The sequence below is a fragment of the Pseudophryne corroboree genome, chromosome 7 (assembly GCF_028390025.1).
Source record: "Pseudophryne corroboree isolate aPseCor3 chromosome 7, aPseCor3.hap2, whole genome shotgun sequence".
In the NCBI taxonomy this organism is placed as follows: Eukaryota; Metazoa; Chordata; class Amphibia; order Anura; family Myobatrachidae; genus Pseudophryne; species Pseudophryne corroboree.
The window spans coordinates 443921743-443993831 of NC_086450.1; the positions used below are offsets into that span (position 1 = coordinate 443921743).

At 48.0% G+C, this 72089-nt stretch overlaps 2 protein-coding genes across 2 annotated transcripts; one reads left to right on the top strand and one right to left on the bottom strand.

Annotated features, from left to right (window-relative positions):
- Positions 1-10938: 10938 nt before the first annotated feature.
- Positions 10939-17627, bottom strand: MIEF2 (mitochondrial elongation factor 2). The gene is made up of 4 exons (XM_063934949.1): positions 17458-17627; positions 15709-15859; positions 14553-14739; positions 10939-14340 (listed from the first exon to the last, which is right to left on the bottom strand). The coding sequence occupies exons 1-4, from the start codon at positions 17550-17552 to the stop codon at positions 13289-13291; spliced, it is 1485 nt and encodes a 494-aa protein (XP_063791019.1). The 5' UTR covers positions 17553-17627; the 3' UTR covers positions 10939-13288.
- Positions 17628-17927: 300 nt separating this feature from the next.
- On the top strand, positions 17928-56601 carry FLII (FLII actin remodeling protein). The gene is made up of 30 exons (XM_063934948.1): positions 17928-18207; positions 23974-24084; positions 24606-24677; positions 29988-30068; positions 30889-30974; positions 31107-31268; positions 31346-31449; positions 31659-31834; positions 32551-32708; positions 32964-33048; positions 33253-33406; positions 33964-34097; positions 34495-34707; positions 49308-49487; positions 49576-49658; positions 49803-49877; positions 49964-50047; positions 50407-50578; positions 50908-51012; positions 51302-51493; positions 51583-51771; positions 51914-52053; positions 52223-52454; positions 52561-52715; positions 53564-53624; positions 53730-53858; positions 53994-54100; positions 54769-54874; positions 54952-55017; positions 55326-56601. The coding sequence occupies exons 1-30, from the start codon at positions 18145-18147 to the stop codon at positions 55458-55460; spliced, it is 3810 nt and encodes a 1269-aa protein (XP_063791018.1). The 5' UTR covers positions 17928-18144; the 3' UTR covers positions 55461-56601.
- Positions 56602-72089: the final 15488 nt, after the last annotated feature.

Sequence of the window (72089 nt, forward strand, 5' to 3'; positions counted from 1 at the left end):
GAAGATCCTTGCCTGGAACCTGCCGAATGGAATTTCTTCGCAAGAAGTTACCATCTTTCCCAGGACTCGTGTGCATTGATACTGTATTAGTATTAGGAGGTCTCTGACTAGAGATGACAACTCCTTGGCCTTCTCCTCCGGGAGAAACCTTTTCTTGTTCTGTGTCCAGAACCATACCCAGGAACAGTAGACGCGTCGTAGGAACCAGCTGCGACTTTGGCCTATTCAGAATCCAGCCGTGCTGTTGTAGCACTTCCCGAGATAGTGCTACTCCGACGAACAACTGCTCCCTGGACCTCGCCTTTATAAGGAGATCGTCCAAGTACGGGATAATTAAAACTCCCTTTTTTCGAAGGAGTTTCATCATTTCGGCCATTACCTTGGTAAAAACCCTCGGTGCCGTGGACAGACCAACGGCAACGTCTGGAATTGGTAATGACAGTCCTGTATCACAATTTTGAGGTACTCCTGGTGAGGAGGGTAAATGGGGACATGCAGGTAAGCATCCTTGATGTCCAGTGATACCATGTAATCCCCTTCGTCCAGGCTTGTAATAACCGCCCTGAGCGATTCCATTTTGAACTTGAACCTTCGTATATAAGTGTTCAAGGATTTCAATTTTAGAATGGGTCTCACCGAACCGCCTGGTTTCGGTACCACAAACATTGTGGAATAGTAACCCCGGCCTTGTTGAAGGAGGGGTACCTTGATTATCACCTGCTGGAAGTACAGCTTGTGAATTGCCGCCAGTACTACCTCTCCTCGAGGGCAGCAGGCAAGGCTGATTTGAGGTAACTGCGAGGGGGAGTCGCCTCGAACTCCAGCTTGTATCCCTGTGATACTATGTGCAGAACCCAGGGATCCACTTGTGAGCGAGCCCACTGGTCGCTGAAGTTCCCGAGACGCGCCCCCCACCGCACCTGGCTCCACCTGTTTAGCCCCAGCGTCATGCGGTGGACTCAGATGAAGCGGGGGAAGATTTTTGATCCTGGGAACTGGCTGTCTCGTGCAGCTTTTTCCCTCTTCCCTTGTCTCTGTGCAGAAAGGAGGCGCCTTTGACCCGCTCGCTTTTCTGAAGCCGAAAGGACTGTACCTGATAATACGGTGCTTTCTTAGGCTGTGAGGAACCTGAGGTAAAAAAAATTCTTCCCAGCTGTTGCTGTGGATACGAGGTCCCAGAGACCATCCCCAAACAATTCCTCACCCTCATAAGGCAAAATCTCCATGTGCCTTTTAAAGTCAGCATCACCTGTCCACTGCCGGGTCTCTAATACCCTCCTGGCAGAATGGACATTGCATTAACTTTTGGATGCCAGCCGGCAAATATCCCTCTGTGCATCCCTCATATATAAGACGACGTCTTTAATATGCTCTATGGTTAGCAAAATAGTATCCCTGTATAGGGTATCAATATTATCTGACAGGGTATCAGACCACGCTGCAGCAGCACTATCCATGCTAAGGCAATTGCAGGTCTCAGTATAGTACCCGAGTGTGTGTATATACAGACTTCAGGATATCCTTCTGCTTTTTAACAGCAGGCTCCTTCAAAGTGGCCATATCCTAAGACGGCAGTGCTACCTTTTTTGACAAACGTGTGAGCGCCTTATCCACCCTAGGGGATATCTCCCAACGTGACCTATCCTCTGGCGGGAAAGGGTACGCCATCAGTAACTTTTTAGAAATTACTAGTTTCTTATCGGGGGAACCCACGCTTCATTCACTCATCTGATGGGGTAACAAAACACTGGCTGCTTTTTCTCCCCAAACATAAAACCCCTTTTTTGTGGTATTTGGGTTAATGTCAGAAATGTGTAACACATTTTTCATTGCCGAGTGCAAACGATGTTCCTAGTGGATTGTCTATATGTCTCAACCTCGTCGACACTGGAGTCAGACTCCGTGTCGACATCTGTATCTGCCATCTGAGGTAGCGGGCGTTTTTGAGCCCCTGATGGCCTTTGAGACGCCTGGGCAGGCGCGGGCTGAGAAGCCGGCTGTCCCATAGCTGTTACGTCATCCAGTCCTTTACATAAGGAGTTGACACTGTCGGTTAATACCTTCCACTTATCCATCCACTCTGGTGTCGGCCCCACAGGGGGCGACATCACATTTATCGGCATCTGCTCCGCCTCCACGTATCCTCAAACATGTCGACACAGCCGTACCGACACACCGCACACACAGGGAATGCTCTGACTGAGGACAGGATCCCACAAAGTCCTTTGGGGAGACAGAGAGAGAGTATGCCAGCACACACCAGAGCGCTATATAATGCAGGGATTAACACTATAACTGAGTGATTTTTCCCCCAATAGCTGCTTGTATACACAATATTGCGCCTAAATTTGGTACCCCCCCTCTCTTTTTAACCCTTTGAGCCTGAAAACTACAGGGGAGAGCCTGGGGAGCTGTCTTCCAGCTGCACTGTGAAGAGAAAATGGCGCCAGTGTGCTGAGGGAGATAGCCCCGCCCCTTTTTCGGCAGACTTTTCTCCCGCTTTTTTTTATGGATTCTGGCAGGGGTATTTATCACATATATAGCCTCTGGGACTATATATTGTGATTTTTTGCCAGCCCTAGTATTCATATTGCTGCTCAGGTCGCCCCCTCCCAGCGCCCTGCACCCATCAGTGACCGGAGTGTGAGCTGTGCATGAGGAGCAATGGCGCACAGCTGCAGTGCTGTGCGCTACCTTGTTGAAGACCGAAGTCTTCTGCCGCCGATTTCCAGGACCATCTTCATGCTTCTGGCTCTGTAAGGGGGACGGCGGCGCGGCTCCGGGACCGAACGATCGAGGTCGGGTCCTGTGTTCGATCCCTCTGGAGCTAATGGTGTCCAGTAGCCTAAGAAGCCCAAACTATCTCCAGTCAGGTAGGTTCGCTTCTTCTCCCCTTAGTCCCTCGTAGCAGTGAGTCTGTTGCCAGCAGATCTCACTGAAAATAAAAAACCTAACATTACTTTCTTTTCTAGGAGCTCAGGAGAGCCCCTAGTGTGCATCCAGCTCAGCCGGGCACAAGATTCTAACTGAGGTCTGGAGGAGGGTCATAGTGGGAGGAGCCAGTGCACACCAGGTAGTCCTAAAGCTTTCTTTAGCTGTGCCCAGTCTCCTGCGGAGCCGCTATTCCCCATGGTCCTTACGGAGTTCCCAGCATTCACTAGGACGTCAGAGAAACTGGGGAATACTTAAAAAGGACCCTGTGATAGGCAGCATATTACCCAATAAACCGAAATGTATCTTCAGACGAGCTCCGAATTTAAAATCGAACCTAGTAAAAAGTGCTCTTCCGCCAAAAAATGCCATGGGAACAATTAAATCGAAAGGTTTCTTTAGGTGCGGATTATGTTTAGGGTGTAGGGGGGTCAAATCCGATAAAAACAAAATCACGAGTGTTGAAATAAACAGGAACGATTTTAATATTACAGATTTTATTATGTGCAACAGTTCTAATGTCATTTATGGAATAGAATGCATGTGCGGTTTATGGTATGTGGGCAGGACTTCGAGACCTCTGAAGGTATGGTTAGGGGAGCACCTGAGGAATATTAAAAAAGGTCTCACAACCCATGCTCTTTCAGAACAGTTTAGAATACAACATGGCTGTAATCCCACCGCTATCAGACAGTTTTGTGGTCTGAAACACATTAAAGGCCACTGGAGAAGGAAAGATATACCAAACCAATTAGCTCAAGCTGAAATGCAAATTAATTTTAATTTAGGTACGCTTTACCGGGAGGTCTTAACGCCGACTTTGAAATTAAATGGTTTTTATGAAGTTTTATAAATAGTCTCCCCCATCTTTTACACTCTTCTAAATTTAAACTCTTGGTGGAAGTATTCTCCTTTTTTTATATACCCAGCATCTCCAGCACTATCAATACTTGATGTATGATAACATTGTATTTATTATTGGTTGCATCCCATTGTTATCCATTAAGTTGATAATGAATGTTTAATATATTTATTAACATCTTTTTTTATCTATTTTTTTAAGCGATCTTTGCACTACTCTGAAAATATGGGACTGTAGTATAATCCAACAGCGTTTTTGCACATCTACAAAAACCATTACGATTTATTTTTGTGGATCAGCACCTAATACTCCATGCCGGGTTGCCATAGAAACCAGCACACGCGTCAAAGGAAATGACGCGACTGAGTATATACCGGGTGACCATGGAAACCGTCGCGCGCGTCACAGGAAGTGACACGTCGGGGGGGAAGAGATGTTGACGCGACAGAGTTTATACAGGGTAACCATGGAAACCGTTGCGCGTATCACAGAACGTGACACGCGGGGGAAATAGGTGTTGCTGTAGAGACTGAAGTTATAATGGCTTCACGAAATAAGTCACCAGAACCTCAGATACTTCCAGCATTTGGTCACTATGGAAACACGACAATACGTCACCGGAAGTGACGTAACGGGGTGGAATAGAAATCTGTTACCATGGAAATTAGTTCTCTTAGTTTATGGACGCAGCCAATAGGGAGGGGCACAGTAGAGACCACAGGACGTATAAGGAATTTGATGTATAGGCTCCACCTGTGCACCCTGGCTTGTGATTGGACAATGATCATTTAAATACTAGCATGTGATAGGAAGTCAATATACACCAGGATACCTTGAAAAAAACTCCAGCATAGGAGTGGAAACGCGTTGGAAGCCTTCTGGGACTTCAGGGAGCGCGAGGTACATTAACGGTGACCGGCGTGGATATCGATTGGATTCATTCCAACTTCCAACATTTGTCCTTGCCAATATTGGAACTGTTTGGCCACGGTTCCATTGTCATCCGGTAATTAGCCTGCACTTTGAGTTACCAGAAGCTAATGGTGGAAATATTGACAGAATTTTAACTTTTGATTTTAACCTTTGTTTGTAAATTGTATCTCACTGTATTAAACAAGCTTCACTATTGCCACTTTGTTTTATTTTCCCTATGGTGAAACTTAATGACATGCAAATGGAAGTTTGATGGTTATATCCAGATGAGATCTACATTCTGACAGCGCAGGCTAAGTCATTTACTCTAATTTCTTTGTTTGCACTTTATCACGTTGGTGAGAGGTTAAGGATTCCTCATAAGAGTTCATGTAAGCTGGCAGCAGTACATTGCGCATAGAGCTTTTGATTACCCTCTATTTTTGGATAAGCCATTTAATGTCCACTGACTCAAGTGTTTCAAATGGAGACTCTTGCAGGGCATTCAGGACAAATCCCATGGAGCCACAGGAGGTACATAGGGAGGCTGAATCCGCAGTACGCCCTTAGTGAAAGTATGAACGTCAGGTAGAGACGCAATCTTTCTCTGAAACCACACCAAAAAGGCAGATGTGAACCTTGAGGGAGGCCAAACGAAGTCCTAAATCCAGGCTGTGTTGCAAAAAAGCCAGAAGTCTGGAAGAACTAAACTTGTAAGCATCGTAATTCTTACACAAGAAAGGAGGGTTTTTGATCCTGCACCGACCTAGATTCAAAGTACCTGGGTAATAGTATAGAGGCCAGAGATGGACAATAATATATTAGCAATTCCTATCTGTCCGTATGGCGGTGCGCCCAGAGTCAAAAAAGGGGGAGAACATGTATGTACGAAAAGAGAAAAGTATGACTCTTGTTTGGGCGCACTCTTGTGTTAATCTACATTTAGTTAATAGGTAATGTATCTAAAAGTTAATGATGAGGTCTTTATTTCTACTCTTTAAAATGCATGGAGATTCAGCAAAACAGATTAAATATAAGACAAACGTAGATATGCCAGCTGGAGAGAAATGTCTCCCAAAATTAGAAAATGTTCAGATCTTAATTATGCCTGGATAAACGCATATCGGAAGATAGCTACATACTATGCTACTTCCGTCTGCCCAAGATCTGTACAAACTCATAATTCTTATCAGCAACACCAGGTGAAGTAAGAATTCCAGACCCTGTAATAAATCCGAGCTGAAGCCGGGTTACAGGCTTTTAACAGTTTGGACGACCGCCTCAGAGAATCCTTTGGATCTCAGTAGTGAAGCTTCAAGGGCCACACCGTCAAAGCCAGTCTGGCCAGGTCCAGGTAGACACAAGAGCCCTGAACGAGGAGGTCTGGCCTTTGAGGAAGTAGAAGTGGACGCTCTATCGATAGACCCTGCAGGTCTGAGAACCAATGCCGTCTGGGCCACGCTGGAGCGACTAGAATTAGTATTCCTCCTTCTTGCTTGAACTTCCGCAGTACCCTGGGCAGAAGTGACACTGGAGGGAACATGTAGGGCAGCCGAAAGTTCCAAGGAATTGCCAGTGCGTCCACGAACGCTGCTTGAGGATCCCTTGTCCTTGATCCGAAGACCGTAACTTTGTGATTGTGTCGAGACGCCATCAGGTCTACATCTGGTAGGCCCCACTTGTCCACTAGGAGTTGAAAGACTTCCTGATGAAGACTCCACTCTCCGGCGTGCACGTCCTGACGACTGAGGAAATCCGCTTCCCAGTTGAGGACTCCCAGAATGAACACTGCCGATATTGCCGGCAGATGGCGTTCCGCCCAACGAAGGATTTTGGACACTTCCATCATTGCCATGCGGCTTCGAGTGCCACCTTGATGGCGTTGTATGATTGTAATTGAATGGGCCTGTTCTGTATCAGAGGCAGGGCAAGAGTCAAAGCATTGAACACTGCCCGCAATTCCAGAATATTTATTGGGAGGAGATTCCTCCTTGGTCCACCGACCCTGGAGAGAGTGTTGCTCCAGCACCGCACCCTAACCCCTTAGACTGGCATCCGTAGTCAGTAGAACTCAGTTGGGGATCCAGAAGGGACGGCCCCTGCTCACCTGTTGGTTCTGTAGCCACCAGCTCAGTGACAGACGAACCTCCGGAGTCAAGGAGATCATTTGAGACCTGATCCGATGAGGCAGGCCATCCCCCTTGGAAAGGATTAACTTCTGTAGAGGGTGGGAATGAAACTAAGCGTACTCTACCATGTCGAAAGCAGACACCATGAGGCCTAGTACTTGCATCGCCAAGTGTATCGACACTCTTAGGCGAGAGAGGAAGTATCTGATCCTGTCCTGAAGTTTCAGGACCTTCTCTGGAGATAGAAACAGCCTTTGGCTGTGTGTGTGTCCAGCAGTGCTCCCAGGTGCACCATGCTCCGAGCAGGGAGCAGCGAGGACTTCTTCCAGTTTACGAGCCACCCGTGGGCTTGTAGGAAGCGTACCGTCAGTTGTAGATGACTGAGGAGGACATCTTGGGAGTTCGCCAAGATCAGCAAGTTGTCCAGATACAGCAGGATCCCGATTTCCCGACGACGTAGATGAGCAGTCATCACGACCATAACCTTGGTGAAGATCCGAGGGGCCGTGGGCAGTCCAAACGGAAGAGCCTGGACCTGATAGTGAAGGTTGCCAATAGCAAACCGCAGATATTGTTGATGCTTATCTGCACATACCTATTGCTATATCGCATCTTGTTTATCCAGGGATACCATATAATCTCCGGGTTCCATGGCCAGGAAAATTGAGCGTAGCGTTTCCATATGGAACTTGGACACACTCACAAATTTGTTCAGTGATTGGAGGTTGAGTATAGGTCCAGAAAGACCCATTGGGTTTCGGGACTAGAAACAGGGTCAAATAGTATCCTCTGCCTCTCTGGGACAGAGGTACCGGCACTACCACGCCTGTATCCAGGAGGGAACGCACAACCAGGTGGAAAGCTTGCGCCTTCAATGGGTCAGTCATGCAGAACTGGCGAGGGGGACGTCTCCTGAAAGAGACTGCGTACTCGCGAGAGACGACTTCTTGCACCCATGCGTCTGAAGTTGTCTTTAACCAGAACTGGGTGAACTGCAGAAGTCGGCCTCCCAGCCTGGGATCCCCCAGGGGGAGGCCTGCCCCGTCATGCAGCAGGTTTGTCTTGCTTGAAAGCAGGCGGATGGGCAGCCCAGGATTGTTTTGCTTTGGGCTTAGTGGTTTTGGGAGCACGAGTTTGTCTCGGGTATGCCTGACCTTTTGCTTTCCCTTGAGGTCGAAAGGAACGAAAAGTGCTCCTCTTTGTCTTCTGTGCAGAAGGATTATTATTTGGAGAAACGCAGTCTTAGCAATCACCAAGTCAGTCACAATCTTATTCAGATCTTACCAAAATAGGATGTCTCCCTTTAAAGGGGAGCACCTCCAAGGTCTTTTTGGAGTCCAGGTCCACCTTCCATGACCTCAACCACATAATTCGGTGAGCCAATATAGACGTAGTGGATGCCTTGGCCGTCATTACACCTGCCTCAGAGGACGCCTCCTGAATATAGTGGGAGGCGGTGGTAATACGAGACAGATATTGTCTGGCAGTGTCAGATAAATCCTGATGCAGCTCTTCCTCTAATGCCTGAACCCATTGCTTCAATTCCTTTTGCGGACCAGGAGGCTGCTATAGTGGGTCTATGTACAGCACTTGTAAGGGAGTAAATAGACTTCAGGCATCCCTCCACACGCTTATCCGTCGGTTCCTTCAGTGAGGTGACAGGCAGAGTAGATCACACCTCCTCCCTAAGAAGCAGCCACGCGATTCAGGAGAGAGTCAGCGGTGGTGTGACTGGGAACCGGAGTGCCACCGCCACAAATACCCAGGAATTTGGCCAGCGGGAGTATGCAGCACTGCTGGTGAGGTGATGGAGCCGCAGCACAGTATGTCACACTGACATATAAAGTGCTGCAGCCCTTGAAGTCTTCTAGAAGCTCTTTTCAGGGCAACCACTCCCCCCCCCCCCCCCCCCCGCCCCCGTTAAGTGACCAACATACAAACTGAGCTCCAGTACCCAGAGGTGGGGTTATAGAGGAGGCCCCGCAATGCATCCTGGGAACAGTCAAAGCTTTAGCCTGTTGGTGCCTCTGGATCAAGATCCAACTCTACACCCCGATGTATTCCCTGTGGAACACAGTGTACTCCACTGCAGAAATATAGATCTTAAAATTAGAAAGAGCAAGGAAGCCAGCCCTCTACATTCCCAGAGCTATGATCCAGAACCTGGCAGCAAGATGCTTCCGATTCATCATCAAAGACCAAGCACTGCCCATTGTATGTTATCCTATGGTCGCTCAGTGGTTACCATGGCTACCTCATAATGCCGAGGTCATGGGTTTTATTACAACCAGGGCCCTGTGTGGAGTTTGTGTGTTCTACTCATGTTACATTGGTTCTCCCCTGGGTGATGGTATGTATTTGGGTTTCCTCCCATACCCCAATCAAGTTAATGTGTATATGGTAGAGAATTTAGGCTATAAGCCGCACTGGAGCAGGCACTGGTATAAAGTGCTGCCTAGTATGTCGGTGCTGTATAAATAAGTGCCAATACATAGTCTAAGCACAGCCAAGTCTGACCAACTTACAAGATGTGGACTGTGTGACGTGCGAGCCTCTCGCCAGAATAACAGTGCAAGGGGGCCTCATGCATTGCAGGGATTGGTGAAATCACGAGTGTGCATAATTAAATATTGGCTGCCACATACATTACAGGAGTTGGTGATGAGACGGCAAATCACGTATTCCCTTACAATTCATGATAGAAGTAAATATAATTTAAAAAAGGTTAGACACTGCGGAGGCGGCTGGAGCTAATCAGGGTACAGAATGATACTGTGAAAGACAAGTGTTTTACTTTAAAAAAAAAAAACATTATACCAACACCACTATGTGTGACTGACACAATGCACCTCGTTGCCTGCGCCAAGCAATCACCGATTTGGATTGGGTCTCACAAGACATGGGCCAATAGGTGATTTCCCCTTACCACCAGTAACCGCCTGGTCCTGACTCCACCAGGTCCTACCACCAGCCCTGGAACCACTTGCTGCTATGTATGCATAGACACACTGCTGACACGCCTCCTAATAGGTGTCTGTTAATTCCCACTGGTCCTTCAAATGGACTAGGCCCTGCACAGTAGCTGGCAGAGGGTGGAGCTTGGAGACGCTGAACTCACTCCAGGACAGTTAGAAAACGGAATAGCAATTTGCATGATATGGATGCATTTGTTGTAAAAGGCAAGATGTTTATTGCTCGAAAAAAAAGAAAAAAAAAAAAGGAGAGACTGTCCCATCTTAGGACCATTCACAGCATACAATATGTTAGAGCAGCATTCTCCTCTCAGTCAGAGGATCTCTCTCTACAGCTCAGGGCTCATTATATATATATATATATATATATATATATATATATATATATATATATATATATATATATATATATATAGTCAGAAGACACAAATACAGCATGGTCAATCAGACCAGCTATCCCTAAATGTAAATACAACTCACATTACACAGGAACTGGTAATTTGCATTCCTTTGATATAGTTATGCTTGTATTTCTTGTTACACACCTAATTCACCAGCCATGTGCCCATACCATAGCAGCTTATGCCAAACATGTTACAACACGCTAATCATGTTTACCCACACTTACAGAATAAGCAAGCCATGTGGCTATTGGCATTCCCCTCTGTGTCTGACTCTGTATTAGCCCCCCACAGTGCACTAAAGATGGTGTCCCACTGCTGTAATCATTTCTGCAAATACAGGACAATAGAACAGCTTACTACCTCCCATGTACAGTGTCCTGCAACATACTGCAATCACAGCACCAGGATTGTACCTTCAGGAAGGAATCCTAAACTCTGGGATATTATCTAGCTCAGTGTTTTCCATCCTCTATCCTCACGGCACACTGTAGTCCAGGTTTTAGTGATATCCCTGTTTGAGCACAGATTGCTAAATCAAAATAACGGAGGCACTAATTAAGTCACCTGTGCTCAAATATGGCTAGCCTTAAATCCTGGACTGCTCTTGTGCCTTGAGGTGGTCTACCTCCAGTGCCCATATTAGCACAGGTAATGTATGTACTCTTGCCTATGGGCTTTGGGAAACATTCCCAGAAATAACTTCTGAAATAATAAAAACTAGACACAAATCGTTAAATGGAATCTTTATTATGACAATTTAGTTTGGTTTTTAAAAAATATAGTTTTTGAGCAGCAAAATCCACAGTCAGAACTCAGCTTACGCCTAAAGGAAAGAGACAGAGGCGTTATACAGACACTCCTATACTTCGTCTTCTGTGTCCCTGTAGATAATGTCCTGGTTTATCCCAGTGACCACACACACACGCTACAATCACAATGTACACATCATACATTTAGTGTTCATTCTAGCACCCTGCACCTTTCAAAACATGTGCAGTTCCTCTTTCTTGCCTGGGGTGTTGCTCTCTCCTCTGGTGCTTCTCAGCACACTCTGGTCTGTATTTCAGTGCTGAGATATAGACCAGAGTGTTCTGAGAAGCCCCAGAGCAGAGAGCGACACCCCAGGCAGCAAAGGAGAACTGCATGGTTTTTGAAAGGTGCAGGGTGCTAGAATGAACACTATACATTCAAGTCTATATATTAGTTTATAAGTTTGGCACACTGTTTGCAGATTGCGTGAGGAATAGGATTCGGTAGCTGTACTTTCCACATCTAAAAAAAAACAAAACAAAAAAAACACAACAAACCCCCAAAACCAAACAGGACACTAAAATAATTTTTACTTCGACTCCTCTTATTCACGAGAGACCTACCACTCCTGCCCTTACATAGCAGCCCGTGAGGTGCAGGAACTGTCAAATCTGGCAATTTCACCCATAAAATTCATGTAGCAATAATTTAAAAAGGCAAAACAAATGGATTGCCACTCTATATGAACAGGCTACAAGGCCAGTAACAGCAGTCCTTGCAACTCACAGGCTGTTACGTAAGTGCCAGTGTGTATTAAAAGAAGAAGTGGCTTACTAGAGGGCGCTTCAGCCCGTGTGGTAGTACAAGTCCCAGCCTAACAGGCTGTGTTTGGCTGGCAGGCCATGCTTTTAGTTGTAGTTCCACAGTTGCTGCTTAACTACAACGGTTTATGCTTTCACTATGCTGATCGACAAAGATGGGTCACCCCCCCCCCCCCACGCCATCTAAAAGTAATAATCAAAACTAGTGCCATCCCATATAAAGTGCTGCCATGTAGAAATCGAATAACCCCAATTACGTGTTGTGTGTAAAGACCTGCGCTTTCTATAGATAGGAGTGAGTCAGCTTCTAGGGCAGAGTTCTCTCCGAGGACAAACAATACCACCTGGCTCAGCAGCTGTCCCTGCTAGATGGCAGAGCATACAGAACATTGTAACGCAAAGACAGCAGGACAGTCACAGGTTTCTGCGATACCCTCAGCAGGTCATGTTTTCATAAATGTATAATCCTGCACAGACTAACGTATCACACTAAATTAGCAAATTATCCAAACATAAGAAAATACTTAGATCAGGATCATTTGCCAACATGTTCAGATTATATGGCTCGTCTCATTTGATCAAGGACAAAATCTAAAGATGAACATGGCCTCGTTCTGTCCACAACCCAGTACTAGGAGTGGCCAAACAGGGACACCAAGAAATCATGGGCTGAACATAACCTTTCAGGTATTTAAGCAAGGACATTTCATTATTTATTTTTTTACCCAACACCAATGCAATCAAGATAAAACAAAGGCAGAAAACAGCCATTGCTTCTTTGTGCAAAACCATCTCAAAACTTCATAAAAAAAAAAAAGGAAATAATAATTAGTGTATGACAAGTTAAAAGCTCAAACAAACAAACAAACAAACATAAAAGGTGCATAAATAACAATGTACAGCTACCAACAGGTTACCATTTCTCTTCCAGTTCTAGTGAAACAAACAGCAGCAGAATAGGATTATCTGCAAACAATTCATTAAGCGACATCTGCAACCGATTAAACAAACTACAGTCCTGGTGGAATCTTGAACTACAATTCCCAGCATGCACAGCCAGATTGTCTCCAAATAATCCAGGGCATATTGACTAGACTATTCTTTTGGAACAGCAAAGCACTCTTTCAATAGGGTAGTAAGGGCAGTGCCCTTAACAAAAATGGGGACTCCACACATTGACACTACTATGCAGAACAGGCCATAGCTTCCTGGTTGACAAATGAACCAACTCTGCTGCCAATACCCTACTAGTGGGGTGTGCGCTGCATTACCCTACCCCGAGTGCTGAATAGGTGAGCGATATGAAAGGGCCGTCACCATGGGGAGAGTGTGACACAGGTATCTGAAAAGAACTTCAGACAAAGCAATAAAAATTAAATCAGAGAGTGCGATTCTGCAACGCACGCCTGGCTGAGAAATCTTTGGATTGGATCCGGCTTGTGCATGATTGGTGCCTATTAGTTCATGTACCTCTGATCACTGCAGCAGATAATAGATCCAAAGAGCATTAGTCATTTTTTAGCAACGAGTTAGGATCGGAAAATATCTGGTACAGGCCAAATCCCAGCTCATCGACGTCCTCCTCACTCAGACAGGAAAATAAGTTGAGTCTGTCGTTAAAATAACACGGGAGGAACCCAGTACCCAAGTATCCAATGAGCGCTTCTATGATTTGCAGGAATCGATCAGCAATAGCAGCCTCTGACCAATCAGACGAGTCTTTACTGACATGTAGGAGGACGTGTCTCAAGTGTGTTGGAGACAGTCGGCCAAGACCGGGGCGCTTACGGCAAATACTATTAATAATTTGGAGGCACTTCAGCCTGACACCAGCATCGGTACTGTCCAGTTCCTGAAGCCGACTGATCTCCTCGCGGTAGAAGCTTTGCCACCAGAGATTTTCGGCAGGAGCCATTGAGTGGGCGAAGGCGTGAAGGACAACATCTTTGGTGGCAGCCGTTGGGAGAATGTTGATAGTCAGTTGGAAATCCTGGTGATCCACCTCTAGCTTAAGGTCATCAGGGGCAACTACTGGTCGTATGGTGCAATCTAGCACTGTTCCTATGGACGGCCAGTTGATGGACCCTACGATTGTCTTGTGCAAAGTCTCTAAAATTGTCCTAGTGGAGAGGTAACCTCCCAGCATGAACCTGTCCCAAGGACTGCTACCCCGGGCCGTGAACTCCAGGTTAACTCTTTTAATCATCCAGAACTGGGGGTCATTAAGGATAGTTTCCTGACCCGGTACAAATGTCCACAGATCAGGTTCCAGGAGCAAGGGAAGCAACAAACAAGCATGGTCCAAAGAGGATACGGGGAAACCATTGCCTAGGGACCTCCCTAACTGCATGGCAGAGAAGGGCATCTCTGGGTGCTTAGCCTTCAGAAAACCCTGCAGCTCAGTCAGTATATCCAGCACCAGTTGTTTCACCACTTGTGTCCTTGCTTCCGGCTCAGTGGCATCATTTGTGTGATAGTCTAGTAGTATCTCCTGTAAGGTGAAGCACCTACTGGTCTTCACGTCTATGGTTGGCTTGTCCTGGTCAGTGGGAACCTCCTCTGTGGATGGTAAGAAGCAAAGTGTGAGAAATAGGATTCACTCCAGGGATAATACATACATTATTTATAATTATTATATAATTACATTATAATCATTTATGCCCCTCCTGGTTAATTTTAATAGAACTTTAGTTAGTTTCCCATTGTCTAAAAATTTTTAAACATGGATTTAGTGCAGTCCCAAGAACAGTAACTTGCGGCACAACGCGCACCTGCTGCTGGTGGGCTGGGCTCAGGGGCTGGTAAGGCGGCACTGAGATCAGCACGTTTGGCTTTCCGCACCAGTTTGGGGGAGGCCTTCATCAGGACTGCCTCCTTCCAGCTTTCTTCTATGGACTTCTGCTCAGCTTTCTCCTCTACGTCTTTCTCATCAGGAGGGGAAGCTGCCCGGTCAATAAGCTGCAGGCAATAGGGAACAGGATGAGACATTTGTCCTATAGAGCAAGCTGTTACACTCAGCATCAATGCCTGCAACGTACACCTCCAGCAGAGGGCACTACAGAGCAGTATTCCGTCAGCAGTCTCCTCTATGGAGTGGCCAGTCATAATGTTCAAGGTTGCCCATGAATAGCCAATGGATATAAATTCACTGGGTTCAGTATGATTTACCGACAGACAACCCCGACATGGTCAAAATACTGACATTTGTTATGCCGACATGGTCAAAATGCCGACAGTTAGAATACAGACATTTGAAATGCTGACATGTCAGAATACCGACATTAGTTTTTCTGGGATTGTGTGTGTGTCAATGTCAACATAGGTTGAGTATACCGCTGCGCTCGCCATGCTTTGGGCACTAGTATATTCCACCTCCAAGTCCACTGGAATGGTAACGTATGAACAAGTCTGCTTTGGGGCAAAAATTCCTTAAAAACGCATGTCAGCATTTTGACAAGTTGACATTCCAAATGTCGGTATTCTGACTATGTCAACATTTTGAACGTCGGCATAATGAATGTCGGCGTCTTGCCCATGTCGGTACTTTGCCTGTAGGTCAATAGCTGTTGGGATTATGACCGTCGGTACTGTGCCCGTCGGCAAATCGCCTGCTACCCAAATTCACCATGTAACTTAGAAAGGTCGACATGTCAATCATAAATGTGCACTGCTTGCTGGGTTCATTCCCTAAGGATATAACTGAACAGTCGCAGCTCACAGTACAATAGGGCTGGCACCCCAGCTACGAGACTTGTAATTACAGGCGAGTCCCAGATAGTATAGATGCAGGAGCCAAGGAAGCGCCTCTACTGAACCAGTAACAGCGCTGCGGAGGGACGCAGCAATCTGTAATCTACCCGAGATGAGATGCACGTTGCCGGTGAGGGATGGAAGCACTGCAAATTACAGCCAGGCGCTGACTCTCACCCGTTTCACAGCCAAGGTAGCAATACCCAGCATGGCAGCTCCTCCCACGCCAAGTACCAGCCGGGCATTGGCCAATAAGAAATCCACCATGCTGCCAATCCCATCATCGCTTTTCTTGCCCTTCTTCTGAAGCGGCATTTCCGCCATCGCACTGCAGAGGGTGATAGAGGAAGTCAGGGTTACTGCAGAGAGTTATACATAACACACAAACACTTCCCTTCTTATCAAGTATTTATACAGCGACAAAACACACATGGAAAAAAAAATATCACGTAGCATCAAGATAAAGAGGTTATTACACAGCAATACTTATTACGCGAGTCATCATGTTACAAGGGATATATTTACACATGGCTAGCTGCTTATGTCCAACTAGAACGGGGCTTTAGCAATTGCTGATTCATAATCTCAGTTTGGGAACCACTGGTCTACATGAATCTTTTTCACTACATAGAAAGCTGCTATATCCGTCTGGCCACAATTACATACAGTGCTGGGTATTACAATGTATGGGGGTGGGGGGAGTAAGTCACTACGGGACTAATCCACGTGTGGACGCAGATCCTGCGCAGCTGTGGTTGCTCAACGAGGTGCAAGTCCTACCTGAGCGCGCATGCGTTACGGTGTGACAGGTGTAACGCGCCAGACAAGCCAGTTATTCCTGACACATAACAAAGATACATGCATTACCCGAGGTCTGGATCACAGTGTAATTATAGTAATAAATAAATATACCAACGGATGGTGTAGTGGTTAGCATTACTGCCTCACAGCACTGAGGTCATGGGTTCAATTCCCACCATGGTCGCAACTGTGTGGAGTTTGTATTTTCTCCTTGTACTTGTGTGGGTTTCCTCCGGGTACTCCGGTTTCCTCCCACAATCCAAAAATACACTGGTAGGTTAACTGGATCCCAACAAAATTAACACTAGCGTGAATGTATGTGTACATGTGGTAAGCTCCACTGGGGCAGGGACTGATGTGAATGGGCAAATATTCTCTGTAAAGTGCTGCGGAATATGTGTGCACTATATAACTGATTATATCTATCTATCTATTTTATAATATAATCACATCATGGCATAGGCAGGAAGACCACAGGCCAGCAGGCCGGATAAGGAGCGTGGGGCATTCCTATAGTTGCATACAGGAGGCTTCTCTGCAGTTATACACAGACATAATAATGACCTCCCTTACAATGTACACTACTATAGGCTGTATAATACCCCCTTCATGTACAGCTCTGTGTAAAAACACACCGCTCTATAATACACCATTCTCTCACACAAGAGAGGTCCCATTACCGCTACCCTGAACCCTAAATACCGTTACATGGTGCGTTGCCGGATTCGGGGGCTCATTCTCATAGTAATAATGAAACAGCAATAAGGCCATAGGCTGTCCCCCCCCCCCCCCCCCCCCAATCACAACATCATCATAATAAAATTGTATATATTATAGATATACACACACATGCATACACATGATGTGTGTGTGTATATATATATTTATATTTATTAGACACACACACACATGATAGAATGCAATAGACAACATAAGAGGGGACTCTCCAGCTACTGTGGGACTACAAATAACAGCATGCCCTGGTAGCCAGTTTAGTGAAAGGTGGCCTTCAGGGCATGATGGGACTTGTAGTTCCCCCAGCTGTATGACACGGGTGTATCTGGCAGCGGCTGACCCCCTACAACTCCCACATCCCCCCCACCGCCTGTGGACCCCGGCTCTCACCGACTGCTGCGCCCGCGGCCTGAGCGGTCCGACCTGCGAGCAATGTCCGGGTGCCCGCACGCAGCAGGACGCGCTGACCAATCACACACCTCCATGCTCCCCCCACCAGCCAATCGCCGCTGTCACAGCGAGGCCCCAGCGAATCAGGGGAGAAGTGGGGAAGCGAAGCCAATCGCAAGAGAGAAGAAGAGGGAAAGGCTAATCACAGGGGGGAGGGGAGAGAGGAACAGCCAATCATAGTGCAGTTATTAAAAATAGATGCTGGAGAAAGAAACATGCGTAAAGCGTCTCAAAATAGAACATCCAAGAACCAATCAGGGTGATCCCTGCATGTGTACGTAATTTCTACGTCATAACTGGGCGGGGCTGCCAAGATTAACCCTTCTGTCACAGGGCGGCTGTGCTGGGGACGGAAGACGTGGTGTCATGGCTACAAGGCACCTGCTCTCCCTGGGTAGCAGGCTCTGCCCCTGGCCTGAGTGACGTCACGCTGTCAGTGAGTGACAGCCGGCCGGCAGCTGGAGGGTGCAGTGGGCGGGGCCCTCATCCGGCTGGGGTAGGGTGTGTCCGGCCAGTGACAGGACGCGGCTGTGCAAGCTTGTATGAGCGGAGGGGGCGGGGCCTAGCCGCTTCCTGCCGCTACTGACTCCAGAGAGACCCTCCCTGAGTCCCTGGCACCGGCGGAATATGGCGGCCACCGGGGTGCTGCCCTTCATCCGGGGGGTGGACTTGAGCGGCAACGACTTCAAGGTGAGGGGCAGCACAGTGTAGGTGGGTGGGGGTTAGAGAACAAGCAGCACGGTTAGCGTAGTGGCTAGCATTGCCCCCTCGCAGCACTGAGGTCTTGGGTTCCATGCCCACCACGGGCTCTGACTGTGTGTAGTTTGTATGTTCTCTCTGTGTTTGCATGGGCTTCCTCTGGGTGCTACAGTATCCTCCCACCCTCCCATATGTATGTGGTAGGGAACATCGATTGCAAGCTCCTGGGGCAGGGGACTAATACTCCTTTCACACCAAAATCCTGGGTCTGACCCGGGATTTGGAATAGTGTTCCGATCTGAGAGAGACCCCTTTCACACACCACAGCTATGATCCGGGTTATATTCCCAGGTCGGCGCCGTTTACACTGCACACGGATACAGCGGAACTGTTCTCCATGTCATCTCCAAGCGCGGGGAATCCGGCTCTCCCTGTGCTGTCAGTGGGACCCATTCACACTGCCCCGTTACCCGTGTCCTACCCTTGTCCAGCCCTGCGAGCTGCCCGGGTTGGATTCCTGGGTCACTGAATCCGGGGGGACTTTTCGGGGACGCTTTCACACCGAGCCGCAACCCAAGCTAACTCGGCAATAACCCAGGTTGACGCAGCAGTGTGAAAGGGGTATGACTCATATGCTCTGTGTACAGCGATACAGTATATGTGTGTGCTATATAAATAGCTGGTAAAAATAATTGTTCCCCCCCCTCTTTGTCTTCTTATATATTATACTCTGCATCTAGCAGGTATCCTACATGTACATCAGGGGTGGGGAACCTTTTTTCTACCGAGGGCCATTTGGCTATTTATAAAATCCTTCGGGGGCCATACAAAAATTCTCAATTTAAAAAATTACCCTGCCCCCCAGTAGGTCTGCCCCTTAGAGGTACTGTGTGTACGTGCCAAAAAAATGGGTGTGGCCAGTTAAAATGGGACGTGATACACATATGCCCCCAATAGTGCGGTGCCAGATCCACAATTGCCCCCACAGTGCCAGGTATACAAATGCCCGTCACAGTGCCAGGTATACAAATGCCCCTCACAGTGCCAGGTATACAGATGTCCCCACAGTGCCAGGTATACAAATGCCCCCCACAGGGCCAGGTATACAGATGCCCCCACAGTGCCAGGTATACAAATGCCCCTCACAGTGCCAGGTATACAAATGCCCCTCACAGTGCCAGGTATTCAAATGCCCCTCACAGTGCCAGGTATTCAAATGCCCCTCACAGTGCCAGGTATACAAATGCCCCTCACAGTGCCAGGTATACAAATGCCCCCCACAGTGCCAGGTATACAGATGCCCCCACAGTGCCAGGTATACAGATGCCCCCCACAGTGCCAGGTATACAAATGCCCCCCACAGTGCCAGGTATACAGATGCCCCCACAGTGCCAGGTATACAAATGCCCCCACAGTGCCAGGTATACAGATGCCCTCCCCTCCGTGCTACTTACCGTGGGACACGGAGGAGAGCGCGGCTGTCGGGTGGGAGCGGCGTTGTGTAGTACTTCAAACCAGCCGCCGGTTCGAGAGCCAATCAGAGCTCTCGGACCGGCAGCCGCGGCTCCTGATTGGCTGCCGGTCCGCAAGCTCTGATTGGCTCACGGACCGGTGGCTGGTTTGAAGTACTACACGCCGCGCTCTCCTCCGTCTCCCTGTTCTGACAGCTGAGACACGCTGCCGCCGGACTGAGCGGCAGCGTGTCTCACTGACACAAGCTGATGGGCCGGACCAAATGGCTTTACGGCCCGCGGGACGGAGGTTCCCCACCCCTGATGTACATCATATACACTGACCTCCTAATCATATATGTGAGTGTGTGTGTGTATATATGTATGTATGTATATGTGTGTGTGTGTATATATATATATATATATATATAATATTATACCCATTCCTCTAATCTGTGTGTCTGCAAGCGGAAACCCCGGCCGCCCATCGCTCTCATGCTTGCACCAGCCCCGTGCTAGTTACAGGAGACCCTTCCCCATACACACGGCTCAGCATCGCACGGAGCTGTGGATACGCGTCAGGGCGATTCCGTGTCATTGTATTGTTACTACCATTTCCCGCTCTCAGGAGCCCTATGAGACCGATCCGGACAAGTTCCAACTTGGAAGGACCTACACGAAACTGCGTACATTCACTTCTGCGCTGTATGCAGACACTCGCCATTGCGTCTGTGCTGAGAGACCCATCCGACTGGCAATCAGCCCCATAATCTGTATTGTGCAGAGGTCCTGTCTTCTTCAGTCTGTCACCTCCATATATTTAGCCCATACTCTCCCCAGGGAGACAGAGGGCAGCAGCTGTGAGTGCGGCTGGGACATGTCATGCTGCAGGAAGGGGGTTACAGCAACCCCGGGGCTGTCACACTGATTCTACATGTGATATACTCATTGCTGTGTGTAATAAGCTGAGGAGCGGGGTGTTACAGTGTGACCAGTGACCGAGACAGAATACTTTCTGAAATTATGCTGCAAATCTGATCCTTAATGTAAGGAAATTCCTTTACACCAGTGCAGCATCCCACATCTAATTCCGTACACAGGGGGTAATTCAGACCTGATTGCAGCAGCAAATTTGTTAGCAGATGGGCAAAACCATGTGCACTGCAGATGGGGCAGATGTAACATGTGCAGAGAGAGTTAGATTTGGGTGGGGTGTGTTCAAACTGAAATCTAAATTGCAGTGTAAAAATAAAGCAGCCAGTATTTACCCTGCACAGAAACAATATAACCCACCCAAATCTAACTCTCTCTGCACATGTTACATTTGCCCCACCTGCAGTGCACATGGTTTTGGCCAACTGCTAACAAATTTGCTGCTGCAATCAGATCTGAATTACCCCCATAGTGTTATACAGTCAGGATTCTAGGCTGCGTTACTTCTTATTTAATAACTTGTATTTTGTCAGCTAGAGGAAAGCCTTACCATCACTATATATTATTTACACACGTTTGTAATGCCCCTTATTACTGTTTGCAGGGTAAAGTGCAGCTGCTGCGGTATAATGTAGCATGTAGACCCACAGCCTGCAAAGTTAGGGCTCCTCTTATAAAGGGTTTGGACAGTATAACAGGCTGACTGCGTATCAAAGCGTAGAGCTGTTTTCCAAGCTAAGTAACTGGCATATGCCATATGGGATGCATTCAGCATTATTATTATTATCCTTTATTTATATGGCGCCACAAGGGTTCCGCAGCGCCCAATTACAGAGTACATAAATAATCAAACAGGAAAACAGCAACTTACAGTTGATAACAATATAGGACAGGTAACAGGGTAACTAAACATAGCTACATCAGAGGATGACACTGGAATAAGTATCAGGTGGCAGAAGACTGCTGGGTTTGGTGCAGTTGAAGATCATTAAAGTAAGAAAGGATAAGCACATGAGGGAAGAGGGCCCTGCTCGTGAGAGCTTACAATCTAAAGAATCCTGGCGGAATGCTGGCGGTCATGTGCCCATCAACGGAATCACAACACCACTCATAAGACTGGCGTCACCGACAACTGATATCAAGAAGGTAAGTATTGGGGTTCATGATTAGAGTTAGTGCTAACCCCAGAGGGTTAGCCCTTGCCAACCCCCCCCCCCCCCCCCCCCCCCCCCCGAGGGTTAGGGTAGGGGTCAGGGGGGGCAGACATACTTACACACTTAGGCATTTCCAGTCTCGGTCATGTGACCTCCAGCAGTTAGTATGGATTCCGGCCATATGTTATGAATAAGTGGTATATTTATTAAGGTTATTCTGTGAGATGTTAGAACAGAAATAACATCAAGCTCTATATTGGTGTTCATCAAAGAAAATTCCCCACCCAACTTCACTCTGTGGTACCGTGCTGCACATATGGTGGTCCTGTCCATGGATCCGGTGCTACTGGAGAGAAATCCATCATCTTATTAGAGCAATCCCTAGCTCCCAGCTATACTCTCTGCCGGCTCATCGTCTCATGCCATACAGAAACTTTACCGGATGCCTGATAGGGCTAAATGTCATATTGCCTCACACTGGAAACTGGCCTCTTCTCCTTCTCTGTCTGCTACACTAAATGCACCTGGACCACGTACTGGATGGAGGGCATCACTTCTGTAATACCCGACACCCCCAGGCCACTGTGTGCAGGTCTGGCTCGTTGGAGGCTGAACTTTAACCTTAGCTACTCTTCTTTCTTCTTCCTTCTTCTTTCTTCTTTCCCCATCGGCTCCCCCATTCCTTCCTCTCCCTTCTTCCCCTCTTACCTTCCTCTCTCTTTCTCTGTTCTTTTTCACTCCGTTTCATTGTCTGTGTTTTGGGTGTAGTATAATTATCACTTACTATTGTTGTTTGTACACATTCTTTTCTTTTTACTGAACTTTGTTCTACACTAATCTGTCTATTTTCATTGGAGACAACTTTCTAAATAAATATATATGTTTTCAGTGGGTCACTGCAAAATGGAAATATCCCCAGGGTGTAACAAGGAGACACTGCAGCAGATACCAGATATAATCAGCAGCTATAGGTTTCGGTGGGGTCTGATAAATAGTCAGATTTACCAAGCTGCAGAATGCGAATAATATTAAGTCTTCAGCGGTTGTGGGAGTCTCCCGGCCAGCGTGACTGAGTCACGCCATTGGAAATGAATAGCCACTTTAAGACTTTTAAACCATGATCTTGAATGATCAGAGATTACTATTGTAATAAGCAAAGTACAGCTGAGTTCATTTTAGAGCAACCTTATGTACTGATCCCACACTTGTCTAGATCACAGGTTCTCAAACTCTGTCCTCAGGACCCCAGACAGTGCATGTTTTGCAGGTTTCCTCACAGAATCGCAAGTGAAATAATTAGCTCCACCTGTGGACCTTTTAAAATGTGTCAGTGAGTAATTAATTCACCTGTGCACCTGCTGGGTTACCTGCAAAACATGCACTGTGTGGGGTCCTGAGGACCGAGTTTGAGAACCTGTGGTCTAGATAGTTCTAATACTAAATGGGGTTATTGGATAAAGAGAAACAATTATATCTTATTAATGAGCAGACATCTGTATCTGGTGGAAAGCCTGATATACAAGACGTCTGGTGCGAGTGAGCTGCCAGCTCTCGTGCAACTCTGCTAGTGTTGAGCCTCTTAGTCGCAACGAAATGCGATTAGGACACACCATGAGACTGTGCCGATTTGTGACACTTGTATGTATGTGTGCGACTGAGTCTGCATATGTAGCAGAACAGAACGTGGCATGGGAAAATGCTGCAGCCGCTGCATCGCAGCACTTCGCATGCAGATTCAGACTCAGTCGCACACAGATATTCAAGTGTCACATATCGCATTAATCAGCTCAGTCTCCTGGTTCATCCTGGCAGCATCACATTGCAACTAAGATGCGTTTTCGGAAAATGACGCTAGCAGTCTTATGGGACCTGGTGGGTACCAAATGGGGCTGCTTGGCGCCACTGCACAAATGATGTATGAGGGCACATCTGTAATGGTGTACTGTTCACAAGAGCTTACAGTTTAAGCAGCATTAAACTGAGGGTGAAGGAAAGTAAGTTTTCCCCCAGCACAAATATTTGTCACTTTGCAGACTGCGTCTTCTTACTAGTGTAGTTCCACAGGTCTCTTCACCTGTGGAACTACAAGTCACATCCTGCTCTGCCGACCGTCTGCTGTCTTTGCTTGTGTTTATATTTTAGCTGTGAACCACAGGGATAGGCTTGCTGCACCCTGCTCTGTGTCTCCTGTACTGTTACGCTTGTGTCTGTTCCCCTAGGGCGGCTACTTTCCCGAGCATGTGCGCTCTATGTCCAGCCTGCGATGGCTGAAGCTGAACAGGACTGGGCTGTGCTACCTGCCGGAGGAGCTGTCCTCGCTGCACAAGCTGGTAAGGTGTATTAGCCACCGCGGGTGCTGCATTCTCAGAGCCACGACTGGGCTCAGTAATCATTGCTGGCTTACAAGACCTGTGCTCCGGACAGCGGCTTGTGTAGTAATGGGGGAGATTACTCAGACAGCAGTTGCTAGAAGCCTTGTAGCCATGATGTACAGCGTGGGCTCAGTTTACCCTTATGGTGCCCCCAGAACAAAAAATAAATATTTTTTTTTATAATAATAAATCTATTTCACTGATTTATTTTTTTTTTAATTAATTTAATATTAACTTTTTACTTAAAGTGCTAAAACTATTTCCCACCCGCTTTTGATGCCCGCTGCCATTGAAGATGGCCAATAAGTACGGCTCTCTGTGCCAGTCTATAGGACGCAGTGCTCTGAGTGCTAACACTTGGGGTGAAATATCTGGTGCCTCTATAGTAACCTCCTTGACCCCACCATAGTGTCCCCTGTGAGGGTGATGTCATCCGTTTCTCAGTGTATTTACTGATGATGTGTATTGCCTTACTACAGGAGCACCTGTCGGTCAGTCACAACAATCTGACAACGTTACATGGCGAGCTGTCATCGCTCCCCTGCCTACGGGTAAGTACCCACCGCCCTATTGGGGCGACCGTCCTGCTGACCGACACAGGGTTACCCCGGTTGTGACTCTGTTCATGTTTGTCTCACTGTTATAATATAATGTTGCAATTCTCAGTTTGTTGACGAAGTACATGTTCCATTAAGCAGGAGTGTCAGGTGCTCAATATAATATCCAGGGCCTGATTCTAAATCGTCGGGCTTTATATCGTGCCCAGTTGAGGGTTTTGTTTTCCACAGTACACGTGCCTGTGTTGCACTGTGCATCCTTCCGGAGTCCGTGCGCGGTGAGTCACAGTTGCGATTGAGACGCACAGTCTCAGCGATGTCTTGGTAATGTACTGGGCGTCCCTGTCAGGTGGCTGGGAGATGGCTAAGTGGATGCACAGAGATGGTTCCATCTTATTGGAGTGCTTTGGGAGAGTCGCTGAAGCGGTTGTGCACTCAGACGCATGATCGTTCACATTGGAGGTCAAGTTTCAATGGGGCGACCAATAGTTGTGTTTAAAGACGCACCAAGGGGTATTTGAGCTTCTATAGGCGCTCATAGGGGTGTCTCCACCCTTGCACATGCAGGCACACGGCTGTACACCAGGGAAGGGCTCAGATGACCAGTACACTGAGGGCGTATGTGTCTGTAGTCATTACCAGGATTGGGGGTAGTACTGTGCGTACCTTGGCTGTTACATCCTTCAGCAGATGACCCCAGTGATACCCACACGGTTTCCTAAGGAATATAAAGTGCATGGGCTCCAGTATAATGAAGGAGTTTAGCTGTCTGTACACATCAGAAAGTTGCTGAGGGTCTGACACAGTCCCATTGCCTCTGTGTTATGTCAGCAGTCTCCAAACATCTGACACTTGGGAAGTTGCTAAACCTGTTCCTTTGTGGTGAAATGAAGCATCTTCGGTTACTCCCCTGTCTATAAAACAGAGGAGAAGCGCTGTGATTAGAGGCTGCCCGCTGCGGAGGGTGAATCACAGCAGTCTCTGACTCTTACCTGTTTACCTGTCATGCTGTCACTGAGAGCTGCAATATAGATCTGCCGTAACTGTCACCTGGGCACAGTGTAAGGGGTCTCACCACTGCTTTCCTGTGCTCTAGGTTACAGACTTGTCCCTTACAGAAGAACATACCTGAGACGTACAGTAACATATCGTGACACATGAATTATTGACTACAGCATAATGTGACCATAGGATAATACTATAACTTTTCAAAAGAGTCATTTCTTAGTTTTTTTGCATTCCCCAAATATTCTGGCACGTCACAAGTCACCTCTTATGTTCATATAACATTTCAAGTGGATTGTTCTGAGATTCCACTGTAATCCAGTCCTGAAAGCAGGGTGCCGCGGCTGCTGTCCACTTACGTTGTCACAGGGGTTGGATATCTGCACACTCAATATGTATAATATTCTAATACTGCGGGTGTAGGGGAATCATCACCCTACAACCCCATAAATAGTCCCCTTTCTTATATCTCAGACAATGCTGATTATGTTCAGGGGGTGCTGTCAATTACAGTATATGTACATCGAAATTGGGAGGAGAAGAGAGAAAGAAACTGTATGGTTGACGCACTAAAGAAAAATTAATTATTCGTAAAATTTAGCCTTTATTAAGTATACATTAAAATATATTACGTTTAATCGACCCAGACTACAGTGAAACATAAGAGTTAAAATCAGACAAACTAACATGTATGTGAATCCTAATAGATTGAAAAATGTGAATAAAGAATTAAAAAGCGTATCCGCGTGTGTTTCTTATATTTAGCACTTATAGGGTTACTATGTCTATCCCAGTGCTGTCAAAGATCGATCTATCAGCCCACATATATCGGACCTTTCTTGGTCCTATTTTAACAGACTGAAAGTATAGAGAATATAAGTTCCCTTAAAGGAAAGGAAAAGGGAAATTATATTCTCTATACTATCAGTCTGTTAAAATAGGACCAAGAAAGGTCCGATATATGTGGGCTGATAGATAATAAAATTCGGATTGCCATATCCTTTAAAGTCCCACACTAGTACTGGAATGGACACGCTCCCTGGATAATCCTTCCCCACATGCATGATTACATTTTCCACTGTGAAGTGTGCATCAATGTGGATAGCGGGTGCAAGATACTTGTGTTATACAGAAGTTCATTTCCCAGGTGATCCTATTTAGGCTTATATATTTTAGGGAATTACAGTGATAATAGTGAACTACCAGTACCAACCATGATAGCTGATATATAACTGATTGTGAATATCGGAAGTGATCGATCTTTGACAGCACTGGGATAGACATAGTAACCCTATAAGTGCTAAATATAAGAAACACTCGCGGATACGCTTTTTAATTCTTTATTCACATTTTTCAATCTATTAGGATTCACATACATGTTAGTTTGTCTGATTTTAACTCTTATGTTTCACTGTAGTCTGGGTCGATTAAACGTAATATATTTTAATGTATACTTAATAAAGGCTAAATTTTATGAATTACAGGTTGAGTATCCCTTATCCAAAATGCTTGGGACCAGAGGTATTTTGGATATGGGATTTTTCCGTATTTTGGAATAATTACATACCATAATGAGATATCATGGTGATGGGACCTAAATCTAAGCACAGAATGCATTTATGTTTCATATACACCTTATACACACAGCCTGAAGGTCATTTTAGCCAATATTTTTTGTAACTTTGTGCATTAAACAAAGTGTGTGTACATTCACACAATTCATTTATGTTTCATATACACCTTATACACACAGCCTGAAGGTCATTTAATACAATATTTTTAATAACTGTGTGTATTAAACAAAGTTTGTATACCTTGAGCCATCAAAAAACAAAGGTTTCACTATCTCACTCTCACGCAAAAAAGTCTGTATTTCGGAATATTCCGTATTTCGGAATATTTGGATATGGGATACTCAACCTGTATTAATTTTTCTTTAGTACGTCAACCATACAGTTTCTTTCTCTCTTCTCCTCCCAAATTCCACTTAAGTTGTCATTAAGTTACTTGCATTAACTGGTGCCTAAGCCTAACCCTTCCCTCCCCGGTACCTAAATATCCCCTTCCCATCCCTGCACCCTAACCCCACCTCCCCGGTACCTAAATATCCCCTTCCCATCCCTGCACCCTAACCCCTCCTCCCCGGTACCTAAATATCCCCTTCCCATCCCTGCACTCTAACCCCACCTCCCCGGTACCTAAATATCCCCTTCCCATCCCTGCACCCTAACCCCACCTCCCCGGTACCTAAATATCCCCTTCCCATCCCTGCACCCTAACCCCACCTCCCCGGTACCTAAATATCCCCTTCCCATCCCTGCACTCTAACCCCACCTCCCCGGTACCTAAATATCCCCTTCCCATCCCTGTACTCTAACCCCACCTCCCCGGTACCTAAATATCCCCTTCCCATCCCTGCACCCTAACCCCACCTCCCCGGTACCTAAATATCCCCTTCCCATCCCTGCACTCTAACCCCACCTCCCCGGTACCTAAATATCCCCTTCCCATCCCTGCACCCTAACCCCACCTCCCCGGTACCTAAATATCCCCTTCCCATCCCTGCACTCTAACCCCACCTCCCCGGTACCTAAATATCCCCTTCCCATCCCTGCACTCTAACCCCACCTCCCCGGTACCTAAATATCCCCTTCCCATCCCTGCACTCTAACCCCACCTCCCCGGTACCTAAATATCCCCTTCCCATCCCTGCACTCTAACCCCACCTCCCCGGTACCTAAATATCCCCTTCCCATCCCTGCACTCTAACCCCACCTCCCCGGTACCTAAATATCCCCTTCCCATCCCTGCACTCTAACCCCACCTCCCCGGTACCTAAATATCCCCTTCCCATCCCTGCACTCTAACCCCACCTCCCCGGTACCTAAATATCCCCTTCCCATCCCTGCACTCTAACCCCACCTCCCCGGTACCTAAATATCCTCTTCCCATCCCTGCACCCTAACCCCACCTCCCAGATACCTAAATATCCTCTTCCCATCCCTGCACCCTAACCCCACCTCCCCGATACCTAAATATCCTATTCCCATCCCTGCACTCTAACCCCACCTCCCCAGTACCTAAATATCCTCTTCCCATCCCTGCACCCTAACCCCACCTCCCCGATACCTAAATATCCTCTTCCCATCCCTGCACCCTAACCCCCCTTCGTTCTAATGCCTAAACCTAACCCTCCCCCCCTCCCCGGTACCTAAATATCCTCTTCCCATCCCTGCAGCCCAACCCCCTTTCTAATGCCTAAACCTGACCTTTCACCCCCCGCGGCAGGTGTGAGCGCGCCCCACTAAAAGAATGTTGGGATCCCAGACGTCTGTATTTTCACTACATCCCTTTGTGCCCAAATCACTGTAACTCCATACACTCCTGTATCATGGGTAACAAAGTAGCATCTTGTGGGGATATTGAGGACAGATGGTGAAATGTATCTTTTTTGCTTTATAAAGTTCTCCTGGAGTGAAATAATTCCTGAGCAATGTATATTTCTGCTGGTTTATGGAAACCCTCATACATCGGGAATCAGGACAATTATTTCTCTCTCGTTAGCCCAAATGTTAACGCTCCTAGAAATGATAGGGCATCATGTGTATGTCCTCTTCCCTGCAATAAGGTCATCTACTCCCATTGCAATACATACTAATTACCGACGGCCGGGATCCCGCCCTCCAGTGAGTCGGCAGCGGGGCGACCGCTAGAAAAACTCACAGAAAAACCTTTCATGGTTGGGAACTCCATTGAGCAAGACCCGCCTCTTAGAAATAGCAGGGGGGATCCTGGGCAAACCATACATGTGTCATCTGTTACCAATTGTACAGCGTGGCTGAGTACACTGTCGGCTGAGTACACTGTCGGCTGAGTACACTGTCGCTGTATATATAACTCTTGATAAAATAATATCCTTAAGGATGTAAATTCCTCCGCCAAAGGCCGTCGGAGCGGGAGAGGCTCAAATCTATTTTTGGGAAGTGTGTTGTGATCCTGGCACCCAATCAAACTTCAGAGGTGGGAGGGGGGGGGAGACTATTTATCTAGGCATGGGTGATTATTCTAAACTGGAAAGTCAGAAACTGTAACTAAGTGATGGTGTCACAGACATGGTTTCTCCTTAGGAATATGCAGCCGGGGGCCTATCCTGGCTTACAGGGTACATAATATTCTGTATACTTATAGACCTGTAAACCTGTGCTGACTGCTGCACTCTGCGTATACACATATATACATGGCTGGTGTAAGGTTCTCCATACTGTAGCTGTAGATCTGATCTGTCGCCTCTGTTCCTAGGCTATCGTAGCTCGTGCCAACAGCCTGAAGAACTCTGGGATCCCTGATGACATCTTCCAGCTGGATGACCTGTCAGTGCTGGTATGTACTGGTGTGGTCCTTGTCCAGTGCTGCTGCCGTGTGCACCAGGGTGTGGTCTGGTTGCTATGGGTACCACCACCATTTCCACACCGTTATCTCTACTTTTCATAAATTCCCCCCCAATATCTGGTTATCCCTTCATCACAGACTCCAAACAATTCCATCACTGACTAAGTTATTCCCCCGGAGCGTTACCGGTTCTGCAGTCACCTCAATGTGCTGCGCGGTCTCCGGGTGGCTTCCCTCCCTCATTCTGCATCTGTTACAGCACCAGTATGGCCTCTAAACCATCTCTGGACCTCCGAGGGGCCCCCGACTGAGATGTGTGAGCCACGGGCCCAACCATCTAGTACGCCACTGTGCACACAGGATCTTTGTTCTGTTACCTGCTATATACTGTTCTGCAACTTCTTTCCCTGTGTACTGTGACAACATCCTTATTATATGTCAGATGTAGCGGGAGATAGAGCTGCCTCAGTAGTAAAGAGTTCCGTATAAAATAATCACAATCCTGCAGTCTTTGGATACAAATCTTTCTGTCCCTCCTTCCTTCCAGTCAGTCCCAGTCTTGGTAACATGTGCAGAGCTGCATGGGTAAAGACATCCACTTTAATTATTTAGTGGGAGATCTATTGAAGCCTTCTAAAGGGGACAAGTGATGGTGTTGCCTAAAGCAACCAATCGGATTCTAGCTATCATTTATCAAGTACATTCTGTAAAATGCTAGCTATAAGCTGATCCTCCATTTGTCCACCCCTAGAAGGTTTGAACATTTCCCCCCTTAGAAGAAGGGAGTGAGTCTATTGTGCTCTCCTTGCAGGACCTCAGTTACAACCAGCTGAGCGAGTGCCCCCGAGAGCTGGAGAATGGGAAGAACATGCTGGTGCTTAACCTCAGCCACAACAGGTGAGAGCTCAGCGATTGGCCGATCAGTGTGGTCATGTGATGTTTCCGCTAAGTGTAATGATACTGTAGGGGGGGGGCAAGCGATGCGCAGAGGGAAGTTCTAATGCGGGTCCATTTGTTTTCATTCCCCAGCATTGATAGCATTCCCAACCAGCTGTTCATTAACCTGACAGACTTGCTGTACCTGGACTTGAGCGACAACAAGCTGGACAGCCTCCCCCCACAGATGCGGAGACTGGTGCACCTGCAGACCCTCATCCTGAACAATAATCCGCTGATGCACGCCCAGCTCAGGTCAGACTCTGGGGGAAGGTAACATAGACCAGTGGCCTAGATGGAGCCATCCGGTGACCTCTTTGTCCCTGTAACAGGCAGCTCCCAGCCATGGTAGCCCTCCAGACCCTGCACCTGAGGAACACGCAGCGGTTGCAGAGCAACATACCCACGTCCCTGGAAGGCCTGTCCAACCTATCAGGTAAGCTCTCAGCAGCGGCACGGGTAGGGAGAGTTGTGCTCCTGAATAATGGTAACAGAGTTTTATGTGGAAGCTGTAACCGCTCGCAGAGAGGCCGCCTCTGGAGCGAATGCCTAAAAACCAGAGTGACAGTTTGACATGTCAGACAGACGTATCTGCCTCACGCACTCATTGCTTGTCGTTATGACTGTGCATCTCCTCTCTGACAGACGTGGACCTGTCCATGAATGACCTGACGCGGCTGCCGGAATGCCTGTACACCCTGGCCAACCTGAAACGCCTAAACCTCAGCAGCAACCAAATCTCTGAGCTGTCTCTGTGCATCGACCAGTGGACTCAGTTGGAGACCCTCAACCTGTCCCGCAACCAGCTGACGTCTCTCCCTGTATGTAAATACCACAACCTCTCCAGATGATGTTTTGTGTGGTGTGTGTTGATGTGTTCCTCTGTGTAAGTGTGTGTATATATGGTGTGTTACACCATATACTGATAATACTGCGACTTACTGGTGCCTCCTATGTCCTGGAAACTACAGTCCAACGTGTTAAAGAAATTGGGGGAATCTGATATTCTAATGGAGGAATCTAGTGCGCTGCTGATTTAATGAACATTTCGAAGCTGCGTACAGAGCCGATCAGTGTACCAGAGACCTAGGTTGCCACTATTGTGCCAAAGGAACTTAGTACAGCCCATGTACAATGGCGCAGATTCAGCATAACGGAACATGGAGGGAGGAATAGCCGCGGGCACGTGTATCGGAATCTTTGTTATACAGATTTGCAATTTGGTCCTTGTACACCAGCAATGTCGTTTTGCAGCTTCCTGGTGTAAGACACAACTTTGGCATGCTGAGAAGGGTTATATGGTAGGGTTTCTGCATATTCCACAGAGAGTGTAAAGGCCGGGTTTAAATAGGCTATCCCAGTGTAAGGCATTACTAATAGATCCATGATGCCATGGACCTAATCTAATAGTGGTTGCTCCTATAAATTCAGTTTGCATTAGATCTATCCGCTGTTAAGGTGTCTGAATAAAGAAAGACCGTATTGGGAAGAGCTGGCTGGTGATTGTGATCTATGCCGTGTGCTCCTTCTCTTCCAGTCTGCCATCTGCAAGCTCTCCAAGCTGAAGAAACTCTATCTAAACTCCAACAAACTGGACTTTGATGGGATCCCGTCGGGAATCGGCAAACTCAGCAGCCTGGAGGAGTTCATGGCTTCTAACAATAATCTGGAACTGATCCCGGAGAGTCTGTGCAGGTAATGGGGCCTGCCGGGAGGGGTGGTATGCAAAGCTTCACAACCGTGGTGGATATGTAGGCGACGGGGGCCATCTAGGGGTGCGGGTGGGTAGGTGACAGGGCCAGTCCTGGGTGCAATGGGTAAATGGCAGCGCCCATCTTGGTGACAGTAGGTAGGTGGTCTAGGCCCATCTGGGTGAAAGTAGAAAGATGCAGGGATAGAGGGATTGTCCTGGGTCATCTCCCCGACTATAATAATGTGTCTCATTTCCAGATCCGTCAAATTGCGGAAACTTGTCCTAAATAAAAATCGTCTGGTGACGCTGCCGGAGGCCGTCCACTTCCTGCCGGATTTGGAGGTGGGTGATCATATTCCTCCCCCCAACTAGAACCCTTTCATCCACGTTCCATTCCTTAATGAATTTTGCTGCAGTGCCACCTTGAGGCTGGTCTCAGTAACTGCAAGTTTTCTAGCTGGAAGACTAATAGAAATGTTTGCACTTTCTCTGATGCAAAAATCTTTGTAGAATTAATGGTCGTATAATAAATCGCTTTCATTCCAGGTTCTGGATGTCCGAGAGAACCCCAATCTGGTGATGCCCCCAAAGCCAGCTGACCGCACATCCGAGTATTACAACATCGATTTCTCCCTGCAAAACCAGTTACGCCTGGCGGGGGCGTCTCCGGCCACCGTCGCTGCTGCAGCTGCCGCAGGGGGTAGGTGTGGCGCACTTTCTGTTTCAGATAAACGTAACATGTATTGTAGGAGACTCTGCAGCAGGCACAAGTGGTAAGGTGTTCCGATACTGGCAGTGCATATGGTCACTTATCATCCACATAGGCCGACACTGTAAGATGTATCCAGAGCACCATCATGTATCATAATAATCCAATCCGATTTAGAACATTTTGTCGTCCAATGCCATTGTCCCGTGGATGATACTATCGGAACAGTTAAGTTGTCTGTAACGATGTCACATCGATGGCAAGAGACTAAGGATATAGATAATATAATTATGGGAGGACATACAAATGTCACTCAGGATCTCTTTGAACCTGACCTTTTATGGGTCTGCCTGTTAAAGGAGTAAAGAAACAAGTATGAGTTGATCCTCCATATACTTTAATGATCCTTACACATTCTCTCATGGGTCACGTTCCGAATATTATGTGACATAAGTGGGCAGGGCCTGTCGGCTACACACAGCGTCTTGGGAGGAGAGGGTTACATCTGAAAATGTACCAGGTCACCTGGATGTCCCATGTTTCACCAGGCAGTACCCCGAGGGACTCCTCCGCCAGGAAGATGCGGCTGCGGCGCCGTAAGGACTCCACCCAGGACGACCAGGCCAAGCAGGTGCTGAAAGGAATGTCTGATGTGGCCGAGGAGAAGAACAAGAAGATACAGGTGAGGCTGGAAATGCAGGAAATCGGGTAAAAGACAACATTTAGGTGGACTGTTCATTAATGCTTCAGTCTGGCGGACACTCCATCCCCAGTGCTCCGACATGGAGAAACAGGGAGAGGAAGAACCAGTGGCTCATGTTTGCAATGTTGGATACACCACATGGTATCTTGCATGACACCTGTACAGATGTACACTCATATAGTCATGTAGATTATGGACTGTATGACCTGGCCTGCCAGTTGGGCTCGAATAATAAACAATCACCAGCATCCAGGATCAGACGTCATTGTAGCTGCTGTCATAGGCAGCCAGTCAGGAACATTGTCGTGTTTATTCTGGACCATCCATGGTCACTGTTTCTCCTCCCCCATCAATGTGTTTCCCCCTCTACCGACAGGAGAACGGAGACATGAAGTACACCGACCTGAAGGCCCGCCGCTGGGACCAGGGACTAGAGAAGCCTCCCTTGGATTATTCGGAGTTCTTTGTGGAGGATGTTGGGCAGATCCCAGGTGTCACCGTCTGGCAGATAGAGAACTTCATCCCCATCTTGGTGGACGAGGCTTTGCATGGGAAGTTTTATGAGGCGGATTGCTACATCGTGCTGAAGGTGAGGGGCTCATTCTCTGTGCCTGTGCCAGGGTAATCGTGGCAGAAGGCAATTTTAGTACCCTCTTACACACCATATATAAGTGCTTATTAACAGTGCTCTGCCAATCCTGTGATTAAAGGAAAGGCTGTCTTTCCGGTATATGCATAATATATATTTAATTTCCATTGTTATAACTGTTACTATTGGTTAGAAGCACACTATTGATGACTGGTGCTTCTTTATTTGGAGAGGATTGTTTACGGTCCCCTGGATACTACTATTAATATTATGGCAGTAACCGTGTACATTTCTGATGGTTCAACATGTACAGTGATTGATCCATTATCGACCACAAGAGGGCGCTGGTGCAGCCTCTTCATAGGACATTCACACCTGTAGCCCTACCCTGTTTTATATGTAGGGTAAGGTGGGAGATGAGTTTACCACAATGTTTTATAAGTCCACATAATAACAAAGGGTGGATTAGGAACAGAAATATCAGTAACTTATTCAAACGTATCTAATATCTTGGCCCTGAGTGATTATATTTATTATAATAATGTAATGATAATTATTGCCTCAATTGCCTAATTAGTTGTCTCTGTTTCTTATGTGTTAAGCTGTCCTGTGAGTCGCAATGCGTGATGATATTTACTTGTGATTTTGCCACATGTGGAATTGGGCCAAATTCTTTTATAGATTTCAAAAAAGGTCCAGTAGTTGCGGTTGTGCGCCCCCTGGAATATGTAGACAAACGCAACCTTATGCTGAACAGTCCTCTCAATATTGGGAAACAGTGTCCTCGGTTATTTCAGTTTTGTAAATGGTCAAGTCTTCCTTCTGGGTGACCCAGGACGTGGATTGTTGCTGAAAATCCCGGGAGGTAACACCACATGCGATTCTGGGTGGGCAATATTGACAACCCACTATTTCTCTAGCATCCATAAGGGATATTGGGGACAAATTAGTACGATGGGGTGTAGATGGGTCCAATGGAGCCAGTGCACTTTAAATTTCTTCAACTGGGTGTGCTGGCTCCTAACCTCTATGCCTACTCCTACAGGTCAGTTTAGAAAAAAGTGCCCTCAGGAGAGGATGCACACTCTGCAAGCTCCAGAGTTTTTTTTTTCATCAATTTCTTTTCAACTTTCATTTCTTTTTTTTTTTTAAACACGATTTATTGGGTGGATCAAAATAAGATTACATTGGTAACAGAGCACCCGGACAATTTGGGTGTTTAAAGAACAAATATAGTTACATTGAATTGTTACAACAACAGAATAATTGATCCTTTTTTGTTTTTGTTTTCCCCTTATTTTAAGAGAGTAAAGTTAAGATGTATGCGGTGGGGCACTCTCGGCGACGGATTGGCCTTCCGTCATAGAGAGTCAGCGGAGTCAATGAGAAGAAAAGAGTACTCAGAAATCGAGTAAAAAAGGGGATAGAAAAGCAGGTGAGGCTGAGAGCCTCCAGTCGGAGAGAGAAGGAGGGGGAGTAGAGAGGGGGGGAGGGGGGGCCCTCCAGGGCAGGAGGCGGGTCGAACCGCGAGGTACGCGTCAGGCCACAAATGGGGAGGAGGCTTGCTGTAGGTTTAGCCACGGGGACCATACTTTGTCAAATTGTTTCGAGGTGTTACGTATGACTGCGGTCATATATTCCATTTTGTGGACATACCATATTCGGGAGATTATCACCGGCATTGGTGAAGGGGTCAGGCTCTTCCAGTCTGTAGCAATATGGCATGTCATTGCCGAAACTACATGTCGAAATAGTTTGTTTTGGTGTCTATTGAGGATTGGGAGGGACATGGGGAGCAAGAAGTATTGGGGGTCTGGGGGGATAGAGATATCAAATAAGCGCGAAAGCAATATAATGAGTTCACCCCATATTTTGTGAATTTTGGGGCAGGTCCACCATATGTGTAAGAAAGAGCCACTGTCCATGCACCCCCTCCAGCAACCATCTGGGGTGTTGGGGAACATAGTGTGTAGGCGGGCTGGGACATAGTACCAGCGGTAGAGTAGTTTATATGTGTTTTCTTTAATTTTCACACAGATAGAGCTGGAGGCAGCATTGTCCCAAATATCTACCCAGTCTTCATTGTCTATAGTTACTCCCAGTTCCTTTTCCCATGCCGCTTCGTGGGGAGCTTGGGATGTGTTGGGGTAGTCGTCAAGTAAGATGTGAATATCTGATATGAGGCCCTTGGTGTTGGTGCGTTTCCAGCAAATGTATTCGAAGGGAGATAAGTGTCTGTGGAGGAGGGTGGTGGTAGTGGTGGAGTGGAAGTGTCTGATTTGTAGGTAGCGGAAGAAATCCGAAGAGGGGATTGCTGTTCCTTCACGGATATCCGCGAATTGTGGGAAAGTGGCATTGGAGGTAATATCGTTAACGTATAATATACCACTCGAGCGCCAACATGTATGCGAGGCTTTACCCATGCCCGGAGGAAAGGCTGGGTTGTGAAATAATGGAATTAGCGGAGATGGGTATGGGGCTAAATTGAACCGTCTATTTGTTAGATCCCATGTCGCTAATGAACGGCTTACTACAGGGTGCGAGAGGGCCGCGCGTGGACGCTGGTTTCGGTGAAGCCAAAGTAGGGAGGATAATGTAGCTAGGCCCGTTTCCTCTGCTTCGATTCCCACCCAGACCTTTCGTGACCCTCCCTCGTTGCACCATTGTGCGCACTGAGCAAGTTGTGCAGCATAGAAATATTTCTTAAAGTCCGGGATACCCAGGCCTCCGCCTCTGGAGGGGCGTTGAAGCAATTTAAGTCTAACGCGGGGGCGCTTATGGTTCCAGATAAAAAGGGAGGATTGGCGTTGCAGGGTCTTGAACACGTAGGTAGGGACGTAAATTGGGAGGGTCTGAAATAAATACAAAAGCCGGGGGAGTACGCTCATCTTGACGGAGTTAATTCTGCCTATCCATGATATAAAATAGCTGGACCATTCCACCAAATCTTCCTTGATTGCCTGCAATAGACGGGGATAATTTGCTTGGAAAAGTTGGTGGTGATGGTGGGTCAGGTACACACCGAGGTATTTGATTTTCTTTGTGTACCAGTTACATGGAAGGATGTTCTGGAGGTCCTGTTTGAGATCTGCTGGGATATAAAAGTTTAGGACCTCTGTTTTATTAACGTTTATTTTATATCCAGAGAACTGGGAGTATGAGGTGATCTCGGATAAGAGGGCGGGGAGGGATTGGGCTGGGTCTGTGAGGGAGATCAGGACATCGTCGGCATATAACGCTATCTTATGTTCGGATAGGCCTGTGGATATTCCACGAATAGAATTGTTGTTGCGAATTCTTGCTGCTAGGGGCTCCATGACTAGTGCGAAAATTAACGGGGAAAGGGGGCAACCCTGTCTGGTGCCGTTGGCAATCTCAAAACTGGAGGAGGAGACACCATTAACCATAACTTGGGCCGATGGGGAGCGGTAAAGTGCTTTGATCCCTTCCAAAAATTCTCCGGAGAATCCCTGTTTGCCAAGGACTGCAAAGGCAAAAGACCACGATATACGGTCGAAGGCCTTTTCCGCATCGAGGGCCAGGATGAGGGAGGGAGATTTCCTTTTTTGGATCGAATATATTAGGTCTATGGCCCTTCTGGTGTTATCAGGTGCCTGGCGTCCAGGGATGAAGCCGACCTGGTCCGGGTGGACCAGACCGGGCATCAAAGGCCCCAGGCGATTAGCTAATATTTTCGCGTATATCTTCAGGTCGACATTCAATAGTGAAATCGGTCTGTAGTTCAGGCAGCTAGTCGGGTCTTTGTCGGGCTTTGGGATTACCACTATATCGGCTCGGGTGGACTCTGGCAGGAAGGGGGCTCCCTTAAAAACACCGTTAAATAGGGAGGTTAGGTGTGGGGTCAGCTCCTTCGCGAAGAGTTTATAATATTGGGCTGTGAAACCATCCGGGCCTGGGGCGGCCGACGAGCGCATTGATCGTATGGCGGCTAATGTCTCCTCCTCCGTGATTCGACAATTAAGGGCTTCCGACTGAGAATCCGACAGGGTTGGGATTGGAGTATCAGACAAGTATGAGCGCACTCCCCCCGTCTCTTCTGGAGACTGCTGGGGTGGGTCGGGTAGGTTATAAAGGGAGCTATAAAACAAACGGAATTCTTCGGCCATCACTTCAGGGTCATATGTATAGGTTCCCCTTCGTGACGAATACAATTTATCTATTGCACCCAACGCTTGCTTGCGGCGTAGTTTGTTGGCCAGTAGGGAATCTATTTTATTCATTTTATCATAGAAGCGTTGTTGCAGCTTCCGGAGGATCAATGCCGCGCGGTTGGAGAGGAGGGTATTAAGTTGTCCCCGGAGGGAATCTATCTGAGTGAGCAGGGAGGGATTGGGGGATGCTTTATGTTTGGATAGAAGGGTGGCTATTTCTGTTTCAAGGGAGGATATCTCTTGCGCGGCTTTTTTCTTAAGAGCTGACGATTTTGCTAATAAGGCTCCGCGAATCGTAGCTTTGTGGGCTTCCCAGAGAACATTGAGCGAGATATCGGGAGATGTGTTTTCGGTGAAGTAGTGTGTGATTGCTAGTCTGGTTTCCTCTAATGCTGAGGGGTGTTGTAAAAGCGAGTCATCCAGACGCCATTTGTATCTCTTACGCGGCACGCGGTATATATCTATGAGGAGATAGACCCCAGCGTGGTCCGTCCATGACAGAGGTGTAATGCCCGTGTCCGAGATCAGTGGCATGAGAGCAGAGGAGATGTGGATCATATCGATCCTGGAGTAGTGTTGGTGTGGGGCTGAAAAATGTGTGAAATCTTTGATGTGAGGGTGTTGAGAACGCCAAGTGTCACAGAGGCCGTGATGTTTCATGATGGCGGTAAGTGTGCGGGAGGCCCGAGGGAGGGTTGATATAGAAGCATGCGGGGGGGGGCAGATCTGTCTAGTAAGGGGTCGATTATGGTGTTGAAGTCGCCACCCATAATAATGCTTCCTTGTGCTTCCCGTGATAAGCGTTTAGAAAGAGAGTCGAAAAACAGAGACTGGTCTTGGTTGGGGGCATAGGTGGAGACCAGTGTGAGAGCCGTTGAGCGGAGGGTGCCCATTACCATAAGGAAGCGACCTTCTGGGTCTGTCACTGTCCTAGAGTGGATAAACGGGATGTTACGGCGAACTAATATGGCCACACCCCGTTTTTTACAGTCTGCCGAAGCAAAGTAGGACTGGGAGAACCATTTGCCCTTAAGCTGGGTATGGGGACCGGTGAGATGTGTTTCCTGGAGAAATGCTATGTCGATTTTCTCACGTCTGCAGGCGCTCAGGAACACAGTGCGTTTCCTAGGGGAGTTTAGGCCATTTACATTGGCCGAGAATATTTTAAGGGACATGGCTGTTTGCATGGGGGAGTATGACATATTGCCCTAAAGGTCCAGTAGCATACCGCTCGCGCCAGGAGAGGGCCACCCCTCCGGGCCTAGCAAGAAAAGGAACGGGGAGGTCAGGCAGAGGTCGCCAGAAGAGGGAAAGAAAGAGGAAAATAGAGAAGAGAAAGAAACACCCCAAACGGGGAAACATCCCTAAAGTTGTGGGTCCCATTCGGGGACCGCCAGGGAGAAAGCATTGCATCAATAACATTGTAAGCATCAGTGAGGGATTATGGGGGGGTAACCAGGGTACCATGTGAGAGGGCCTAGGGTGCCCGGGCCACAAGGGTCGGGGTCAGCCTTTTTAACTATATCGGACATATTACAGTATAGGACAGTGAGAACTGTGTCCAGACAACAAGAAATTTAAACGTAAATTCGAAATGGGGAGGGGGAAGGGGGGAGAAGGAGGGGATTGGGGAAGGGGGAGAAAGGAGGGAGGGAGGGACTCACACAAAAAAAAAAAAAAAAAAAGGATATAAACAGGGGTGGGGGGGGGGGAGGATAAATCACAGGGGTGCAAGCAAGTATGGCTTAGTTATAACAGCAATAACAGAAAATAATTACGATACTGGCAGAAGGATGGAGGTCGGATCATCCACGACTTTGGCTCAGTTCAATGCGCGCGAGTGTTGCGCCAGCATGACGTGTATGATCCACAGTGGGGGGATCCCCAAGTCAGGGAGGGTCTTTGTCCGTGTTACGCTGTCGGGTCACCCTTGTCCAGTCGGGAAGGGGTGGCGGAGGGTGCGGTGTTTTCGATGAGGAAGTCGCCGACTCTGCTACGGGTGATGCTGGGAGGAGATCTAACTTTGCCAGTAGTTCCTGTCCCTGGTTTAGGGTCTTGACTGAGTGGACAAGGTTGTTGACCGAGACATGGAGTTGAAAGGGGAATCCCCATCTGTATCTGATCTGATGCTGACGCAGGATCCGGGTGACCGGCTGGAGGTCCCGCCGTTTCTGGATCGTGGAGGGGGCTAGGTCCTGATAAATCTGTAGTTGCATACCCTTAAACAGAGTCTCCGGTGAGTCTCGAACGGAGGACAAGATTTTCTCTTTCGAACGGAAATAATGGAAACGGATAATAACATCCCTGGGTGGTTGGGCAGGAGACGGTTTTGGACGGAGTGCTCTGTGTGCCCTGTCGCAGAGGCATTCTTCGTCTGTGAGGTCTGGTGTTATGTGCGTGAAGAAATCTCTCAGAAATGCCGGCAGCGATGTTCCGAGGACCGATTCCGGGATGCCGCGTATGCGTAGGTTGTTTCTACGCGAGCGATTTTCTTGGTCCTCTTGTCGCTCTTTGAGGGTCTCCATTTCTTCGTGCAATCTAGTGAGCTCACTGTCAAGTCGGTGTTGGGAGCGACAGAGATCGTCTGTCTTGATTTCCAATGTGTCCGTTCGATTGCCAAGGGCTGTAAGGTCTGATTTAAAGTCGGCTATGGCGTTCGAGAGTTCCTGTTTGAACGCAGATTGTACCCCCTCCAGTAGGCTCGACATGACCGCCTGTATCTGAGGGTCGATACCTGTTTCCGATGAGCACGGAGAGGGGGGGGAGCCTGCGGACAGGTTTTGAGCCAAAGAAGTTAGTCGGGACTTGTGTTGCTTTTTTATTTTTAGACATAGTGGCATGTATGTACCAAAAAAAAGGGGGGGGGGGTGAAGGTGGAGGTGAGAAAAAAAGAAAAAAGGGAATGAAAAAATTGTTAACGGGGGGACACAGTTCAGGGTCCGTATATTAGTCCGGGGAGGTCGGATTGCTTTCCGTTTTAGGTTTGCACCGGTCTCCTTTGCAGCTGGTGGGGTGAATGGTGGAAGCCCCAGGAGGGTCGGGGGGCGGAGGAGGGTGTCTTGTCAGGTTCGTAGGAGTTGGTCGGTGTTCAAAATTATTTCGTGTTCCTGATTTCTGTTATTGTAGATCAAGTAGCTCACCCGAGGGGGATAGATTTGTCTTCTTCAGGTGTCCTAACCTTTGAGTTGGGGATAGTGTGCCTGAACGTTATAGATAGATTTGTATTACTTAGTTATGGCACTTTATTATCCTGCGTTAACTCATCTTAAGAGTGGGTCGGGAACATTTAGATCCGAGTGTCATGACGTCGGGGGCTGGGCTTTCCCAGGCGTCAGCTCCGGTGTCGAGGTAGGTTGCGGCTTAACCCTTCATCCCGTGGCCCCGGCTTACCCCGTGGATATTAAAGCTCTTTCATGGTTGTCGCCACTGCGGGCGGTAGTGCGGGCAGAATCTGTGGGCCTGCACGGGTGAGAGGTGTGTGGTATAATGCAATTTATCTTCACCCTGGCTAAATGCCAGAAAGCAAAATGGAGGTTCCGGGTTCGTGTCACAGGATTCTATGGGGCAGGGGTGCAGATCGGGGATGATTGCTGTGGCAACAGCAGGTACTCACCACCCTCCAAGTGGACCAGGCATTGAAGGTAGATCAGCCCGCTGAATGTATTTTACAGCTTTTCAGGGCTTCCCTTAGGTGTGCACAGCTCTCTCCAGCTTATGGCCCGGGAATCCAAGATGGCCGCCGCAGCTCACACAGGGCAGTCCACCCTCCTCAGAAATCTCCTGTGGGGCTGGTGGAGGTGCTGAGGCTCTCTCCAGGTGCCAGGGGGTGCTCAGCCAAGCCAGGGGGGGAAGGTCCGATGTCCTGGGGGTTCCGGTGCGGCCGCGCTCCGGTCCCGGAGCTCCCGGCCGGGGTATCCCCAAACTCCAGGCCCCGGCTGCAGGTCGCGTAGTAGGCCTCGGCGGCCGGAGGTAGCCGGAGGACGCAGGCCCGGTTCGTCGGCCACACAACTCCGCTGTGCAGGACCACGGGGGGTTGACGAGGTCACCACAGCCCAGCGCAGTACATCTAGGAGGGCTGGAGGAGGTTTCTCGGCTCCCGCTGAGGGCTCCGGAGCCCGGCCCCGTTAGGCGCCAAAATCGAGGCCCCGGCTTCACCAGGAGGGGAAGGCCGCAGTCCGCAGAGACAGCCAAGGCCGCCTCCCGACTCCGCAGCTCGCTTCCCTGTTGGGGGCTACTGAGGGCAGAGGCAATAAGGTATGTGGAGGTGGGAGCAGGGTACTTTTATGGGGGTAAATTTGGAATTTGAGCCCTTAGGTAGCAGGAGCTCATGAGAGGTGCTTCTGTCCTCACTGCTAGCCAGGCCACGCCCCCCCTTCAACTTTCATTTCTTTCGATATGCTGTTTGGGCAACTGCATACCTGCGCCGTGGGAGTGAGGGGGGACGGTCACCGGCCTCCTGAGGTGCAGAGCCGCTTCCCTGCTGCAGGACCACCGTCCTGAAGGGCTGTTTGTTCAGCGGAGCATGGCGCCTTGGCTGTCGCTGCCGCAGCATGCCACACACCCCTAACGCTGCCTGAAGGTGATCATCGGTGGTGAGTACACACCAGGGACCCCGCTAGGGGGTTCCCCTGGTTCTCTGTGCGGCAGTAGCGCGGGTGAGGCGTACGGGTCCCTCCTGGAGGGGACCCGCTGTAGCCCCTGCGTGAGACTGGCTAGCGATGGCTGTACCAAGCATTTATGTGAGGCTACAAACACATAGGGAGACATGGCCAGTATAAATATTACACAATAGCTCCGGCGCCATTACGGGGGGCGGAGCTACATCAGAGCGGGCTCAGCGGCATTTTGGCGCCTTCCTCTGCATAAGCAGCAGCAGCAGCAGCCTCATACAGCTCCTCCATAACGGTCACACGCTGGATCACTGGTACAGGGTGTAGAGGGGGAGAGCCGCTATATTGTGCACAAATATAATTCTTCTGAGGGAATTTTCATAAGACAGTCTCACTGTTGGTAATGTATATGTAAATCACTGACAGCCTCACTTGGGCTGTGCAGCGTTGGGTGCACTGGTGTCCTCTCTCCTGTGTCTCTTCTCACATGCAATAGGGCAGGCTTGTATTGTATTTCAGGCTGGGTTGTATGTGTATTGTACCTGTTTTTCTTCTTCACAATGGTAAAAGAGAAGTTATGCAGTGTATGTAATGATAGATTCTCCCCTATCTCATCTGGCTCAATATCATGTGAGCAGTGTAGTCAGTCATCACAAAATGCTGATAACAATGTGGGGGAGAGTCAAGAGCCCTCCTGGCTGGGGGCTATCAAAACTATGATGTCTGATATGTCAACTCACTGCAAATGCCAACAAAACACAAGAACTGCAACAAGCCGTGGCAAGTTTAACTGCTAAACATCCCCCAACCCCTACCCCCGGTCTAATACAGGCGCACAAAAATGTGCTTTACCTGCACTCCTCTCAGACACTGATGATGATATACAGGATGGTGGGGATCCCACCCCCACCCAGTGTATTGTGCCCCTCATATTGGCTATTCGGGATGTGTGAAAGCTCCCCCTGGAGAATGCTAATACTCAGCAGTAATTTTTACTCCTTCAAGACAAACTGACAGTCACATTTCCTGACTCCAAGGAATTGGATGATTTATTTATAATAGCCTGGAAAAATCCAAATAAAAAAATATCAGGTGTCCGAAAGGTTTTTAAATACCTTTCCATTTGCCCCTGAAGGAAGGAAATTCTGGGAAGAATCTCCAGCAGTAGACGTCTCAGCTCTCGCATTTCTAAAAAGGCGGTACTTCCCGCTCCGGGCTCCTTTACGGTAAAAGACCCGGCAGATAGGAAACTTGAGACCACTCTGAAATCTATCTAGACTGCTGCAGCTCAAAGACCGGTCATTGCTGGTTGCTGGATGACACATGTAATTCGTTCCTGGGCTACTCAAATTCAGGAAGTTCTCTCGGGTGATATGACTTTCTTTACTGCTGTAACTTTCCTAAAACACATTCAGGACATGGCAAGAGTCCTCTGTGACTCCCTTAAAGAGATTGGCAATATTAATGCTAGGACCACGGCTATGGCTGTGTCTGCACGCAGAGCCACATGGTTGCGTCCGTGGATTGCTGATGCTGACTCCAAAGGTAATGTGGAATTTCTTTCCTTCACAGGTGAATGGCTTTTTGGAGGTGAATTGGATGCATGGATTTCCCAAGCTACTGCTGGGAAATCCACGTTTCCCCCTTCGGGGGCTCCACCTGCTAGATGTACCTACCCGGGACGTCTACTCGGTCCTTTCGGTCCTCCAGATTTTGATCTAGGGCCACGGGGGCCTCCAACGCAGCTAGAGGCTCCAGAGGAAATCCATCCGTTGCCATATATCAGGACCAGAGCTCTAGTTCTGCTTCCGCAAAGACTTCAGCATGACGGTGCCCACCCACCCCGAGGGGATCTCGTGGTGGGAGCTTGGTTACGTCACTACAGCCACATCTGAGACGGTTCCTGCCAAGATGCTTGGGTAAGGGACCTTATCTCTCAGGGTTACAAGCTGGAGTTCGACGATGCTCCTTCCCAACGATTTTTCAAATCAGGCTTACCAGTTGTAGAAAATATGCGTGGTATGCTACTGCTGGCCATAAACAAGTTGGTTTAGTCCCAGGTCATTGTTCCAGTACCCCTACAACAACGAGAACAAGGTTACTACTCCAGTCTGTTTGTAGTACCAAAACCAGACTGGTCTGTGAGACCCATTCTGAATCTGAAGTCCTTGAATCATTACCTCAAATTAAAGATGGAATCTTTGAGAGCAGTGATCACAGGCCTGGACCAACAGGAATTCCTAGTGTCCCTGGATATCAAGGACGCTTACCTCCATATCCCGATTTGGCCTCCTCATCAGGCCTATCTGCGGTTCACCCTACTGATAGATCACTACCAGTTTCAGGCATTACCCTTCGGCCTGTCTACAGCTCCGAGGGTGTTCACGAAGGTGATGCCGGAAATGATGTTTCAGCTCAGGGTCCAGGGGGTCAACGTAATTCCATACCTGGATGATGTCCTGATAAAAGCGAGTTCCAGGGAGCTTCTATTGCTCCATATAGATCGCACTATCCAACTTCTGTCGCACCACGGGTGGATCCTCAATCTGCAGAAGTCCCACCTGGAACCGTCTCAGCGGCTCCTGTTTCTGGGGATGCTCCTGGATACGGTAGCACAGAAAGTGCTCCACCCAGAGGAAAAAGTGAGAACACTTCAAGAAATGGTTTATATGGTGCTCCGACCTGCTCGAGTATCCATTCATCTTTGCATAAAATTATTGGGAAAGATGGTGGCCTCGTACGAGGCGATACAGTTCGGAAGGTTTCATGCCAGACCGTTCCAATTGGATATCCTGAACAAGTGGTCCGGCTCCCATCTTCAGATGCACCGGATGATTTGGCTGTCACCCCAGGCCAGGATTTCACTCCTGTGGTGGCTACAGTCTTCCAACCTGCAGGAAGGTCGACGCTTTGGGATTCAGGATTGGATCTTCCTCATAACAGATGCGAGTCTGAGAGGATGGGGAGCTGTCACCCAGAGAGCGCAGTTCTAGTGCAGGTGGTCTGCCCAAGAGGCCCTCCTTCTGATCAACATCCTGGAACTTCGGGCCATCTACAATGCTCTGATTCAGGCCTCCCCTCTACTCAGGAATCGGGCGATCCAGGTCCAGTCGGACAACGCCACGGCTGTGGCATACATCAATCGACAAGGAGGGACAAAAAGCAGAACCTGCTTGTGAGAAGTGTCAAGAATACTCTTCTGGGCAGAAAGAAATGCAAGAGCACTGTCCACAATCTTCATTCCGGGGGTGGACAACTGGGAAGCGGACTTCCTTAGTTGCCACGATCTCCACCCAGGGGAGTGGGGACTACACCCTGAGGTGTTTCAACAGATCGTCGACAGGTGGGACTGCCCACAGATCGACATGATGGGCTCTCGCCTCAACAAGAAGCTTCGTTGCTATTGCTCGCAAACCAGAGACCCTCAGGCGAGCGCAGTGGATGCGCTGACAACGCCTTGGCCTTACCAGCTGGTCTACCTGTTTCCTCCCATTCCTCTGATCCCAATGATGCTCAAGAGGATCAGGCATCAAGGAGTACAGACAATCTTGATTTCCCCGGATTGGCCCCGAAGAGCGTGGCACGCGGCTCTTCTGGACATGTCCGTAGAGGACCTTTGGCCTCTGCCGCTAAGAAGAGAATTTTAGCAAGAACCGTTCGTCTACCCAGACTTACGGTGGCTTCGTTTGACGGCATGGAAGTTGAGCGAAGCATCCTAACTCACAAAGGGCTTTCCAAAAAGGTCATTGCCACTATGGTGCAAGCCAGAAAACCTGTGACGTCAAAACACTATCATCATATCTGGCGGAGATATGTCTCTTGGTGCGAGGAACGCACATATCCATCTGCGGAATTTCACTTGGGGAGATTCCTTCGTTTCCTGCAGACGGGAGTGGATAAAGGTTTACGTCTTGGATCCATTAAGGTCTAGATTTCAGCTCTCATCGTCTTCTTCCAAAAGAAGTTGGCTATCCTGCCAGATGTTCAGACCTTCGTGCAAGGGGTGCTTCACTTACAATCTCCGTTTGTGCCGCCTACCGCCTTGGGATTTGGATGTGGTGTTGCGCTTTCTACAGTCCTCCTGGTTTGACCCTCTGATGACTGTAGAACACAAGTACATCTCGTGGAAGACGGTGATGTTACTGGCCCTGGCTTCTGCCAGACGTGTTTCAGAATTAGGGGCCTTATCGTGTAAAAGTCCCTACTTGGTCTTTTACGAGAACAGAGCGGAGCTCAGGACTAGACAGCAGTTCCTGCCGAAGGTCGTCTCTGCGTTTCCCTTGAATCAACCTATTGTGATTCCGTCCAGTTCCCGGCACTTCTGCCCCTCCGGAGGCATTGGATGCAGTGCGAGCCTTGAAAATCTATGTCAAGAGGACGGCTTGGATCAGAAAGACGGATTCCTTGTTCGTGCTGTATGATGTGCAGAAGAAGGTTTGCCCTGCTTCAAAGCAGTCCATTGCTCGTTGGATTCGGGTTACTATCCAACAGGCCTATGTGTCGACAGCCTTACCTGTTCCGCAGTCTCCGAAGGCCCACTCTACGAGATCAGTGGGCTCTTCCTGGGTGGCTGCCCGTGGTGTCTCGGCCTTGCAACTATGTCGAGCTGATACCTGGTCGGGGAAGAACACCTTTGTGACGTTCTACAGGTTTGATACTCTGGCCAAAGAGGATACCCAGTTTGGGCAGGCGGTGCTGCAGATGTCTCTGCATTTTCACGCCCGTTCTGGAAGCTTTGGGACGTCCCCATCGTACTAATCTGTTCCCAGTATCCCTTATGGATGCTAGAGAAAATAGGGTTTTAAATACCTAACGGTAAATCCTTTTCTCGTAGTCCATAAGAGATATTGGGCGCCCGCCTCTGCGACGTATCTTTCTGCAGGTTTTCTGTTAGGTGTTACCTGTTCAGCTGTTGCTGATGCTAGCCGTTGCCGTTTTGGTGTGCTGGAGTGTAAATCTCACCACACTCCTTCTCTCAAGTATGTCATTCTCCTTCGGGCACTGTTTTACCTATAACTGACCTGTGGGAGGGGGCATAGAGGGGAGGAGCCAGCACACCCAGTTGAAGAAATTTAAAGTGCACCGGCATTAGACCCGTCTATACCCCATCGTACTAATCTGTCCTCAATATCCCTTATGGACTACGAGAAAAGGATTTACCGGTAGGTATTTAAAATCCTATTTTCCGGTACGTGGGTCCGCCAATAGTAGGTGGATTCTGTCTTTTAAGAGTTTCTATTTTGAATATTGGATTTTATGTACTAAATAAACTGTACTTCACTATAGGCCCCTTTTCCTTATTTCTGGGGAGTATGCCTATCTTCTAAGTTGCAAAGTTCTACCCACCAGAGGAGAAAGGAAGACTTGACCATTTACAAAACTGAAATAACCGAGGACACTGTTTCCCAATATTGAGAGGACTGTTCAGCATAAGGTTGCGTTTGTCTATATATTCCAGTGGGCGCACAATAGCAACTACTGGACCTTTTATCGAACTTTGTGGGGGTGAAGGTGACCATCCTGATTTCTTCTTTCTTTTATAGATTTTTCCTATGTAAAACACAGATGATCATGCTGTGTCCTGCCAGCAGGTGGCGCTATATTTAAATACAGTCTTCAATAGATCCTTGATTACTACCTATAGATTGTGTTGGAAACACTACGCTACAAGGAAATGTCATATAAGCAGTTGCTTTAATTTAGAAACGTAATGAACGCCACTTCAGCCCATGTGGGAATGGGCATAGCTTTGCTGATGCGGCAGAATGAGATGACGTATTAAATAAGAACTGTTTATCATCCTGAATCCCTACCGCAGACTTTCCTAGATGATAATGGCGGCTTACACTGGGAGATTTATTACTGGATCGGGCAGGAGGCCACACTGGATAAGAAGGCATGCTCCGCCATTCATGCCGTCAACCTGCGAAACTACCTGGGCGCCGAGTGCCGCTCCATCCGGGAGGAGATGGGAGACGAGAGCGAGGAGTTCAGCCAGGTGAGGCCGGATCAGACAATTGGACGTTCTGTATTTCCAGTAGTGCAATATATGTTACCTTACAAGGTCTACTGTGTTGTTCCTTCAGGTATTTGACAATGAGATTTCCTATATAGAAGGAGGCTCGGCCAGTGGGTTTTATACAGTGGAGGATTCGCAGTACATCACCAGGTGAGGGCAGTAGAGAGTTTACTACTTCTTCCCAGCTCTGTGACTTTTTCATGCTGATTGGTTAGTAGAGTCTGCTGACCAGGCGGAAGCTCGGTTCCCTCGTGCAAATGTCATCAACTCATGAATATTCTTTCTTCCACCCAGGCTCTACCGAGTCTATGGCAAGAAGAATATCCGCCTGGAACCTATGCCGCTAAAAGGCTCCTCTCTGGATCCCCGGTTTGTGCCTCCCTCTTAGTTTGATTTTGGGAACTTTTATACTGTTGCCAGAGGGGTTTAACTGAGTTTGACACTGTATGTTTCAGGTATGTGTATCTACTGGACCATGGGCTGGAAATCTATATCTGGAGAGGATCGCAGGCCACTTTAAGTAACACTACCAAGGCCAGGTAACCGCTCCCACCATAATTATGGGCAAGAGGGATTGTCCGGGTGTGCTAGAGGAATTGGGGTCTTCACGCACAGGTTTACAGTCTACTTTTCCCTTAAACTGTTAAAAGCGCACTTAATTTATTGTACTGGAAATTGTAATCTAATGTTTAGTCTGTATTATTAATTGCATATTCAGTTCTTGCCACAAGATGGCACTATAGCACTCATACTGTCCTGCTCTTTGTTTATTAAAAATGGTTCAGTTGATGTGCATTCAGGTGCTTTGGGTGTTATTGGATATTCTCAATTTTATAACGAGATACAAAACATCAGTTCTGGGCTTTATGACCCCCTCTCACATCGATCCCTTTCTCAGACTCTTTGCTGAGAAGATTAACAAGAATGAAAGGAAAGGGAAGGCAGAAATCACGTCACTTATGGAGGAGCAGGAGACCCCCGAGTTCTGGGAGGTCCTGGGAGGACAGCCGGATGGGATCAAGCCATGCGTCCCAGATGACTTCCAATCCCCACGCCCCAAATTATATAAAGTATGTTAAGAGCAAGAAAAAAACACTATTAGACATGAATATAGTTCAAAGTCTGACTTATTTTTGAAATAACTAATGTATTTATACTTTTACTGTCGTGTCCTTTGTGGAAAGACCTCTTTAGATGGGTGGAGCTTTTCTATCTTACATTAATATGGCAAGGCAGATGTTAGTATCTTTCTGATTGGGTTGCAATGTTCTAGCTAGCAGTTATGATCAGTAGTGATTGGCTAAGGATCTAAGACAATGGATAACTGACATGCTTTGCTTTGCCATTTAAGCAGTTTGTCCCATATCAGAAAGCGTCTGATCTCTGTTCTCTCCTGTAGGTCGGGCTGGGACTGGGCTATCTGGAGCTGCCACAGGTTAACTACAAGATTTGTGTGGAACACAAGAAGAGACCGAAGATAGACCTTGTGCCTGAGATGAGGCTGGTGAGAACATCCTGTCGATTGTTGTAGTGATATGAGATTTCTATGTTCAGCAGCTGTATTCTAAGGAGTCTTCAGGGATTCTACAGTCTTACTCTACGGCCACCAGTGTCATTGACACGCCCAAAAAGAACGTAATGCCGTTGAATAGGCTGCTTGACCTGGCTAGAGAGCAGAGCCACGACCAGAAACCAAGCTCAGTGCTGTGATATGTCGGTGGCAGTGGTATGTGAGTGTTAATCAGTAGCGCAGGAATGGTTCTATAAACACCATCTTGTATCCTGTTCTCTAGCTACAAAGCCTTCTGGACACCAAGTCCGTGTACATACTGGACTGCCACACCGACGTATTCATCTGGATTGGACGGAAGTCCTCTCGTTTGGTTAGAGCAGCGGCCCTGAAGCTGGGACAGGAACTGTGCGGAATGCTGCACAGACCAAAGCATGCCATGGTGATCCGGAACCTGGAGGGTACAGAATGCCAGGTAGGGTGGCCAGCCTATTCACTGGTGCCGATGATCCCAGACTACGCTAGACTGAGAAGTTGGTAAAACTCTATCTTTTATGTTACCAGGTATTCAAGTCCAAGTTTAAGAACTGGGATGACGTCCTGAAGGTGGACTACACCAGGAACGCGGAGAGCGTGGTGCAGACAGACGGGCTGGCGAGCAAAGTGAAGAAGGACGCAGAGAAGAAGGACCAGATAAAAGCCGACCTCACCGCACTCTTCCTCCCACGACAGCCCCCAATGCTGGCCTCAGAGGTAGACGCATCAGGCACAGTAGTTACTGTTGATATACTGGGGGGCTTTTATTGTGCTTATGTGTTCCTTAATGGGTCTATTCACGTTTATTTGGATGTAAGATTTGCCAGTATACTGTATGTTGCTTACATTTCATTGACAGGCTGAGCAGCTCACTGAGGAGTGGAACGAAGACCTGGATGGGATGGAGGGATTCGTACTGGAGGGGAAGAAGTTTGCCCGTCTTCCAGAAGAAGAGTTTGGCCACTTTCACACCGAGGATTGCTATGTATTCCTGTGCAGGTAACTAGTACCCTAAAAATTTATACTACCCCTTGTCTTCTGCATACAGAAGTGAGTAGTATAGGTAAGACCAGCATATAGTATCTTCTCAGTGGTCCAACTTTCTACCACAAGTGGTTCTAGGGCCTAGAGCAGAGCATGGACATGTAACATAGTTATGTTCCTTCAGGTACTGGGTGCCAATAGAACATGACGAAGAAGAGGAGCAGCAGCATAGAAAGAAGAGGAAGGTCAATGAAGATGAGGAGGATGAGGAAGAAGAGGATGAGAAGCAGCCAGAAGAGGACTTCCAGTGTGTGGTGTACTTCTGGCAGGGCAGGGAAGCCTCCAACATGGGCTGGCTTACCTTCACCTTCAGTCTGCAGAAGAAGTTTGAGAGCCTGTTCCCGGGAAAGCTAGAGGTGAGTTGTATCATACATGTATAGGCACACAGCGCTGGTCGGGCCAAATAACTACATTTCCCATGCTGCTTTGCGTGATCTCAGACTATGTCTTTTCCTCTTGTAGGTTGTCAGGATGACACAACAACAGGAAAACGCCAAGTTCCTCTCTCATTTTAAGAGAAAGTTCATCATTCACAAAGGGAAAAGGAAGATGAGGGACGTAGGGCTCCAGCCGAGCTTGTACCACGTGAGAACTAACGGAAGCTCTCTGTGCACCAGGTGGGCAATGGGGCTCTGTGCCAGGCATTGTTAACAGACCGAGACATTGGATCTGGTTACTTTGTATCAAGCAAAGTATGGGCATGGTATTTGTACCAGGTACATTGGTGTGAACAGCAGCACCTGGGCAGTGTAATGCAGGTGTATTATGGCTGGGATACCTACAGACGGAACATGCTGGTAGACATATATGATACCGACAGCCAGTCTTCCTGAGCTGGACACTTAGGGCTATGGGGGTGATTCCGAGTTGTTCGCTCGCAAGCTGCTTTTAGCAGCATTGCACACGCTAAGCCGCCGCCTACTGGGAGTGAATCTTAGCTTAGCAGAATTGCGAACGAAAGATTCTCAAAATTGCGAATAGAAATTTCTTAGCAGTTTCTGAGTAGCTCGACACTTACTCTGCCACTGCGATCAGTTCAGTCAGTTTCGTTCCTGGTTTGACGTCACAAACACTCCCAGCGTTCGCTCAGACACTCCCCCGTTTCTCAAGCCACTCCCGCGTTTTTCCCAGAAACTGCAGCGTTTTTTCACACACACCCATAAAACGGTCAGTTTCCGCCCAGAAACACCCACTTCCTGTCAATCACACTCCGATCACTAGAACGAAGAAAATTCCTCGTAATGCCGTGAATAAAATACCTAACTGTTGAGTAAAATAACTAAGCGCATGCACTCTGTGAACATTGCGCATGCGCAGTAAGCGACTAATCGCAACGAGCGAACAACTCGGATTGAGGGCCTATGTACAGAGACCGCCCGTGTGATATTAGCTACCTTCTATCACATCAATGGGGTATTGCTGATTGGAGAATAAGTTGGGAAACCTTCTCTTCTCCTATTCACAGGTGTATCCAGATAAACACAGACTGCAGCCTATTGAATTCCGAGTTTTGCTACATCCTGAAGGTGAGTTGTTGGTGACAGCTGTGACCTGCGCTGCGGCCAAGACCCAGGATATTACAGAACTGTTTATTATCCGAGCTCATCGCCTGCCCCCTTCACCTGTTCCAGGTCCCCTTCGAGAGTATTGATAATCAAGGAATCGTGTACACCTGGGTAGGTAGAGCGGCTGATCCCGATGAGGCCAAGCTATCGGAGGAGATCATGAACCACATGTTTGATGACACCTATAGTAAACAGGTGCGATTGGTTATCTTTGGTGACCTCTGGGTTGGGGGCAATTACTAATTGAGTCCTAATGGTGGGGTTCTTGCTCACATCACCTACCCCTGGATCTCTCTGTCCCTGCATGTCCTGACTTTTGCTGTTTATCAGGTGATTAATGAAGGTGAGGAGCCAGAGAACTTCTTCTGGGTGGGCATCGGGGGTCACAAGCCATACGATGAGGATGCAGACTACATGAAGTACTCACGACTGTTCAGGTGAGTGGCTGACGTAATAGCAGAACACGGGGTATTCATGATCCTGTGACTCTCTGGTCCTATACTCTGTAATAGAGACGGGAGCAACAGTAGACAACTTTATATGTGATAAAGAGCGCTAGTGCAGGAAAATTACTGTCCTACAAATCGGCATTTAAGTGGTCTACAATGTGTGGAGGCTTCCATATAATTCCACTAACCTGCTGCATGTAGGCACTGCAGGAAGCCGCACTTGGAGAATACAGTTGGCAGTAATAAGATCACAGCTGCTGCTGAACCAGTTGCCATCAGTAACCCATAGCTTGCCCTGAGTCTGCATGTCTGGCATCAGGAATAGGCAGCGGCTCTCCAGCCAATAAAGGAGAAGTACAAATCACGGGACTTATTCAAAGGAGGAAGCGGCGCTTGGTCTTGTGTTTCAGTGTGCTGGACCCGGTGTTACTGCGACGGACAGTTACCGGCTGCCAGATATTACAAGTGCAATCCTCGGTGCTTGCAGGGACCGTCGGCAGAGCGTGGTTAGGCATAGCGTTCTTTGTTCTGTATTCCAGGTCAGAGAAACAAATGTGTAGGTAGTTTCCCCTATGTCGGCACAGACGGGTCTGTTCCTGTAATATCTTTATCTGTGATAACTGATCATGTCCTGTGCTTTATTGCTATTCATCTAGGTGCTCCAATGAGAAGGGCTACTTCTCCGTGTCGGAAAAGTGCTCGGACTTCTGCCAGGATGACCTCGCTGATGACGACATCATGATTCTAGACAATGGCCAGGAGGTGAGTGCTGGCCGCGGTGGGTGAGTGGCTGTGAGCCAGGAACAGAGGGTGGACTGTAACCGTTTCCTCCCTTCCAGGTCTACATGTGGGTGGGGACTCAGACCAGCCAGGTGGAGATCAAGCTGAGCTTGAAGGCATGCCAGGTAAGCAGGGCTCCGGCGCATCGCTGTGTTTAATCCCTCACCCGGCCCAAGTTCATTTTCCTGGAGAGGAGAATACCACCATAGCCCCAAAACTTTTGACTTAACTTTTCTTTTTGTATAAAAACGTTCTTCAGTATCTCTGTTTTCTAGTTCTCTAAATCCTAGGTGCCTGGACATATGCTAGAGCAACTCATGGCTGGGAGAGCATTCTGAAACTTGTAGTCCCACAGAAGTGGGTGCATGACAATCTGATTAGGGACAACGAATGTCCATACAGAAATAACATTGTATTGTTCTCCTCTCTGTAGGTTTATATCCAGCATATGAGAGCCAAGGACAGTCAACACCCACGCAAGCTGCGCCTGGTGCGAAAGGGAAACGAACCACACGCCTTCACGCGCTGCTTCCATGGTTGGGGTGCCTTCCGCAAGCCGCCAGCTTAGGCCTGTCCCTCCGTGATCTTGTCCCCGGAGCGGCTGCTTACCCTATAGGCGCGATGCAGCGCTTACACAGAGGATGTTAATATATTTAATTCTTCATGATGAACAGAAGAGACTTTATTTGCTGTATATCATCTGGGATGGAGAAATGGCCGAAGTGACTGCACTCCTGCTCGCTTACTGTCTTCTATTACACAGTTTCTGCAGTGTTAAGGGTTTATATTGAGAGTAAGGGAGTTTTGCACACTAAGGGGGACGCAAGGATAAGGTGACTGTTCTGAACTATCATCTGCAGTTGGTTCCTGTGCCCCTCCTACTGAGAAATAGGCTTCACTGGAACCAGTAACCTGGAGTGCTACCTATTAGTTCACTAAAGTAGCAATGTTACTGGTTCCTAGTAACTGGATAGGCTGCTTACTCAGTGATGTCACTGCTTCCTAGTGATTTGATAGGTTGCTGACTCAGTGATGTCACTGCTTCCTAGTGACTTATACGCTGCATTCTCAGGAAACATTGGTTCATGCCTAAAAATGGCACCCTGTGCTGTGGATAGGGAATAGCCACTCAATGCGTGCAGTAACACTTTGGTGGTGGAGCAGGGATTTTCTTCCCATGCTGATTATGCCAAGTGATGAGAGTAAAAGATAATTATTGTGTCTGTAGTAAGGTCTCTACTCCATGATGTAGATACATGAGGGGACATAACTGGCGGTGGGTATTTCTGCAGTACAGGTGCTTTTAATATGGGAGCATCAGAATGGTTGTCCAGCTTGGCCTTACTGCTCACATAATGTTCAGTGGCCCCATCTACAGCCAGAGTTCCTTTATATAATAGTAAACTGATTTCACCAGTGATCGAGAGGTCTTCTCCAGCCCTTAGTCAGGTAATGAGATTGGTTCCTCATCCTGAAGGAGACCAGAACATTTAGCAGCTGGTGGAAGCACCTAGCATTTTATTTTCCTCGAGCTTCCAGGAGAAGGCCGTAGAGTTGCGTGGCTAATGGGATTGGGGCAAGAGACTCATACTGGGGGGGACCAGCCACTCAGTGTTCACTCAGTTTAGGAGGAGGCAGAAGCCACGGGAGGGGATCCGTTCTAACTGTATGAGCTATATATATTTTATTAAATTTGCACTTCACTTTCATATCTGTGTGATGACTTCCATTCCGTCTTCCTGACCTATACGTTACCGAGATCCGTGGTTCTCAAACTCTGTCCTCAGGACTCCAGATCACTTTTTCCACATCGCGTAAAAGGAGGATTAGGTGTACTACTCACTGACACGAAAAAACAAAAAAAAAACCACAGCTGGAGCCAATTATTCGACTTGTGATTCTAGTGAGGAGATCTGGAAAACATGAGCTGTGTGGGGTCCTGAGGACCAAGCTTGAGTACCTATGACCTAGATGACTGGGTGGTGTAGAGAGCAGGTCCTGGAGCTCTTAATGCTCAGTTTGGAAATATATAAACAGAACAGGTCATGCAGAACTGCTATCACCTCCTTTCTTCCAGTGGTAAAGGATGACATGGGCACCAGAGACTGGACCAATGCTTGTGAAGAGCGTGATATTGAAACTACAACTTCTTTCTGCAGCAAGTATTGTTCTCTGAAATGTCCTGGTCTCCTTCATCCTTGGGAGGGAGATATAGGGAGTGATGGGAGGAGTCTGGGGACTTTCACACCTACCACTTTAACTTAAGCTCCTCCCCCCTATTGGCTGCCTCATACGTCAGCCTGACGGAGTTAGCTACTCTCTCCTCAATGCTTGGAAATTGTCAGTATTCTTCTGACTTAATGTCCGCAGGACTATGGAGGTGCGTCAGACAAATAAATCTCTACATCCTTTTATGATTCCCACAAATGGAGCCAGTGTCCAAACAGACCATTGCCTGGTGGATTGCACTGGTCATCTGCCAGGCAAGCCTGTCCTGGAACGTGTGAGGGCCCATTCTGCTAGGTGCTTCATGGCTGGTGAGGCTGGGCAGAGGCCGCCTGGTTATCTGTGCAAATATTCACTAATTTCTATTGTTTTAACACCTTCGTGTCCAAGGATGCCAGTGTTGGGCATAAGGTGCTGGACATTGCCCAGGAGACCTTTTCTGGGGGACATCCTTCCTCACGCTCCTTTGTTCTGTCCTATATTGTTTGGACAAGAGTCTTCTTTTCATTACATACTCTGTCCTTTTGGGCTTTATTAGTAAAAAAAAAACCCACAGACTAGGGGTATAGAGGATATAGCTGGAAATTTGAAAGTGCCCAGATAAAAGGATTTATTGCGCAAAACCCCTATTTCTCTTACGTCCTGGGGTCCACAGTAGTACCAAGGGGTGTGGGCTGGCTCCTCCCTCTATGCCCCTCCTACCAGATTCAGTTTAGAAAATGTTCCCGGAGGAGCTGGTCACGCTTAGGGAAGCTCATGAGGAGTTTTCTGCATTTATTTTTCTATTTCTTATTTTCAGGCATGGCTGGTTGGCACAAGACTGCCTGTTTCGTGGAAGTTAGGGGGCGGGGGGGGGACTGCCCATCCTCCCAGAGGGTTAATGGTCCCATTCCCCGCTGACAGGACACTGAGCTCCTGAGGGAACTATTCGCAAACCGCACCATGGCGAGCGTACATTCCCGCAGCACGCCGCCACCCCTAACAGAGCCAGAGGTGAGAAGAGTGGTGACTAGAAAGTCAGCGTCCCTGTTAGCGGGTCGCCAGCGGTGATGGCATAAGGGTATGGGGACGCAGCACTGACAAGCAGGCTGCGCTCCAGGCTTCAGAGGCATACTATGGCATAGTTGTGCGGGGCGAGCTGAAGCCTTAAAATACAAAATACCCACACTGGCAGCAGCTTACAGGGGTTCTAACCCACTGTAAAGCACATTATAAACCTCAGCCAGGATAAAAAAAACTAGAAGCGCCATTAAGGGGGCAGGGCTTCACTATAAGCGGATCCAGCAGCTCACCAGCGCCATTTTCCCTCTACAGCTCTCACTGTGCAGTCTGCTAGAGAAGCGCAGCTCCTCCACGAGGACTCCAGATTACCTCAGCGGTACTAGGGGGTCATAGCAAGGGGGGAGCAGTATAAGAGTACTGATACCCTGTTAAGGGTACTTAGTCTGCGACCCAGCTAGGCTTTATCTTTAGCAGAAGGGCGCTGTGTGGCTGGCTCCATCTTACTCTGTATGGGTTAACTGGGCTTAACCTTTTTTCTCTTGTGCGTGTGTACCTCACATTACAATGTCTAAGGAGTGTGTTTCATGCACGGCAGAGTGCTTTTCTTCCCCAGAGGTATCACTACAATGTACTCTGATAGTACACATTCTCAGGCTAGTGGACCTGAACCAGCATGGTTATATTCTCTAAAAAGGGATGATCTCGCATATGTCTAATAAATGATCCCAGAATGAGAAATAGAGGCAATACTTAAGACAGTCTGTGGATGACCTGAAGAATAGAGATTCAGTTCCCATACCAACATCTCTGACCCCTGCCATTTGTCCACAAAAGTGTAGACTGGCCCAGATCCTGCAGACTGACACTGATGACGACGTGTCAGACGCAGAGGAGGGAAAGGTGGACTCAGTAGGGGGGATGCAGCTCTGTCACAGAGGGTACAGGCTCTGATAGAAGCTATTAGAGATGTTCTGCAGATTCCTGATAAGATGACAGAGGAGGATGAGGAATCTTATTTTAATGTGAAAAAGAAGTCCTCGGCTACTTTTCCTGCATCAACAGAGTTGAATTCTCTGTTTGAGGAAATCTGGGTTAATCCTGATAAGTTTCAGATCCCTAAGAGATTACTCACATCCTTCCCTTTCCCTCAGGATGATAGGAAAAAATGGGAAAACCCACCGATTGTTGATGCATCGGTATCTAGGTTGTTATGTAAGATAGTCTTACCTGGGGCAGACTCCTTAAAGGACATGGCTGACCCCAAAATTGACTCTCAAATCCCTGTACACCGCTGCTGGGGTGGCCCAGAGACCCACTATTGCTTGTGCATGGATCACTAGGGCCATTTCAAAATGGTCAGGAAATCTAATTGACAAGTTAGATTCCTTATCCAGGGGGGAGATAGTTTTACTACTACAGCATATACAGGACTCTGCAAATTTTATGGTAGAGGCCATAAAAGAAATAGGATTGCTCAATGCATGCAACACCGCCATGGCAGTGTCAGCAAGCAGGGGCCTATGGCTACGCCAGTAGACTGCGGACGCGGATTCCAGGAAAGGCGTGGAAAACGTACCATTTACAGGCGAGGCCCTGTTTGGAGATGACCTAGATACGTGGATTTCCAAGGCTACGGCGGGTAAGTCTACATACCTTCCACAGCTCCCTCAGCTAAGAAAACCTACTCTGCTCCAAAGCTGCAGTCCTTTCGGACGGCCAAATTTAAAAATAAAACCAAAGGTTCTTCTACGGCCTTCAAAGGCAATAAAGGTAAACCCAGAAAACCAACAACTGCAAGTTCACAGGAGCAGAACCCCGGTTCTGCTTCCTCTAAGCCTTCAGCATGACTGTGGTCTGCATTGCCTGGAAGACAGGCAGGTGGGAGCCCGCATAAGATATTTCAGTCACATATGGGCAACATTATGCCAGGATACCTGGGTCAAATATCTTATCGCCCAGGGCTACAGACTGGAGTTTCAGGAACTCCCACCTCACAAATTCTTCAAATCCGGCTTACCAGCTTCTCAAGAAGCAAGTATGACTTTACAGAAAGCAATTTAAAAACTGGTACAGAATCAGGTCATTGTTCCAGTTCCACTTCAACTGCACAACAAAGGTTATTATTCCAACCTGTCTGTGGTACCGAAACCAGACGGTTTGGTAAGGCCCATTTTAAAGCTCAAGTCGTTGAACCCATACTTACGGTTGTTCAAGTTCAAGATGGAATCTCTGAGAGCTGTGATCTCAGGTCTGGAGGAGGGGGAATTCTTAGTGTCTCTAGATATCAAGGATGCATACCTTCATATTTCTATTTGGCCGCCTCATCAGGATTATCTAAGGTTTGCATTACAGGACTGTCACTACCAGTTCCAGGCCCTGCTGTTTGGCCTCTCTACGGCACCGAGGGTGTTCACCAAGGTAATGTCAGAGATGATGTTTCTCCTCCGCAAACAAGGAGTGAACGTAATACCAAACCTGGACGATCTGCTGATAAAAGCACCATTCAAGGAGAGGTTGTTGGACAACATTGCTCTCTAAACCCAACTACTCCAGAATCACGGAGTGGATTCTGAACCTACCAAAATCTCATCTGGAACCAACACAGAGGCTTCCGTTCCTGGGGATGATACTGGATACGGGAGCACAGAAGGTATTCCTTCCTTTAGACAAGGCATTGGTAATCCAGTCGATGGTATGGGATGTTCTAAAACCAACCCGGATATCGGTGCATCTTTGCATTTGCCTCCTGGGGAAGATGGTAGCCTCTTACGAGGCACTGCAGTACGGAAGGTTTCACGCAAGGCCTTTCCAGCTGGATCTGTTGGACAAATGGTCCAGATCGCATCTTCACATGCACCAGAGGATCCGTCTGTCGCCAAAAGCCAGGATTTCTCTTCTGTGGTGGCTTCAGACTTCTCACCTGACCGAGGGCCGAAGGTTTGGGATTCAAAATTGGATTCTGCAAGCCTCAGAGGTTGGGGAGCAATCACCCGAGGGTAACAGTTCCAAGGAAAAATGATCAAGTCAGGAAACCATCCTTCCAACCAACATTCTGGAACTAAGGGCCATATACAACGCCCTTCTACAGGCATCACATCTTCAAGATCATGCCATTCAGGTTCAGTCGGACAATGTGACGGCGGTAACGTACATATACCGACAGGGAGGAACGAAGAGCAGGGCAGCAATGTCAGAGGCGACAAGGATTCCCCTCTGGACGGAAAGACACACTCTAGTGTTTTCAGCAATCTTCATCCTGGGAGTAGACAACTGGGAAGCAGACTTCCACAGCAGACACGACCTCCACCCAGGAGAGTGGGGCCTTCACCCGGAGGTGTTTGGGTGCTTGACACGTCAGTGGGGAATGCCACTAATCGACATGATAGACTCTAGTCTCAACAAGAAGCTCAAGCGGTATTGTTCCAGGGCGAGAGACCCACAAGCAGTGGTGGTGGACGCTCTGGTGACTCCATGGGTGTACGCGTTTCCACCGCTTCCACTGCTTCCAAGAATTCTCAAAAGAATAAAAAGGGAAAAGGTTCAAGCAATTCTCATTGCTCCAGACTGGCCAAGAAGGGCCTGGTATGCGCATCCTGTATGTCCAGGGAGACCATATAATCCCCAGGTTCCAAGGCCAGAACAATAGAGCAAAGAGTTTCCATACGAAACTTGGAGACCCTCACAAATTTGTTCAAGGACTTGAGGTTGAGAATGGGCTAGGAGGACCCATTCGGTTTCGGGACTAGGAACAGCGATGAATAGTACCCCTTGCCTCTCTGAGTCAAAGGCACCTGTACTAACACTCCTGTGTCCAGGAGGGACTGTACCACCGAATAAAGAGTTTTTGCATTCACCTGATCCCAAGGGACGTCTGTCAGGAAAAAGTGATGAGGGGCACGATTCTTGAAGGATACGGCGTAACCTCGAGTGACGACTACCCATACCCAGGCATCGGAAGTGGTCATCATCCATTCCTGGGTAAACCTTAGAAATTGGCCCTCCCACCTTGGGATCCCCGCCCCGTCATGCGGCAGGCTTGTCAGTTTTGGAAGCAGGCAGACGGGCAGCCCAGGCACGTTTGGGTTTGGGCTTATTGGGTTTGGAAGTGTGAACCTGTTTCGGGTATGCCTGACCTTCTGCTTTCCCTGAAGGACGAAAGGGAGTACTCTTAGCCTTCTGCACTGAAGGAGCAGTACTAGGTAGACATGCTGTTTTAGCAGAAGCTAAGTCAGCCACTATCTTGTTGTGATCTTCTCCGGAAAGAATGTCTTCCTTAAAAGGGAGTACCTCCAGGGTTTTCTTAGAGTCCATATCCACAGACCAGGACCGCAACCAGAGAATCCGGCGCGCTAAAATTGACGTAGTAGAAGCCTTGGCAGCCAGAATACCGGCATCAGAAGCCGCCTCCTTAATGTAATGAGAAGCTGTGACAATATATGACAGACATTATCTAGCATGATCAGAAGCGTTGGAAAGCAACTCCGCCTCCAGCTCCTGAGCCCACACTTCCACAGCCTCTGCAGCCCATGTCGCTGCAATGGTGGGCCTATGCGCAGCACCAGTTAGGGTGTAAACTGCCTTCAAACAACCCTCCACATAGTTATCCGTCGGTTCTTTCAGAGACGTGACGGTAGTTACAGGCAGAGCTGAGGATACCACCAGCCACGCCACCTGCGAATCCACCGGCGGGTGTGTTTCCCAATGTTTACTTAGCTCTGCTGCGAGGGGGTAGCGAGCCAGCATCTTCTTGTGAGGCGTGAATTTCTTTCCTGGATTTTTCCAGGACTCCTGACGGATGTCAACTAAATGGTCAGAATGAGGTAAAACTTGTATAACCACTTTCTGACGTTTAAACCTGTCCGGTTTTTAGGGGCAGTGTCAGGCTCCGGGTCATCAGTAATTTGAAGAATGATCCTGATAGCTTCCAACAAGTCAGGGACATCCACCTGTGAAACAGATTCCCCATCAGAAGGATCAGAATCTGTGGGGTCAGTATAAACGCCATCCTCATCAGACGAGGTGTCTGGGACGTTGGTGGATTGTGAGGAAGTAATGGCCGCTTAGAGGACCCCTTGGTCTTAAGGCGGGCGAGGGTTAGACTTCTGAGTAGTCAGCGATTGGTTGAATTGCTGTAACTGAGCGGACAATTGATCTGCCCATGGTGGGTTAACCGCGGGGACCATAAGTGGTTGTACCAGCATAGGAGGTCCCATAGGGGGCGTTAGTCTAGTTACCAGCGTATTCAATAGCGTGGAGAAGGTAGCCCCAGGTGGGTCATTTTGAACCCCCATTGCTACAGTCCCACTGGGGGGTAAAGATCCCCCAGAACCTGAACCCTCAGCTGCTATGTTTTCCTCAAATGTGTCTGCAGCATCACCACCACGCAATGTGGGATCAGCCCAAGCACCATTGCCCTTTGTAGCTAACATATCCGAAAGCTCATGCAAGGCAACACAGTACAATATCAGCAGCACAATACCCGACAAGAACCCCCTGTGCAGTGTATCAGCACAAACAGGGAAATCAAGAGGTACATGGGGACTAAAAATCACAGAGAAAAAATAGGATTTTAATACCTACCGGTAAATCCTTTTCTCTTAGTGCGTAGAGGATGCTGGGGACTCCATAAGGACCATGGGGTATAGACGGGATCCGCAGGAGACCTGGGCACTTTAAGACTTTAAATGGGTGTGAACTGGCTCCTCCAGACCTCAGTTATAGGAACTGTGCCCAGGGAGATGGACAAAGGATTTTTGTTAAACCAAGGGTCACACCACAACACACCGTACAACATGACTTTTAACTAAACACCAGTTAACGGCATGAACCAAAATCAGCAACAGGCTGATCTTAACTGAAACACAACCTTCGTGTAACATAAGCAATAACTACTAACAAGTACTGCAGCTAGAGTCCGCACTGGGACGGGCGCCCAGCATCCTCTACGGACTAAGAGAAAAGGATTTACCGGTAGGTATTAAAATACTATTTTCTCATACGTCCTAGAGGATGCTGGGGACTCCATAAGGACCATGAGGTTTATACCAAAGCTTCAGAATGGGCGGGAGAGTGCGGATGACTCTGCAGCACCGATTGAGCAAACATGAGGTCCTCATCAGCCAGGGTATCAAACTTGTAGAATGTTGCAAAAAAGTGTTTAAACCTGACCAAGTAGCCGCTCGGCAAAGTTGTACCGCCGAGACTCCTCGGGCAGCCGCCCAAGATGAGCCCACCTTCCTGGTAGAATGGGCCTTCACCGACTTCGGTAACGGCAATCCAGCTGTAGAATAAGCATGCTGAATCGTATTACAGATCCAGCGAGCAATAGTCTGCTTGGAAGCAGGATTTCCAATCTTGTTGGAAGCATACAGGACAAACAGAGCCTCTGTTTTCCTAATACGAGCCGTTCTGGCTACATACATTTTCAAAGCTCTGACCACATCGAGACACTTTGATTCAGCCAAGGCTTAAGTAGCCACAGGCACCACAATAGGTTGGTTCATGTGAAACGAAGAAACCACCTTTGGCAGAAATTGTTGACGAGTTCTCAATTCCGCTCTATCCACATGGAAATCAAATAGGGGCTCTTGTGAGACAAAGCCGCTAATTCCGACACCCGCCTTGCGGACGCCAAGGTCAAAAGCATGACCACTTTCCAAGTGAGAAATTTCAACTCAACCTTCTGTAAAGGTTCAAACCAATGTGACTGAAGGAACTGCAACACCATGTTAAAGTCCCACGATGCCACTGGGGGCACAAATGGAGGTTGGATGTGCAGCACACCTTTCACGAAAGTCTGAACTTCTGGAAGGGAGGCCAATTCTTTTTTAAAGAAAATTGATAAGGCCGAAATCTGCACCTTAATGGAGCCTAACTTTAGGCCCGCATCCACACCTGCTTGCAAAAAATGGAGAAAACGACCCAGCTGAAATGCTTCTGTAGGAGCCTTCTTGGATTCACACCAAGACACATTTTCTCCAAATACGGTGATAATGCTTCGCCGTTACCTCCTTTCTAGCGTTAAGTAGTGTGGGGATGACTTCACCGGGAATACCCTTTCGAGCTAGGATTTGGCGTTCAACCGACATGCCGTCAAACGCAACGGCGGTAAGTCTTGGAACACGCACGGCCCCTGCTGTAACAGATCCTCTCTTAGAAGAAGAGGCCAGGGATCTCCTATGAGTAATTCCTGAAGCTCCAGATACCAGGCCCTCCGTGGCCAATCTGGAACAACGAGTATCACCTGAACCCTTGTTCTTCTTATGATCCTTATCACCTTTGGAATGAGTGGAAGTGGAGGGAACACATAGACCGACCGAAACACCCACGGTGTCACCAGGGCGTCCACCGCAACTGCTTGCGGGTCCCTCGACCTGGAACAATATTTCTGAAGTTTCTTGTTGAGGCGAGATGCCATCATGTCTATTTGAGGAATTCCCCAACGACTTGTCACTTCTGCAAAGACCTCTTGATGAAGACCCCACTCACCTGGATGGAGATCGTGTCTGCTGAGAAAATCTGCTTCCCAGTTGTCCATGCCTGGAATGAAGACCGCCGACAGAGCGCTTGCATGTCTCTCCGCGCAGCGGAGAACTTTTGTGGCCTCCGCCATCGCCGCTCTGCTCCTTGTTCCGCCCTGGCGGTTTATGCAAGCCACTGCTGTAATGTTGTCCGACTGAATCAGGACTGGCCGGCCGCGAAGATGTTCCGCTTGTAGAAGGCCGTTGTAGATTGCCCTTAATTCCAGAATGTTTTTTTTTTTTTTAAATAAAGTAATTTTTATTCAATAGAATGGAGATTAAGATACAGAAATTGCATATCAACGGCATGTCACATATATCAAACAAATCACATTTTCATCTATGAGATAAGTTTACAGCAGTGGAGTAACAAGCTGTGTCCCTGATTAAATGAGCAAAGATATACAATTGTTTGAAATATTTGGATTTGCAAGATCCGCAACTAATATATAAATCCCCATTAACCTTTTTGTTTTTCACCCTTAAACTAACCCAAAAAAAGAGTACAAGAAAAGAAAAGAGAAAGAAAGAAAAACATAGAAAGAAGCACAGTAAGGAGGAATCACCTAACTCAGGACCTCTTCAGTCGTGCATGTATTTAGGCGAACACGCAGAGCTCAGCAGCCAAACATCTGAACATACATCATTAAACATTAATTCAGTGACACAATAGCACTTCAGTGCCCACTATGATTGAGGGACCAGGTGGGAGTGGGGAGATTCCAGCCATGGAGACCAGACTCTTTCAAATTTGGCTGATACGTTTTGTTTCATATATATATATATATATATATATATATATATATATCTTTCCTTGGATATTGTATCGTTAACTAGGGTCTTGAGCGCAGAAACTAAAGGGCCACTAGGGGCCATCCAGAGCCTCGCAATGCAAACCTTAGCCAAGGCACATACATTGCGAGCATATAGACCCGCCGGATCAGACACAGAAGTAGAGCATCCCATCCCCAAAATACAAAATTGTGGGGTAAGCAAGCCGCCTGTACTCTCCAGAATCGACCTGACCCCCGACCAGAACACCCGCAGCCTCGGGCAGTCCCACACTAGATGCCAAAAAGTTCCCACATCCACCCCGCACTTAGGGCAGAGGCTAGACCCGCCAGTCCCAAAGGTGGCCAGTCTAACTGGAGTCATATATGTTCTATGTAGAATGAAGAATTGAATTTGTTGATACCTGAGAGACTTGGTGACTGTAGCAGGATATTCCAGAGCAAGGGCCCAGTCCTCCTCAGTTATTAGACCCATATCCTCCTCCCACTTTCCACGGAGACGTGTCAAAGGGTCCGTATGGAGTTTGGTAAGAAGATATCCATACGCAAGGGAGACCATCTTAACTCGACCCAATGTAGTCACAAAGGTCTTGATGGGAAATGGGAGGATTCGTGGGGGGGACTCAGCAAATTGGGACCGGAGGGCATGACGTAGTTGAAGGTATCTGAAAAAGTAGGAGTTGGGTAAATCAAACTCATCTTTCAGTTGCTGAAAGGATTTGAGTACACTATCTAGGTAAAGTTGGGAAATAGAAACCACAGATCTAGGGGCCCATACCTCCCGTCCCCCAATCGCATGCAATTCAGGAAGCCAGTCAGAGTACCAAAGGGGGGTATCTGGGTCCAGGCCGTCGTACCCCAAGAGGTCCCTCAGGGCCCGCCATATCTTTAAGGCCTGGAAAATAATAGGGGGAAGAAACCGAGCTATGCTTCCACTCAGCAGCACCTGCATAGGAGAGAGGTGAGGAAAGTAGCAGCAAATGAACTCACAATGTAAAGAGTCAACGCCAGAATCCTGCGCCCATACACTAATATGAGTCAGCTGAGCAGCGTAGTAATACATCTGAAAGTTAGACATAGCCAGGCCGCCATCAGAGCGTTGCCTGGTGAGAGTATTTAACTTTATCCTAGGTCGTTTGTTAGCCCAAATCAGTGAGGATAAAACACTATTCAATTTCCTAAAGAATAATGGATAGATATATACAGGGGACTGGAGAATAATATATAAAAGTTTGGGCAGTATGATCATTTTAATGAGATTAACCCTGCCAGACACCGTCAGTGGAAGCTTACACCAAGTTTTGGATTTGCACACAACCTGCTGCATGGTCGGGTCAAGGTTCAGAGGGATAAAATCAGAAGGGTCGTTAGTTATTTGAATTCCGAGGTATTTAAATTGTGTTGTCCAACATAATGGCAGGGAGATTTTGGGAACAGTAGGAGGGGGGCCTATGACTGGCATAATGTATGATTTAGACCAGTTGATTTGAAGACCCGAGTGAGCACCAAAGCTCTCTATCACACGCAGCAGAATGGGCATTGACCTGGTGTAATCTTGCAAAAACAACAACATGTCATCAGCATAGAGAGCTATCCTATCCTCACGTGGGCCCGTACAGATTCCACAATATCTGGGTACGATCTTACCAGACAGGCCAAGGGCTCGATGGCCAAGGCAAACAGTGTGGGGGATAGGGGGCAGCCCTGCCTAGTACCACGGGACAATTGAAAGGAGGGGGATACATAGCCATTCACCAAGATCCTGGCACTCGGTTGTTGATACAGTAATTTAGTCCATCTGATAAAGTTGGGCCCAAAGCCCATAAAAGCCATCACCTCCCATAAATAAGCCCATTCAATACTGTCAAAGGCTTTGGCCGCGTCCAGCGAGACCACAGCCGAGTCAGAAGGGAAGTCATGTGGGAGTTGTAAAATGGTATACAATCTACGTAGGTTAATAGACATGGACTTCCCTGGCATGAAGCCAGTCTGGTCCGGGTGAATGAGGGAGGTGATCACTGTGTTAAGCCGTACTGCCAATATCTTTGCCAGGATCTTAGCATCAGTGGGAATCAGAGATATCGGCCTATAGGAGTCTGGAGACCTAGGGTCTTTACCGGGCTTTGGAATCACTATTATAACTGCGTCTGACATAGAAGGGGGAAGTTCGTTATTGGCAAATATATCTAAGTATAAGGCATGGAGGCTGGGCCCGAAAAAATCAATATGAGTTTTGTATACTTCGGAGGGAATTCCGTCACACCCCGGAGCCTTGCCATTAGGGGACACACCAATAGCCGCAGTCACCTCCGCGAGCGTCAAAGGCGCCTCCAGTACCTCACGGGCCTCAGAGGAGAGTGCGGGCAGTGGAATACCCCCCAGATAATATGAGAGATCTAGAGTAGAGCATGTCAACTGTGAGCTATAAACCTTAGTGTAATAAGATCGGAATAACTGCGCAATGTCCGGCGTGGTGTCAACAAGGGAGCCATCACTGTCGGACATTTGGGTGATCGTAGTCCCAGAACGATCAAGATGTATCAGACGGGCAAGGAGGCCACCTGTCCTATCAGCCTGCATATAAATATTAGTAGCCCTAAAGAGGAGGGATCGTGAGTTTTTATCAGACAGGTGGGCCAGCCAAGCCGATTGAGCCACCAGCCAGCGTGCTTTGGGGGTACCATCCATCAAATATTGGGATTCCAGATCTCTGGCATCACTCTCAAGGGCCTTTTCCCTCTCCCTAGAGGATATTTTATGAGCTGATATGCGTCCAATATATGAACCCCTCAAAAACGCCTTAAATGAATCCCAAACCATCGTCCACGGGGCAGACTCTGTATTGTCGTTAAAGTAACCCCCCCACTGAGTCTCCAGGTCACTGCAGTCACCCAGCTGAGTCAGCCAAGAAGGGTGCAGCTTCCAATAAGAGTGCCCCCTCTGACTATCCACAGCAAGAGTCATCAACAGAGGGGAGTGGTCAGAGACCCCTCGGGCCTCATAGTGGACGTCAGTGACCACAGGGACAAGGGACACAAGTATCAGGTCGATTCTAGAAAAGGAGCCATATGTGCTGGAGAAACAGGAGAACTGACGGGCCGTAGGGTGACGAAGCCTCCACACATCTACCCACTGCAAGCTATCCAAGAAATCAGCAAACTTGGTAGAACCACTACCCACCACCGCAGTATTCGGAGAATGCCATCTATCCAAAGACAAATCTAGTATATTATTAAAATCACCTAGACATATCACCGGGGTGGCAGGAGAGGAAGCTATAAAAGAGGCAGCTTGCTGCAACACAGCATATGAAAAAGGAGGGGGGACATACACCGCTAAAATGTAATAGGGCTGGGAACTCTGTTTGCATTCCAGGAATACAAATCTTCCATACGGGTCAGTTTTGATCGATATTAACTCAAATTGCACCGATTTTTTAATCAGAACAGACACCCCCCTGGAGAAGGAGGAATGAGAGGCATGGTAAGCCCATCCCACCCAAGCCCGTCGTAGAGATAACAACCTATTTCCCGCTAAGTGGGTCTCGCTGAGGCATGCAATATCCGGGTCATATTTCCTAATCATATTTAAAACCAAAGAGCGTTTGATTTTATTATTCAAACCTCGGACATTCCATGCCAGAAATTTCAGATTAATCATGACCCCAGGTAAACTCTATGTGCCACACGGATAGACATCTCTCAAAATATATCTGAGAATCAGCACTATTAGCAACAGCAACATATATCATATACAAGCCCTGCGTTGTAAGCCATAACATCCGATATATTAAACATCCTTGTTTCAGAAAGTACATAGATATCAAAAATAACAAACTAAAGAAAGAAAACCGAAAACAGCAAGAGGAGCCGCAACTGGCAGCTCCCCAACCATCCTTCCCCTCCCCGTACATCACCCCGAACACCGGCATACTTATATCCCAAACAACCAACCCCAACTACCAAATGCTAAGAAGGCCTAGATTCTCAGCTAAACCTCTTTAACCAGTACCACTTGAACGTGAAAAGTCTTGAACCACCAAAGCAAAGGGGGGGGCTCCCCGAACTATGGTAGTCTCCTCCGGTAGTCAAGATCCCAGCATCTTCAACGCAGGGAGTCAGTCCGGAGCCAGCTGACGGGCACCCGGCGCAAATCTGTCCAGCCATTGGGCCGCCTCTCTAGGATAATTAAAGAACTTGGTCTCCCCATTCGCCACAACCCGGAGCCGAGAGGGAAACAGCATGGAGTATGAGAGGTTGAGGTCTCGCAGACGTCGTTTAATAGGCATAAACTGGGCTCGGTCCTTCTGGACGTCTGCGGCAAAGTCCGGGAAGGCCGACACCCTGACTCCATTACGGACCAACGGGCCCTTCGTACGACCCAGGCGGAGGACCGAGTCACGATCCTTATAATGCAGGAATTTGGCAATGAAGGTGCGAGGAGGGGCACCAGGAGGTAGCGGCCGAGATGGTATCCTATGTGCACGCTCCACCGTGAATTGGGCCGTAAAGGATTCAGCGCCATACATCTCTTTAAGCCAAGATTCGAGAAAGTCCTCCGGCTGCGAGCCCTCCTCTCTCTCAGGCAGGCCCACAAATCTTACATTGTTTCTACGCAGCCGACCCTCCATGTCTAGAAGCTTGGTTTGGAGGGAGGAAACCTGCTGGGTCACCGTGGACACGGATTGCTTGAGGGGGCCACACATATCTTCCAAGTTGGAGACGCGTGTCTCCGCCTCACCCACTCTCTCACGGATACGCTGAACATCTTGTCGGAGTAGGGAGAGATTGCACTGCACCTTCTCCATCTTATCGGAGGGACGCTGTTCACTGCCCGCTATAGCCTCCAGCACCTGCTGGATAGACGGCGCCTCTGCTGCCGCTGGGGAGTTGGTAGTAGACGCAGAGGGGGAGCATGAGTGTGTTGGAGAGGCTCCCTGAGGAGGAGCCGATGACACCCTGGGGTTGGGTTGCCTAACAAATCTCTCCAGTTTGCCCGCGGCCGCACTCTGGCCGTTTCTAACCATATTGAACAAGGAGCAGTCACACAAACCCCCGGATAGGGTCGCAATATAGAAGTGCAATCAGAAGGCGGCAGCAGCGAGGTTGTATGTATTCAGTGCCGGAAAGCAACCGTGCTCGATCTTTAGGTCAATATATTAATGGATAGGAAGCACAGGCTTTGTGTAATAGTAAAAATAAAGGTAATATTGAGGAGAGAATATCCTGCAGCAAATTCCAGGAGGCAAAGGTAGGATGTTGGTGTGTAGTACACTGTGAGATATTAGAGCAGCACAACAGTTCAGTCAGTTCCAAGCTATATGCAGCCCCTGCAGGGTAGAATGGGAGAGCTGTGCAGTGAGGCTATGTGTGGAGCCAGGGCCGTCTTTTCGTATGGGCTCAATGGGCTCTTGCCCAAGGGCCCCAGGAATATAAGGGCCTTAGGCTTATAGCTGAGGGTCCCCTCTTTCCAGGGGTACCAGATTTTTTAAAATCGGCCTTGGGGAACCAGAGATATTTGATGTCAAAGCAGTGGTCCCCATCCAATCCTTTTAATTGCTATTTCCAGCCAGATATATTGGGTTCTGTCTGACTTAGAGTTTTTCTGAGGGTATACTCCAAAATCTGGGACTCTCCCCTTTTGGTGGACACTGGCAGC

Coding starts and splice junctions, on each gene's coding strand:
- MIEF2 (XM_063934949.1), bottom strand. CDS start 17,552: ATGGAGGTGTGTGATTGGTCAGCGCGTCCTGCTGCGTGCGGGCACCCG. Junction 15,860..17,457: donor GGCCGCGGGCGCAGCAGTCG/GTGAGAGCCGGG, acceptor CACCCTCTGCAG/TGCGATGGCGGAAATGCCGC. Junction 14,341..14,552: donor GCCCAGCCCACCAGCAGCAG/GTGCGCGTTGTG, acceptor TACCATCCACAG/AGGAGGTTCCCACTGACCAG.
- FLII (XM_063934948.1), top strand. CDS start 18,145: ATGGCGGCCACCGGGGTGCTGCCCTTCATCCGGGGGGTGGACTTGAGC. Junction 31,450..31,658: donor AGGCCTGTCCAACCTATCAG/GTAAGCTCTCAG, acceptor CCTCTCTGACAG/ACGTGGACCTGTCCATGAAT. Junction 51,494..51,582: donor TGGAGGGTACAGAATGCCAG/GTAGGGTGGCCA, acceptor TTATGTTACCAG/GTATTCAAGTCCAAGTTTAA.